This window comes from Furipterus horrens, unplaced genomic scaffold (assembly GCF_987537825.1).
Source record: "Furipterus horrens unplaced genomic scaffold, mFurHor1.1.pri manual_scaffold_4, whole genome shotgun sequence".
In the NCBI taxonomy this organism is placed as follows: domain Eukaryota; kingdom Metazoa; phylum Chordata; class Mammalia; order Chiroptera; family Furipteridae; genus Furipterus; species Furipterus horrens.
The window spans coordinates 134,735,361-134,807,449 of record NW_028327174.1 but is presented as its reverse complement, the minus strand read 5'-3'; the positions used below and the strand labels follow the sequence as shown (position 1 = coordinate 134,807,449).

Here is a 72,089-nt window from a genome sequence, read left to right as displayed (position 1 = left end):
AGAATCTCCTAGATCCTGGGCTCTGTTTTTAAGCATTGGGGATGCACAAGGCAGATAAGAATTTACACTCAGGAGTCTTACATTCTAGTAAGAGAGGCAAATAATTACAAAGCAAACAAATATTTCATTTAAGTTCAAACAGTGATGAGTAAGTAATATGGAGCAAATAAAGGAAAGTAAGAAAATAGAATATGATTAGGCAGCCTTGGCTTGATTTTAGATGGGGTAGTCTTGGTATTTTTTTTATAGAAGGTATCCCTTCTATGAAATAAGGGAATGAGCCATGTGAAGATCTAGGGCAGCAGCATTCTCAGCAGAATGAAGGACAAGTACAAAGAACTGAAGAAGAGGAAGTGTGGTGAATTCCAGGAAACAAAACCAGCCAGCTTGACTTAAGCAGCCTGAGCATCAGGAAGCAGGTGAATCAGGAAGGTGAGTCAGGGCTCAGACAGCAGAGGGCCTTGTAAGCCTTGGTAAGGATTTATCTTGTTCAAATTGTAAGAGAAGCCAGAGGAAGACTTTAAACTGGCTTACTGAACAAATTTATATTTTAAAAACAATCTGCTGCTATGTGGAGAACTGATTGGAGGGAGGCTAGAACAAAAGTAAGAAAAGAAGTTAGAATTTAATGTCCCAGCCAGATGTAATAATAACTTGGACCAAAATGATAGAGGTGAATATGGTGAGAATTGTCAGATTCAAGGTATGTTTTGAAGGCACAGCTGACAAGAATTATTGACAGAAATGTGCGTTTGATAGAGTAAAGAATAATGCCTAGATATTTGATAGTGAAATTCAGGCAATAGTGATACCATATACTAAAACAGAGAAGTGTGTAGAAGCAGATTTGAGAAGGAAAAAAAAAAAGAATAATTTTGGTTTTTTTTTGTAAGTTATTATAAATTATTTTAACAAATAAGCTATTGATGTTTTTAGTTATATGTTTTATTTTTTAATTATATTTTGTTGATTATACTATTACAGTTGTCCTGAATTTCCCCCTTTGCCCCCTGCCACTCAGAACCCCTACTCTCTCAGGTAATACCCCCCCCCATTGTTTGCAGGGGACCGCGTTGTGTGATATCAGGAACTGTAGCCTCACCACAAGCCAGGCCTTGAAAGAGGCCTGTAAGTCTTGACCAGAAAACCCGGAAGGCTAGAAGGCAGGCATGACCCGATAAGTACTCCAAGGGTTCCCATGGGAATTGGACTTAAAGGATGTGTACTATGCTTTGAAGCTTGCTCTGCTTTTCTCATCAGCTGCTTAACATAAATAGAATGTCCGAGATCAAAGCCCGGAAAACATATGAAATCCTGCTTCTGGCAGTCATTTGACGCCAGAATGTTCACTGAACCCTGATCTAGAATGTTCACTGTGTTCCTGGCATTGTTATCTATAGTCAGTAGTTGCTGATAGTAATCCAAGTGTTTGAGGTTGATTGGTGATTTACGCATCCTGAATGTATGCTTTCATACACACCTTGCTCAATAAAAGGCACAGGAAAAGAGAGTTTGGGGCTTTTCTCCTCTAGAGACAACTGCCACCTATCTTCCTCACAGACAGAAATCAGTGTCTGAGTCAACTAATTTCTCCTCATTCATGATCCCAATACCTCTGCTGAACAGAGAGTTTCCACCAAGCCAGGGCATGCCCACAATTGTTCATGTCCATGGGTAATGCATATAAGTTATTTGGCTACCCCATTTCCTATACTGTACTTTATATCCCCATGGCTATTCCATAACTACCTATTTGTACTTTTTAATCGCCTCAAATCATCACCCATTCCTCCACACTCCCTTTCCATCTGGCAACCATCAATACGCTCTCCGTATCCATGATTCTGTCTCTGTTCTTGTTTGCTTAATTTGTTGGGGGTTTTTTTAGATTTAATTGTTGATAGATATGTATTTTTAACAGTAATTGTTCATAGTTTTAATCTTTTTCTTAAATAAGTCTATTTAATGTTTCATATATAATGGTTTGGTGATGATGAACTTTAGTTTTTTCTTCTCCGGGAAGCACTTTATCTGCCCTTTGATTCTAAATGACAGCTTTGCTGGGTAAAGCAATCTTGGCTGCAGGTGCATGCTTTTCATGACTTCAAATATTTCTTGCCAATCCCTTCTAGCCTGCAAAGTTTCTCTTGAGAAATCAGCTGAAAATCTTATGGGAATTCTCCTGTAGGTAACTAACTTCTTTTCTCTTGCTGCTTTTAAGATTCTCTCTTTATCTTTAACCTTTGGCATTTTCATTATGATGTGTCTTGGTGTGGGCCTCTTTGTATTCATCTTGTTTGGGACTCTGTGCTTCCTGGACTTGCATGTCTATTTCCTTCACCAAATTAAGGACATTTCCTTTTGCTACTTATTCAAATAGATGTCCAATTTCTTATTTTTTCTCTTCTACTTCTGGCACCCCTATGATGTGAATGTTGGACCTGTTGAAGTTGTCCCAGAGGCTGCTTATACTATCCTCATTTTTTTGGATTTTTTCTTCTTATTCTGATTGGTTGTTTTTTGCTTCCTTATGTTCCAAATCATTGACTTGATACTCTGCTTCATCCACTCTGCTGTTTCCCTGTAAATTGTTTTTTATTTCAATTAGTGTATCCTTCATTTCTGGCTGGATCTTTTTTATGCTGTTGAGGTCCTCACTGAGTTCCTTGAGCATCATTAAAAACAATATTTTGAACTCTGCATCTGATATATTGCTTATCTCCATTTTGTTTAGTTCTTTTTCTGCGGTTTTGGTCTGTTCTTCTTTTTGGGTCATGTTTCTTTTCTTTTTTTTTTTAAGTATATTTTATTAATTATGTTGTTATAGTAGTGCCAATTTTTAACCCTTTGCTTCCCTCTGCCCAGTACCCCTGTTCCCTCCAGTAATCCCACCCCCCTTAGTTCATGTCCATGGGTCGTGCATATAAGTTCTTTGGCTTCACCCTTTCCTATGTTATTCTTAACTTCCCCCTGTCTATTTTGTACCAACCAATTATTCTTCTTAATCCCTGCACCATTTCTGCATTTCACTCCCTCCCACCTCCCAGCTGATAACCTTCCAAATGATCCCCACACTTATGATTCTGTTCCTATTCTGGTTTGCTTAATTAGAATTTGTTTTTATTTTTTATATTCAGTTGTTGATAGTTGTGAGTTTGTTGTCATTTTAGTGTTCATAGTTTTGATCTTCATTTTCTTAAGTAAGTCCCTTTGACATTTCATATAATAATGCCTTGGTGATGATGAACTCCTTTAGCTTCAACTTGTCTGGGAAGCACTTCATCTGTCCTTCCATTCTAAATGATAGCTTTGCTGGATAGAGTAATCTTGGTTGTATGTTGCTTTTCATCACATTGAATACTGCTTGCCAGTCTCTTCCTGCCTGCAAAGTGTCCTCTGAGAAATCAGCTTATGGTCCTATAGACACCCCCTTATAGGCAACTGTCCATCTCTCTCTTGCTGCCCCCAGAGCTCTCTCTTTATCTTTCACCTTTGGCATCTCAGTTATGATGCATCCTGGTGTGGTCCCCTCTGAACCCAGCTCACCCTCCATGTTTTCCAGACCTGTATGTCCATCTCCTTCACAAAACTTGGGATGTTTTTCATTTTTTTCAATTCTTGCTTCCTCGTTCTGCACTGGTTGATTGTTTTTTTCTTCCTTATGTTCCAAATCATTGATTTGAACCCTGGTTTCCTTCCCTTTACCATTGGTTTTGTGTGGATTTTCCTTCCTTTCACTTAGCATAGCCTTCACTTCTTCTCTTACACATTTGCTGTACTCAAGCATATCTGTCAAGCCTGTGATCATCTTTATCACCAGTGTTTTCAATTCTTCATCTGTTAGGTTGTCTATCTCCTCATCTGTGAGGTTGGCTATCTCCTCGTCACTTAGTTCTCCCACTGGAACCTTGATCTGTTTCCCCTTTGCGGCCATACTTCTCTGTCTCCTCATTCTGACAGGTTCCTGTGTTTGTTTGCCTCCACATCCCAGGTAGAGCTCTCGCTCCTGTTACATTGTAAGGAACAGAGCCTTAGGTATTCATCAGTACAAGGTGACCTGTTTCACCACGTTGTGGCACTGTATGTGGGGGAGGGGTCTGAGAGGGAACAATGCTGCCCGCTCAGCACTCGCCCCTTTTCCAGGCACCTCTCCCACTTCCGCACTGGACTGGCGCCCCTCTAGCTGCTGCCCTGGCCATTGTTACCAGAATGGGTCGGTCTGCAGACATTCTAGGACCTTGGGGGCCCTTCAAACAAACAGACTCTGCTGAGATCAGCAGTTTCTGCCTCCATGCCAATCCCCACTGGTCTCAACAGTGAGAAGCAATGAGGCTGGATTTTTCCCGGTGCTGGGACCATGAGCTGTGAAGTCTGGTTAGGAGCTAGGAACACTCCCCAGGTGTCCCTCCTGACTTTTTAAAACATATGACTGCGTTTTTTGCCAGCCTGCTGGTGCCACTGCCACCACTGCTGCCACCACCATACCACATCCTCTCTGCCCCTCTTACCTGTCTGTATGAGTATTTCTTCTTAATATCTGTGTTTGCTGGACTTCCATGCAGTCTGATTTTCTGAAACTTCTGGTCGTTTCTAGTTTTGAGGTAGTTGTATTCCTTAGTTGTGGAGGGAGATGCAGCATGTCTGTCTAGGCCTCCATCTTGGATGGAAGTGGGCCATGTTTCTTTGTCTCCTCATTTTGGCAGCCTCACTGTGTTTCTATGTATTAGGTAGAGCTGCTTTGACTCTGTGTTTTAATAACGTGGCTTAATGTTGTAGGTGTCCTGTAGGGTCCAGTAGCACAGTCTCCCCTGTCACCCAAGCTGGGTACCTGAGGTGTGCCCTTAGTGTGGGCTGAGTTCATCCTCCTCTTGTACTTGAGCCTTCGCTGCTGTTGGCAGATCAATGGGAGGGGTTTACCCAGGACAGTCAGCTGCAAGGACTGGCTATTACCACTGACCACCAACATCTGCCCTCCATGGAGGATCAGCTATGCAGGGTCAGGGAGGTGGTGCGCCAATGTCATCTGTAGCTGTCCCATGGGTGCGCTGGCCCTGGGGTTTCCTGGGTGGAGTAGGCCAAGGTCATCCCCTACTTTTGTTTTTCCCAGGGCACCTTGCCTGAGCTATAAAGCAATCTGAAATGGCTGTTACTTGTGCTGAGATTCCCAGGTGAAGTCAGGTGTGAATCTAATTTGGCTAGTGCTGGGTCCCGGGCTCATTGAGGTCAGCTCTTGCTTGTTTGATAGGATTTAGGAAGTTGTGAAGTATGAACCAATACCAGCCATCATATGGAAAAGCAGCTTGGGTGGGCCTATAAGTTGGGTATAGTTATACTTTTTAAAAGACATACAAATGGATGTGTCTAGTAGATAGTTAGAATGTTCAAACCTAGGGGAAAGAATGGAGCAGCACTATCATCAGCATGAAGATGCTATTTAAAGCCCTGTGTCCCAATGAGATCACTTTGGGAGTTAGTATAGACAGTGAGGAGGGCAGGACCAAGAGCTTGAAGCTGGAGTGCTCTAACATTCAGAGTTCTGGAGAGAAGGGGGAGGGTGAGAAGAAACCAGAAAGCAACAGTGTGAGACAACCAGGAGAATGGTGCCTGCAAGAGGGCCCAGAACAAAGTGCTTCAGGGTAGATGATGATTGTGCCAAATCTGCTGAGAGGCTGCATAAAATGAAGGTTGAAAATTGACCACTGCTTTTAGCAATATGGAGATCACTGATAATTTTCACAGAGCAATTTCAGGAGAATAGTGTAGACAAAATTACAATTAAAATGAGTTAAAGAGACAGAGGTGAGAAAGTATGATAATGAGTACAAAAAATTCTCAATAAGTGTTACTAAAAAGAGCAGCCCAGAAATGCTGCTGGAATAGAATGTGACAGGAAGTCTAGGAAAAGTGTGGGGCTTTTTGTTTGTTTTATTGAGATGGGAGTTCTATCTTTATGCTCATGAGAATGATCCTGGTAAGAGGGAAAAGTGTGTGTGCAGGAAGTGAGGCCTAGGGTAGAAGGAGTGTCCTAAAGAAGAGAAGGAGCTGCTCATCCTCTGTTCTCCTGTGACTAAAGGGAAAAAAGAGCCTGAGGGTATGAAGCAAGGTGGTAGATTTGATAAAGGGGAAAGGAAGCAGTTCTTTTCTCTTTGTTTCTATTTTCTTAGTCAAATTTTAACAATTAGGTTACTAGCTGAGAGTGAAGACTGGGAGGGAGTGTTGAAGGTTTGAAAGAGAGACTAAGATATGAAACAGATGCCTAAAAAAAGTGGACGGGAAACTGATGAGAAAATTCTAACAGAATTATCCTACAGTGCTGAGAAACCTACTTGAGATTTACAGCCATATATGTAAAGCAAATGTGTTTTTCTTTTCCATCCCACTTATTTGCTGAATGCAGATGTGGAATAGGCAGAGTTGAATATAACCATGGTTTAAGTTTTGCCGGGGAAGTACATTGGAGATAGACAAGAATAAAGGAGTTAAAAGTACATGCAAGGGAGTTATGGTGACAATCTATGGAGTTTAAGCTAGGTAAGGAAAGAAGTATGGACGAGAGGCGGGAACTGGACAAAGAAAATATCATGGGGTAGATGCATGAGTCATTGGAATGGTGGTGCTCTTGACTGAGAAGGCAGGAAGAAGAGATGCTGTGAATATCAGAAAGTGGATGATGTTGGAAGTTACTGATAATAACAAGATCTAGGCTATGACTGTGGGAGTAGGTGAACCTGGTTAGGGGTGTGAGAAATGCTCACAATAAAAACTGGGACACAGGACTTGAGCAGCAAAGCGAGGCATTTATTCATGAGTCTGCAGAGTCGAGCGCACCCTGAGCCAGGAGAATGTGCACCCCAAAAGAGGGAGCTGGCTGCTTTTATCCCTAATGCATCAAAAGCCCCCATCCCTCTCTTTCCTTCCCCATTTCTCCTTGCTGGATGCTCCAGAATTACAATCTAACATGATTATCTAAATGCCCCTTTTGTGATTTGTAAATATGCTGTCAACTTCCTTCTCAGAGATCCTCTAATTATATTTGCCCTTAAGACCCTTTAATTACATTTGCCCTTTGTTACTAATGATTTTCTACTCATTTGGGAGTCATTATTTCCTTGTTTCTTACGGGCGGGGGCGGCGGAGAGGAGAAAAAGGTGTTGGAGTGAGAAGGTCAAGGAACTAGAATGGATCTCCTAAGTAAGTGGTTCTGAATTCTGCCTGGGTGTTCAAAAACAAAACAAAACAAACAAACAGAAAAACAACCTAGGTGATTCAAATGTGCAGCCATTGAGAACCAATGATATAAATAGATGCTGCAGTCACCAAATATGATGTCAAGAGTAGTGGAGGAAAGAAATTCAGTGACTCGGTCGCTAAAATCTTCCAAGCATTAAGCACAATGACTGGGTGAATAAGCAAATGAAAGCAGTCTAATATAACCTCAAAAGAATTGGGGTTTCTGAAAGAGAAGCAATGAGGAGAAAGGAGAAGATTGTTCAAGCTCTGAGTTCAAATAACTACCTTGGAATGGATTGCAGCTTTGAAAAGGATAGGTCAGGATAAAGGGAAATACAGCAATGTATGGGTCAGAGTCCCTGTGTTGATCTGAGAGGCTTGGACTTCCGGTGGCAGCTGAGACCAGTGAGAATGTGGGACATGATTATTCTCAGAGCCTCTTAGGGAAAGGTGGGGAACTGATTCTAAGTATAACTTCCTTTTTGGGATAGAGTGCTTAGGTAGCATGTGATAATGAGGCTGGTGGAAGAACTGGGGCTAGTGGGTGGCGGGAAAGGAGCCAGTGAAGCACTGGAACTCTTTTAAATTGGACCAGGGACAGTGTCAGTAGGTGGTAGGAGGATAGTCCTATGAGGAGTAAAATAGAGGCCTCCCTCAAAGTCTTTGACATAAGCAGTTAAATGATCTGAATTCAGGACTTATTGAATAATATTCCAATTATCTATGTGCCTGGGTACAACTTGGTTTTAAGTAACCCCAGCAGAATCATTTTCTTATTTATCTTTTTCACTTAGCACAGTGCCTGGTATAAAGGAGATGCTTAATAAACATTTGATGTACTTAAATGAAATGGCTAAAAAGCCAAAGACAAGGTTTTGTTGTATCTAGAGTGAAGAAACCAAGTGAAACACAGTTTTTTTTTTGTGAGAATTTTTGTTAGAAAGTCTGGATTATAACCTTACCAGGCTGGATCTATTGCTAAGTACACTTAGATTTCTAACCACAAACAGCACTTTTATTTTTAACTCAAAAGAATTAAATTAAAATAGTTTCTGCCAGGAATTGGTGCCATAGTATATGTGTTTAAGTGGTACATTAAGAAATCAATATTTCTAGCTTGCACTAAGTACATTAAGCATCCCTTAATTCAAAAGCATGAATAGTGTGGTATGCTTAAGATTAATTTCCTGGAAAGATCAATTTGATCAGCTAATCCGAGGAGTCAATAAGATCTCTATTTGGGGTACAGGATTTTTCCTTCCTTTGGCGTTCGTTGTTTGGAATTGGGGCCATCAGAAAGCAAAAGCAAAGAGACTCACTACTCAAAGAATCTGCTGTCTGCTCTCAGCCTCTTCAGCCTCTTGTACTATCTTGTTGTAGTTCTGTTTTATTTATAATAATATATCTCAAAAAACTAAATACCAGGTACTTAATCTAACCTGGTGGTTTGCCAGAATGGTATTTAAAAATAATTTTCTTATGCTGTATATCAAAGTAAATCCCAAAGTTAAGAACTTATCTATGGAAAAATAGAAGAAAAAAATAAAAGAAAAAAATAAAAGAATAAGATAGTCCTATCTGGATGCAACCATTATTTATTTTTTAAATAAAAAATATTTAAAGGAAAACCTTCAAATATACAAAAAAGTTTTAAATCACAAATACGTAAATTATAAAACAATGATTGAGAGAAAAAATATTTTCACCAAATGTGAAAAGGGGTTAATACCCATATTCAAGCATATAAGAAAAATAATGCAAATAGTTAAATGATCAAAGAATGTGAATGACTTCACACAGAAAGATATAAATTGCAAATTAAATAAACAAAATAACAATCAAAATATTAGTTTGCACTTATCAAATGAGGCAAACTGGATTAATAATAATCTAAATGTGAGTGAGAATGGTGCAAAATATTCATACAATACTTTAACATTGTATTAATTTAGCTCAATCATTTTGGAAAGTTATATTGAAACGTCACTGTATTAAAGTTCATACCTTTATATTTAATAATTATAGTTTCTAAATAAAAATATCAACAGAGTGAACACAAAATGTTCCAAGATGTTTATTGTTGTTTTATTTATAATTGTAAAATAATAGCAGAGATGATCTGTACAATTTACAACAAAGATAGTTACAGCATCATGGGTACATGGCATTCTTGGACTACAATAGTTCATGGCATTGCAAAAACTTCATCAAGCTGTTAAAAGCAATACATAGAAAGTCTATGTAGTCACACGAAAAAATATTTATGGAGATAAATGAAAAAATACATTTAAAATTATATGTGGGCTGAGATTTTTATCCCACAAAAATATGTGGAATTTGGACTAAGATTAAATGGGATTACAAATTTTTAATATAATAATTTCAAAATTAATAATAGTAGTAGCTAATATTTACTAAACACTTAGTAGTGTCAAGCCCTATTCTAAGTACCTTATATATTTTATCTAATGTAATTCTCAAACAGCCCAATTATGTAGGTACTATTAATATCTCCATTTTATGGATGAGGAAATTGAAGCCCAAAGAAGTTTAATAACTTCTCAAGGTCACTCAGCTTCAAAGGATCACAGTCAGAATTCAACTCCTCGCAACCAAATATCATGATGACAGAACAGGGAATTATTCTTTGTTTTCAAGTTGCCCTACCTAGACTATGGTTGAGCCATTGCTTAAATGATTAACAAAGAAGACATTCTCTATAAACTTGTCCATTCAGTGAAAAGGTGTAGGAAATAAGTCTCTTTAGTTCTTTGCCAAATTCCATAGGGGTTTTGCTAACTCTTTAAGAATTATTTAGTTTTAAAAAATAGGATTAACAAGGAATAGCGCTCCCTCCCTACTATCATTCCTAATAAACCAGCCTCAGCTGTAAGTTGGTTATGGGAGAGTTAATACAGCTGGCTCTGCAGAACAATCAGCTCTAGCTTGCATGCTGGGATAAAGATTATGTTTGTGTGTTCTCATTTACATGGCGCTGTGGTGAACATTCCACTCCGCTGCAGGTAAAAGCTTATATACTGGAGAAATAACTGCAATAGTGTCCTCCCCACCCCTTATCAGCGGGATAAACATTCCAAGATTCCCAGTGGATGCCTGGCACCAGAGATAGTACTGAACCCTAGATACATATACTATGCTGTTTCCTATACATACATCCCTATGATAAGGTTTCATTTATAAATTAGGTAGAGTAAGGGTTTAACAGCAATAATTAATAACAAAAATAGAACAATTATAATAATATACTGTAATAACAATTACGTGAATATGGTCTCTCTCTCTCAAAATATTACATTATATTGTACTCACCTTTCACTTAAAGGAAGCATGTTTACAGCCTCTCTTTACCATATCTGAATTGCCATCATCACTACTCTTGCGCTTTAGGGCCATTATTAAGTCAAATAGGGTGATTTGAACACAAGAACTTCAATACAGCAGAAGTCAGATCTGATAATCAAGATGATGACTAAGCGCCTAATGGGCGCAGAGCATGACAGCATGGATACGCTTGACAAAGGGATGATTCACGTCTTTCAGGGATGGCAGGAGATTTCATCACACTAGTCAGAAATGTGAGTGATTTAAAACATGCATCGTTTACTGGAATTTTCCATTTAATATTTTTTGGATCTTGGTGGACCATAGGTAACTGAAACCACAGAGAGTGAAACTGTGTATAACAGGGGACTACTGTACAATTAAAGCATAGAAAACTCTGTTTTCTATGTGAATAAATGCAGAGGCATAGGCCAAAAAAATGTGACAACAATTGGATATTTTTTTCCCTTTCATAAATAAAAGCCTGCAGGAAATTCTACCTTGCACATTTGTGCCAGATGACATAGGATTCGTTTTGCTTTTACTCAACAACAAAGGTAAATCTGAATGTCATCCCACACACATACTCATTTTAGATTTCTTTTAGAGGAACAATCCACTGATTTCTCCTGCATAGTGTGAGAACACAGGGTTCTGTTGACATTTTCAGCAGGCCCAAAATACTGATTTATCACCCCAAACTTGTTCTCTTCTCTAGTTCATTCCCAAGAATCAGTATTCATTTTCTTATTTTTAATATATTAAGATTTAAATATTTCAGGGAATTTTTCTATAATTCTTCAGCAATAATGAAAGAGACCTGAGATAGAAGAAGGAAACAACAAATGTATAAAGGTTAATTTTCAACTAAAACAAGCTCTGTTGAACTACCTTTGGTTAGAAATTGTTTTTATTTTCTGAGAATACTCATGACTGTTTAGACTTTGCTGTTTTTTTTTTTCCCTTAGATTTTTATCTGGGTGCCCTGGGTAGTATACAAGATGTTCAGCCAATTGTTCAGTACGTAGGAGGAAGTCACTAATTTATCTTTCCTGCTTTACTGACTACTAAGTATATTCACTTAGAGGCAAGGCTCCAGAAATGCTTTCTGCACAATGACCAGTTAGTTGGAGGATGTGGCTTCTGGGACAGGATGATGTCAGCAGCCAGAGTCAGAGCTAAACCTTGCTAATGCTTGTCAACTTTGTGTAAGTCATCTCAACTATCAGTCTTGTCTTCTCTTAGTGGCCAGATGAGGAAAGGACAATGACTAAAATCTACTCCATGGCATCTTTGTAAAACATTTTAAGGTTCTCTTAATGGGATTTTTTTCTACAAGGTACAAAACACAAAATTACATTAATTATCTATGCTATGCTGAAGGGGGAATATTTATATATAAATACTATATAATATAAATTTAATATATCTAAAGAAGCATTGCTATGTTGAGGGAGAAAATTTATATATAATATACATGATATATATTATTTGATGCCAGTCAAGACTTCCCTTAAGAATATATATAGTTAATAATATTGTAATAATTATGTATGGTTCCAGTGGGTACTAGAAATATCAGGGGGAAGACTATGTGAGGCATATGACTGTCTAACCACTAAGCTGGACACCTGAAACCAATATAAAATAATATTAAAAGTAAACTATAATTGAAAACTAAGAAATAAAAACCAAAAACCCATAGTCCCTTAAATTTATTTTTAAGAAAGTGGATGTATCTATACTTAGAAAGTACATAAAGATTCATTGAGTTGGAGGATATTTTTGCAAATAAAATATGATTCAGTGTAAAACTGTAACATTTAATTTGAACAAAGATATAGGAAAGATTTCACAGACCTCAATTTTAACAGCTGAAATGCTTTTTTTTTTTTTTTCAGTCAGTGTTTTTGGTTTTCATTAAAGTGATCATGAAATAAATAGAAGTGTCTGCTGCCTGACATAGAAAAGAGAATTTATTTCTTTAAAGCTATGGAATTTTGCTAGGGTTTAATTTCCACATAAAGTGGAAGATTAGAATATATTCACCTCTACTTGGTCTTGTCTAGCTATAAGTTTCTATTAGTACTTTTTTCCCATAACTTATTTCTAGGGCATTCCCACAGAGAATTTTTGGGGGAAAAAATACACTCTCAGTTGCCTCCATCCAAAGACTGATTGCTTGAACCCAGTCACAAGTAAGAATTCATGGCTTCTTCTGGGCCAGGAACTCTCCACTCTTCCCCTCAAGTACACTCTTGAGTCACAATTATGGTTATTTGTTTACAGGTTGATTTCCTCCACTAGGCTATAAGTTCATTGAAGGCCAAAATATGTGTCTTATTCATTCAAATGTACCCTGTCTACAAGTATTTACAATAGCAATAGACACCCTAAGAGCAGAGACTTGGTAAGAACTTTGCACATAGTAAGTTCTCTACATGTGTTCAATAAATATTAGATGTAACTCAGTGTTGAGACTTGGTTAATCAGAGATGAGCATAGCTCAGTAGCACAGTCTCCTTCCCCTCTCTGGCCCATGACACCTGAACCAGCTTGTGCCCTGGTGTGATAGTGAGTTTTATGTATCAACTTGGCTAGGTTATGGGAGCCCAGTTGTTTGGTTAAACATCAGTCTAGATACGCAATTAAAGGTATTTTTTTACATGTGACTAACACTCAAATGAGTAGGCTAGAAAAAGCATATGGCCCTCCATAGTGTGCATGGGCCTCATCCAATCAGTTGAAGGCCTTAAGAGAAAAATTGAGGTTCCCCATGGAAAAGCAGTTCTATCAATACTCTTAGACTGCCTTTAGACGCAAGACTGTAACATCATCTCTTCCCTGGGTCTCCAACCTATTATCTGCCAGCACAGCTCTCCTGCCAGAAACCAACTAGGGCTTTCACAGAAAGCCAGAGCATGAGTAAATGATTAGTTCACCTCTCATGATAAGCTTCCCTGCCCCCATGGCCTGGACCAAAGAGAAGCAGGTATGAGATGCTTCGTGAACATCTGCTTCCCTCTGCACTCTGAACGCAGCCCAACCCCTTCTGCTCTGCCTCTGCTAACCTCTCAGGGGCCTGGACAACAAGCCAGAAAAGCCATGGGTTTGTTGTATCTACCACCCCAATTTAAGTCCTGTGGCTTTTCCATGGAAAGTTATGGATTATCTGAAGATGAGGGGTTGTCTCTACTAGTAAGAGCACGTTTTAGACAGCAAAACTCACTCCACAAGAAATATTTTGTTGCCTCTCAGTAGCTTTTGTTTTGTGCCAGCCCCTCCTTTGTTGAAATGTATGCATTCCCTTTAGCCCTTTCCAGATGTGTTAAGATCTGATTTTATTTATTGATCCTTAAAAGAGCTGCCAACTAGATTGAGTTCTCCTCTTAAAATCTGAGACCACCTGCATACCTTTAAAAATAAGAGGTGCCTAAAACACCAATTCAAAAGAACTTATGCACCCCTATGTTCATAGCAGCGCTGTTCACAATACCCAAGTACTGGAAACAGCCTAAGTGCCCATCTGTAGATGAGTGGATCCAAAAACTGTGGTACATTTACACAATGGAGTACTATGCAGCAGAGAGAAAGAAGGAACTCCTGCCATTTGCGACCACATGGATGGAACTAGAGAGAATTATGCTTAGTGAAATAAGCCAGACAACGAAAGAAAAATACCATATGATATCACCTGATACAGGAGACTAATGAACAACACAAACAAATGAACAAAATTGAATAAGGAACAGAGTAATAGTTATCAGGGGTGAGAGGGGAGGGAGGAAAGGGGGGTAAGTAGGGGAAGGGTTTAGTAAAGGAACTAGTATAAATAACCCATGGATATGGACAATGGGGTGGGGATTGACTGTGGGAGAAGGGGTGGGCTGGGTGAGTGGCAGCAATGAGGAAAAAAGTGGGACAATTATAATAGAAAAACAATAAAAATAAAATTTAAAAAAAAGAGAAAATAAAAATAAGAGGTGCCTGAAAGATTGATCACTCTTCTATAACAAAATTAAAAGTCATGATTTTCAAAGAATGGGTTCTATTTTCTAATAAAATCTTACAGTAAAAGCCAATGGTATTTAATTGACATGGTGTGTGTCCAGTCACTTATGATAAAACTTTTGTTAAAAGCTGAAAACAATTTTACATCTTGTCCTTCAATTCATTCTCCATAAGAAAATGCAAATTAGGTCACAGCAGAATCTCCTACTTAAAAGACTTCCACTCTCTGTATACCCTAGAGAATAAAATCAGAGCTCCTGAGTGTGTTATATGATCAGAGACACAAATGTTGACACACTGGGGTGGGGAGAAGTCTGGGACAGACTGGGCAGAGCACGTCCTCCAATGGGGCTGTGCTGGAATTAAAACAGTAATGCAAGACCACCTAAATTTTCTAGAAAGCCTGGAAATCCAGATTTTTCCATATAAAACATCCTAAATTTTAAACGTTGACACCTTATTTTAAAAAAATATTGAATGAGCTGAACAAAACCCATCTAAATTCCAAATTCAGCCCAGAGGCCCAACTTTGCAATGCTCAGCTCTGACGTTCATCCACCTACAGGACTTCACCACAAATTCTGCCACTTAAACTCCTACCTGTGCTCTGTCCATAGGCTGATAATGGTAACTCTGTAAGTACAAGACAGTGGCTCTCACATGCTCTCAGTCACTTGTTCCCCGGCCCTGTCTTTAGTCACATGTTTGCAAGCCCCTTCTTGACCCTCCCTCCCCACCCTTTTTTAACTGCAAATATTAGATAAGAGAAGGGTCTCAAGCTCTCAGCAGTCCTAAATGTTTTCTTGCCAAATCTGAAAATGTAGCACAGTATTTTGTAGATTCAGCTGTAAACAGGATGAGCTGACAGGAACTCAAATGATGAAAAGTAGCCAACTGCAAAGAAATCAACATGTAAGTGACCAAATAGTGTACCTATATTGTATAAGCAAGGGCAGGGAGGCTTAGCCTTGGATATGATTCCCTTGCCTCCTTTACTTGCTGCCAGGAAATAGAACTAGCTTGCCACAATGTCTCCTTGAATAGAGCACCCCAAGAGGCAAACCCCTTGAGTCTGGTAACAAAAACACAGTTACTATTTCATGATTCAGCTCAAGGGACTTTCCTCAAGGCGTCCCTCTTCCCTCCCTAGGCCACACTCACCAGTGTCCCTTGCACTCCATTCTTCAAACTCTATACAACTTCCCTATTATGCTTGTAATATTTTGTTCTTTTTTATTTACCCAACTCCCCCTAAAATATTCTAAGCTTCCCAAAGGCAGAGGTAGTATCTTATAAATCTGTATTCTCAGTAACTAATGCAGTGCCTGGTACATCATCATCATTAGCACATACAATATTTAGTATGTTCCTAGGGCTTTACTAGTATGAACTTGAACATTCACACCAACCCTACACTCAGATCTTCATTTTATAGATGAGGAAACTGAAGCAGAGTGTAACAAAATTAAACACCAGGTAGTGGAAGAGTCAGAGACCATGCTTCTAGACCACATTTTCTCCCCTATGAAGCTGTGTTATTGTCACAGCGTTGTGCCACATTACTAGTTATTCCTTAAACTATTAACTTACTTTGTCTTTTCTCATTCTCCAATGCACCCCCTGACAAAACAGGCCGAACTCATCAGGAAAGGGTGAAAATTTCAGAGCGAGCTAAGCCTGCTGGCAAGGACCAGATAAAAAACCCAAAGACCACAGCTAAGAAACAAGTTTGCACCAGAAGGATCCAAGATGGTGCCCAAAACCCCTTCCCAAGTGACCTTAAAGGAACTCTCCCTCCCTAGCATGCTAACCATCGTGCCTGCTGGACACTTAACATTAAAATGAGACATGTGGTGTATGGCCAGGCATGTTGCAAGCATATTTAGAAACTGAGCATGCTCCCCCTCCAATTCAGAGCATGCTCCACCTTTTTCTTGGAAATCCATATTCCTGAACCCACAAACCTCCCAGCAATCCTTTAAGTCTCCTGATTTCCTCAAAAAGGGACAAAGGTATCTTCAGAGTGGAAGCTCTCCTTCTCCTTTCTTTGATCAAAGAATAGCTCTGCTCTGCTTTATAGACTACAGGCTCCTCTTGGTGCAAGTGACACTGGATAAAAGGACATTATTTTGGTGTCCCTGACCCATAAGGGTTGAAGACATTATTTTTTGGAGGTAAATTAAATCTAAGGGTCATTTCCTAATCCTTTTCTTACGTATCTTTTAGTTGCTAGTCTAATAGAAGGACTCAGAGGCTATTCTGCTAAAAAGGCAAAACTTAATTTAAAAAGTAGTATTTAAAGAGCCTAAACCCACCTAGCTTTCTGAATGTATCTGTCTTTGATTCAGCCCTGCTGAAAAACAGAGTGCAGCCTGACCCAGTGATAACCCCATTAAGGGAGTTTCTTTTGGTCAATGAGCAATTTAAGCAAATAGGCCCTTCTGTTTTTTCTAGTGCTCTTTGTTATTATAGTAAAATCCAACCTGGGCTTCATGAGGAAAATCAAAGAGCCAAAGACAGTGGACTTTTCATTATACGCAGAAATGCCAGAGAATGACTTTTATTCCTATGCAAGCAGTTATTATTTATCTGGGATGGAAGCTGCCCTAAAAAACTAAGTGCTAGACCAGCCTCTGCCCCTTCACCCAGGTGGAAGTTCCACAGACCATTTGAAGTTTCAGGGCAAGTGCATTCACTCTCAGAAATCAGTGGGTCTGCATTTTCCTTTGCAGTTTGAGTACTCAAATCTCAGACATTGTTCCTGTTGTTAATCTGATTAAAAATAGCCAGCTAAAGTAGTTAAATGTTTAGAAAAGGTGAAGACCTGATAATACGTAAAAGAGGCTGAGTTAGTCTGTTGACACTTAAATAATGTAGCCAAGGACAACGCAGGAAGTCATTTAGTGCTATTAATCAGTAATCTAAAAGCATTGTGTCTGTGTGCAAATATCTTTCTCTTGGCTAACATCTGTGAATTGATCACTGAAAAATCTGATAAAGGAACATTCTTAAAATACACAGTAAAATCCAAATAATTTCCATCAATTACAGCTCACTTTTTGTAAAGCTCTAACTTGATATTTTAAAACATTTTAGTTATCACCTTGCTTCAAAATGAACAATGTACTTGTGGTTAAAATTATACCTTCCTTTAATCAAGATATTTGAGGCCTAAAAAGCTTGATCCCCTACTTAATATTGACTTCACTTCTGTATTTTTTTAAATAAAAATTTCATGTCCAAATATATTTTTCCCCAAATCTTGTTCTATATTTCTGACCCTTGAAAAGTGCTGCCATCTGCTGGCCACTGGTATATAACTACATGAACAGTTTGGGGTCCTTGAGGAAAGAACTAAGAAAAACCACAAACGTTATTCTAGAACCCATTGAAGTAAGTTACCATAGAGTACACTTGCCTTTTAGAGTTGGCCTTTAAATTGTAACGCACATGCCTCTCTTTTTTCTCTCTTATTTTTCCTTTCTCAAATGGAGCCAACATGACTCAAGCATTAGATAATGTTGACTTGTAGGTTAATAAAAAAAATTTTTTTTAAAAAGCAAATATCTTCTGCCCCCTGCTGTTCAAGTTGGTTAGCACTTCTGATCTTTTGCTGAAACTAAAAACAATGTTTTTTCATCCAATGAATGAGTGTAAGCCATACTATGCACCTATAACCATGGTCTGTGCAAGAAGACTAGGACACAAAACTGACCAGAGTGACAAAGAAAAGCGAAGAATTTCAAGGCAAAATTACATAGAAATCTGTTTCAAAGTTTTCCTAGAATCCGTCCGTTCAGTTGTATCAAATCTGTGATACCTGGGGCTTAATAATAGTCTGAGGAAGAGACGGAAAGGAAACGGAAGCAGAGAACTGGCAAGGAGAGGGAAGGAGAGAAGGAGAGAGCAGGCAAGCATAGTGAACGCAATGCAACGTTATCCAGTCCTGACAGCGTGGAGAGAACAACATGTTGCTCGCTCTCTATTTTAAGTCTATTATAAGCACAGGTCTTTTAAATAAAGAGCTAAGTGAGTTCGACAGGAGTGTGTTTCTTTTGGACCAAGATTCGTATTAATGTTCTAACTAATTCTGGCAATTATTGTCAGATGGTCCAGAATAAAATTTTGCATCTGGTACAAGATCTCTGGGGAGGTCTATGTAACTCAGTAACATCACCCTTCCTTTCTCTTACCTCTGCTCCTTCTGACCAGCAAGAGAGATTTTCACAGTTCGATCAGAAGCTGCCTCAATGATCGCCAATACTTCATACCTACTCTTCAATCCAGTCACTTGGAACATATGGCAATACCACAGAAGTGCCATATCTCCATGAAATATTATTCCTTGGCTTAAAACTTGACACTTACCTCTCCTTTCCTTCTCCCTCCCTTCTTTATCTAGCTGACTAGGATCTGTCTTTTAGGACCCTAATCATATATCACCTCCTTTGGATGTTTTTCCTGAATCTTTCCAAGCTACCAATTAGATTAATACTTCCCCTCTTCTATTTTCCCTCAACATTTTAGAAATCAAGAGAAACCTCTGTCCCCACCTAGAAAATTTAAATTAGGGACCCGGCTCATAATAAGAGTTATTACCAGAGGTAACTTTTTTCTTATCAAACTATTAATTATCCAAGCCTCTTACCACTTTCTGTAGCTCAGGATATCATAAATACCTTATTGTACCTTCCTGTCTCCGAATCTCTCATGTATGTGGAGTTCCCATACATACGCATGTAATTAAATTTGGTTATTTTATTTTGTTAATGTTTCATGTGCATTTAATTATTAGACAGGCCAAAAGAACCTAGAAGGGTAGAATAAAGTTTCTTCCTTCCTCACAATTATATACATTCTTGTAGATGGGTACCACTTCAAATTCATGTTCCCTAATCTGACATGGTTCCACAACCATGCCAAAAATTGGCCATCTATCCTTAAACCCCCAACTCCCACTTTGTTGAGAAAATTAGGCCATCAGGAGTAATGTCCTGTAGGCTTACAATACCTACTCTTAAATTTATCTAGAGCTCCCATTCTTACCTCCTTTCTTCCAGATCCATGTTTCTCTCCGCTGATATAGACTATGCCTGCACCCAGTATTTCTGATGCCATCCCTCTGGAATTCTTTGGTATTTTTCCCAATCAGCCTTCCTACTCTATTAGTATCTTCCAGGTTTCCTTCCAAGTGAACCTCCCCCTCTGCTTACAAATCTATTCAAAACATTGACTTCTTATTCTTTTCTTACCATGTTCCAATGTCTCCTACCTTTTCATTCAAACTTCCTGAAAGAGGTACATACTTATATTTCTTTTTCCTCACCTCCAGACTGTCCCTCATGCTCTTCAATATGACCAGAGTTTCCACTCTTGGTAGAATAAGCAATGTATTTCATTTTTATATTTAATATTCTGGAGTTGAGGGCTCTGTATATATAAGGAAGTGCTTAAAAGCTATTTGGTTTTAAAATTTCAATTTATTAAGGTCACAAAATCAATAGCAAGTCTTCCTTAAGCATTTCAGTTCAACTTATAAATTTTGCTAGCCTATTTCAAAATTGGGTACGATGAAAAATATCATCACTTATTCATTGATTATTGGATTAATATTTTTATACTGAACAGAATAATTTCCCTCAGTCCTCCTTTGTAGTTATAGTCAATTAAATATTTTAAGTATTTTTCAAATTTTTAACACATTTTATTTCATTTTTAATTATTTCAAATTCCTGACAAGACAAATTTACAGCACCTGTAAGCAAAACATTTCCAACAACTGAAATACTTTTGAAAGAGAATTATTTATGTTATTACAGAATTATCTATTTTATTCAGAAATGTAGCAAATAATTTCTACCACAGTTTACTATTGTCAGGCTAGAAGGGAATGCAAGGGCTTCAATAAGAGCAGCTACTTTTATACCCAGATATTTGCTAACTCTATATATCCATCCCATCAGGAAAAGTATTACTTTTGCACCATAAATAGTTTCAAGAACTACTGAGCTATCTCTTAATTTATAACCAGCTAATCATAAAGGCTCATCTGGCATTCTTTTAGTTCCTCCAAAGCAGAATATAGATAACTGGTAATCCTACCTGAGATTATTTCTTAGGAAATCTGATAATTGTTGTCAAAAATAGTATGGTTACCAGTAATGAGTCAAGGCACTGAACCAATTTAATGGAACAGCCCCAGGGTGTGACAACACAAAGGGGAAATCAACTATTATGATAGAAAACCAAATATTTATGTAAATCATTCTGTAAAAGTTTTATAAAAACTTACTGTGGAGTCTTGCCATTTGAACTTTAAATGACTATATCTGAAGTGATCAAATGATTATTTATTGCTTGTATCTGGACATCTGGACCCTACCAAAATCTCTTCCCCTTGATACATTTGGCATCCCTTTCCTCTGATCATGGCTCCCCTCCTCAAGTCCTACTTGGCCAACTCCCATATCTTTGCACTGTAAATTTACTAGTCAATTATAGAAGAGTGTGTGTGTGTGTGTGTGTGTGTGTGTGTGTGTGTGTTTTGGAGGTGACCAGCCTTGGGTGGGAGGAGTTAAAGATGGTCCTGCCCTGTTGAATCAGGATGGGAGTTAGGCACTCTGTAATCTGCTTAAAAGCCTCCCTTCAAATTGTAGATGAGTAAGCCATAGTTTGCTCCCTCCTGGTGATTGATTCAACCTCCCGTGAGAACTGGAAGGCGGTTCAGACAATTTCACAGATGAGGCAGCTAATAGCTGGCAGAGCAGAGAGTGCTGCTCTTCATTGTAGGGTTCTTGTTAAAGTTAACGGTGGTGATTAAGTGCAGAGCATAGATTCTAGGACCATACAAGCCTCAGCAAATAGTCTCCGTTATCATTATCATGAACCCGTTAGTTTTAATTGAGGGTGGAAAAAAACAAACAAAACCAGCGAAGAACCAGAAAGGTCTGCAAAGGGGCGGGATGCGGGAACCTGGAATTGAGGGGGGGGCGAGATCCCACTCCAACAGCCAATCCAGCAGTCCCGAGGAGGAAGAGGAGGAGTCAGAGCTGCTCTGCGAACCGCACTGCTGAGTCCCGCGCTGCGCGTTCAGTCCCGCTGCTGTGCTTCGCTCCGCGTGCACGCCCCGCGTGTCTCCCCTGCACCCTCCTCCCGGTGCAGAAATGGCCTCAGGTGCCACCCCCGCTGCTGTGAAGGTGAGATCAGCCGTCCCGGCGGCTGCGGTCCGCCCTACAAATGCTCTCTTGCTCCCGCCCCCCCAGGAACGCGCCACGGGGCACTGAGCCCCCCCACCCCACCCCGCGGCGGGAAGGTCAAAGGCACTGCACCCCGGGACGGTTCGCCCACGGGCGGGGCGTGGGGGGACACTTTCAATCTCGCCCCCTCCACCTTTGGTCTCAGAGGTATCCTCACCGCGCAGGGCGTGGGCAAGCGCTTCGGAGAAGGGCTGTGGGTCAGAGTTCGCCCGTGCTCCATCGGTTCAGGAACACTGCTCCTCTACGGGGAGACGCGTCCGGCTGGGGCTAGCAGTGCGCCTGCAGCTGGGGAGACCTCCGGGAGCTCTGCTAGACTCACGCTTCCGCTCTGATTGCGCTCTCTGTCCGCGGCCCACGTGGGGGAACTGCGTGCTTGCTCTTTTGCAAGCTTCCGGCTTTTTTTTTTTTTTTTTTTTTCTTTCCTCTTTCAAACGTAGGCCTTCCCTGAAGTTTTCTTCTGCAGTAGTGCTTCTGGCATTCTGAGACTTTTGCAACACCGAAATGGAGTACAGGGCAGCTCCCTGTTGGGAGGCCTCTGGCTTTAAGCTGCTTTGTTTGCAATCTTGAAACTTAGATGTCAGTTCCTTGTGCTCGACGGACTTCAGAGGTCTCGGTACAAGAGATGTTGGTGCGGTAGGATCTTTAGCCAGAGGAGAGCAATTCTGAAGGGTGCCGGGAGCTTCCCTGAGGCCGTTAAACACTTCTTTCCTGGTTGGTGACCCTGAAGAGAGTATGGAATTACAGTGCATAAGGAAAAATTGATAAAACTTAAGATCTCTTAATGGTTTTCATGATCGGCCAAGAAGTCAGTAAACTTTAGAAATTCTTGACCAGTGGGATACGGAGGGAGGACCACCGCCTTATCCAAGTGTGTTTTGGTTCCTCCCCAGAGAAGGCAAATCTCTGCGGTCTTCGGTAATCAGGCAGAGTGATTATTAGTCCCTCCCAGCTTTTAATGAGACAGTTAGGAAAGGGAGTGGGGTGCTGAGTGTTGCAGTCAGACTTAAATATGAAACTCCTTTTGACATTTTGAAAATAATCTTGCACTCAAAAATGTTGGTAGAAAACCTCTCCCTTACCAGTTATGGAGAACAAGGCAGTTTTTATGAAACTCATGTACAAAGCGAGTTCCGTAAGTGCCCATCTATAAAATGAGGATTTACTGCAGGGTTTGCTGTGGCGTTTGGAAGTATATGTATAGTTTATCCAGCGCGTGGTTGAAATGTATTATATGGTAGTGCTTTGAAGTGGGGGAGCTGAGATTAATTTTGAGTATCTTTTCTCCAACAGTTAAATTATGATGATAGGTATCATGGCTGCTGCTTTCCGTGGGCAGGCGGAGAGCTCTCACCTTTACTATTGCACTCAGAGTAATATTAAAAACGGAGCGGGATGGTATTTGAAACAGTATCATGTCCTCTGGTTCAGTATTCTCCCTGCCACAGTTTTCTTGTAAAGTCAGTGCAATGTGTTTAAGAGGCAAGTGGGCACTGTGATCGGAGCCTGATGTAAATATTGAATGATGTATATTTTTGGTCTTGGCAAGCTGCTGAAGATCAAATTAAGAAGTACAGATAGTGCTAGGCCTGCCTGCTGCTTTCTGTCTTTGAGGTTAGAAAAGTAATAATGCCTTTGCTTCTGAAAATCCATGAAGCCAACACCAACTTCCCCAGGCTGCTGAGGTAACATCCTGTATAGGTGCTAATGTCCAGACAAAAATAGGCAAGTAAAAGCCACATCCTGTCCCCAGACCATGGAATGTAGAGTTGGAACATTCCTGAAGACCATATAGCCACACAAACCCTTTACTGTGGATATGAAACTGAGGCCCAGAAAAGTCAACTAAGGTGTCCAGCATTATACAGTCAGGACTAGATAGTGACAGAATGGAGCCTTGTGCCTGACATTCCACCAACCAGATGTTGTGAGGCATTTCTGAATCTGACATGTGGCCTCTGTGCCCTTTTTATTGTGAGTAAAGCTTTAAGGAAGAGAGAGTGTAGAGTGAGTACATAAAGCCAGCTGCTTCCCTGTGCCCACTGGATGCTCGCCCGTGGTATTAATACAGCCATGGTCTGGGAGGATCTCCCGCATCAGCTGTGGGCAAGTGGTATGCTTCACCATGCAGAGAGTTGAATAGGTCTTTGGGTCCAGACAGGGCATTCTAGAGACCTCCTTCAGTGGGCTGTATGTGGCTCACCTAGGCAGCTTCCCAGCTTTTTACTCTGGGGGATTAAAAATAAGTCTTGCTTATCATGGTTGCTGTGACAGGGAAGGAATACGGTCCCCTTGTAGGTGGGTAGTGGGCTATTAACAAAATGGGACTAAGGGGAATGGGTAAGTCATGGAGTCTCAACTGTGGAGAATGGGCCCCTTATGCTCACCTCTTGACTGTCTGAGTGTAGCTGGCAAAGGCCTTCAGACCAGAAGTCCTTGAGTGACCCCCAGAAACTGGGGGACAACCCACATGCCCCAGTTGGAAATGACCAGTGTGTCTTTATTTTTTGCCTAGGGACACGATGGCATTTTGGTCAGGACTATTCCTCCTTTTGTAGGACTGTCCTGAGCATTGTAGGACATACAGTACATTCTTGGCCCCACCCCCTGCCCTCCCACCCCAACGCATATGCCAGTAGCACTCCTTCAAGCCATTGTGGCAGCCCGAAACCTCCCCATGGGTATCCAGACACCCCCCAGGAGGGCCGGTTCACACTTGATTGGGGGATCCTGGGCTAAGTCCCTGAGGCAGAGACTGCCTGGTGAGGAGATAGATGTAGGAGCAACCAGGTTTGTCCTGACTAGCAAAGACAAACACTAAGGGACTTTTTTGTTGCTTTGAGAAAGTTTATTTTGATCTTGTTTTTGCCGAAGGTAGAAGGGTGTACAGGGATAGCGACAGATACTAATGCATTATTTCATTTGATTCTCATAATTCCAGGTTTCTTACTCTTCCTTATATAGGCATACATCAGAGATAATGCAGGTTTGGTTCCAGACCACCGTAATAGAGCAAGTTGTCATCTTTTTGCTGGTGCAGTGTCCTGACTTCAAACAAAAATGAAACCCCCAAACAAAAACCACACAAAATCTGTGAAGTACAATAAAGTGAAGCGCAACAAAAATGAGGTGTCCTTTATGTATAGATGAAGAAGTAGGCGTGACACAAATCTTTTTGTGCAGTGGACCCTAGATACTTATTATAAACATGGTATTCTAGTCTGTACATCAGAAACACCCAAAGTAGTAGTTCCCAAAGCACCAGATGCATCTGCACCTGTAACCAAATGCAGGTCCGGCTGCCTGCTGCTACGAAAGCCAATACTTGAGAGGCAAGTGCTGATGTAATGGAAAGTGGTTTATTCAGACGCTGGCCATCTGGAAGATGGGGACTCACGTCTCAAAGCCCATCTCCACATCTCAGTGGAGGCAGAGGTTTTTTATAAGGAGGGAGAGGGGAACAGAACAAAGAGATCAAGGGAGAGGTGGTTGCAAAGTTCTCTACATGCAGACAAGAACAGTCAATTTCGATAAGACAAGTGATGGTCCGCTGTGCATCATCTTGGTTTAGTCATCTCAACAGTTGAAAGTCAGCAAATCTGGTGCTGGGATGCCTGAAGGTCGGAGTCTAGATCTTCTGAAGTTAGTTCCTAAGATCCTTATACAACATACTATTCTTTTACAAGCCACATATTAGAGTTAGTACTTACAGAAACAATGTCAAAAGAATGGTAAGTGGGTTACAGTTTCCCAGAGTTACAATTTTCTACTGTTACTAATCCCCACTGTCAATTTTCCTTCCATTTCTGTGGAAGTTAAAAGGGTTTGTTTAGTATAGGTGAAAAATAAAATTTTACAGACAATTCACTGAACTAGAATCTAATTTCCATAATTGTCTATAGTAGGTTTTATTGAAACACAATTTTACTACTAAAATCATCCTCATTTTTTACCAAAGAGCCCAATCAAGACCAATTCATTTACTGTATTAAGTCCAGTTTTAATTTGGCCTGATTAATTGCATAAATATAACAGGAATAGCAATCGATCATATAGGGTTTTGTTTTGTTTTTTAGAGATAGGGAAGGAAGGGAGAAAGAGAGGGAGGGAAACATTAATGTGCGATTGCCTCCCGCGCGCCCCTAACTAAGAACCTGGCCTGCAACCCAGGCATGTACTCTGACTGGGAATCCAACCTGCAACCCTTTGGTTAGCAGGCTGGCGCTCAATCCACTGAGCCACACCAGCCAGGGCATATAGGCTTTCTTAAATCTATTTTGCTGGTATGTTACAAGGAATTCTATACTGAGATTTAATTAACCTCTCAGGGCAAAGAAACCAAGTCACACAGTTGTTAATCAGGCTTTTCCTGCAATACCTAAAGGTTTGGGTGCATTCCTGAAGTTCTTGAGGTTCTTCCTTGTCATCTCCCAGGAAAGCACCCTTTTCTCCTTACCTGGAAAGGCTGCCATGAACCATGTAAATAAGCAAGCTACTAGGCCATTTCTCCAAGGGGCTTTTATCAGCTTCAAAGTTAGTCTTAATTCCTTAAAGCTTTTTGCTGTCATCCAGAATCTAGGCATGTCTCTCTCAGACATGACATTTCACTCAAAGTCTTGGTTAATAAATCCACAACTGGAAACTGGAAAAAATCAGATTCCTATTGAATTCATGGAAACAAATATATTACTGTGAAAATAATAATGCTCATTAAGAGTTTCCAATTTCTGGAGGGATCAAGTAGAGAGAAAAATAAAAAATGCTTCAATATTACTACAGTTTACCAAGTTGCTCTAAGAAAACAATTTTCTTTTTAAAAATCAGTATTTTGAACAGTCAAGAACAATAATCCTCAGTTTATTCATTCCCATAATCAATTCTTGTTTATCTGGATTATCCACTAGCATCTTTACAACCCGATCATTTCCCAAAGCCCCACAAATCCATTTATTTCAAGGGTATGATCTGTAAATTTATTCTCAGAAATTCATATTTTGGAATAAGTCAGAGTCCTTTCCATGAATCTTTCTGAAGATGTAACATATTTGCAAATGCATGTAAAACAATGACTATAAATAAAAAAGTACTTAAAATAACATAGTTATAGATCTGATTACAATACAATTGACAAAGAAAGCATTCAAAAGTACAATTAAAAGTATGTCAACTAAGAAATCAATTAATTTGTTCCCTACTATCAATCTACCTGGGGTTTCTGTTGGGAAATAACAGTTGGTTTTGGAAAATCAAAGGGAGCTTTTGGCCTTCCCATTTGTTTAAATGATCACTTTGCTTTATCATCTGTGTGCATTTCCTCTTCTTTCTTTTTCCAGTTTGCATCTCCCTTCTTGAGTTTCCTACTCCAAATGTCCTCCCTTCCTGTATGTCCTTTGCTTTATCCTTTCTTACGTGTTTTCACCTCCTCAATTCCTTCTCTTTTTGCTTCTTCCCTCTACACAGACCCTCTGCAACTTAGAGATAGTCTGCAACTTTCCTAGTCCCTTTTAGTTTTCCCTTTTAACTCATCCAGAAATAACAATTTTAATTGTTTCCTTAAAAATATATTGCCATGATTTATACCTTTTATCAAAACCATATATTCTTACCCAACTTAATTAGAAATTTCAATTTTTAGTAACAACTAAAAAGTAAGTAATTAGCATTTTAAAGATTGACAAAATTATGAATACATTTTATAATTTTTAGAAACAATTTTTCCTCATTGGCAAATACATTTACATATTTAAGAGGCATGATATAGATAACATGAACTTTTTTGTAAACCTAGGCAAAAAACAAATATTTTTTGTCAATAACTTTTAAAGACATCAATTTAATATAAACCATCTGTTTGGATTCTTGGTGAGTTCTTCATTTCTTCAGTGTGCTCAAAAATGAGCTGTTTTATTATCTAGTGCCCTTGACAACGTTAAGTAGGCTGGAGAAGATGAGGAGGGATACGCCTTGACTTTGTTCTTGGGATGCTAGCTCCTGGTCCTCCAGAAGGGGATTCAGAGTGTTTAAAAGACTCATTTTCTCATTTTTTTCTTCTTTCTGAGTTTACTGTCTGAGAGGGGAATAAGATCTTTCTCCCCTCTTTAAACCATGAATTTTAATCCTTTCTGAGTAGAATCCTCATGAAGTAACAACATGAAAGCTTGCCCATTAGAGATCTTATCCCAGTTACCAGAACTTTAGCAAAACAATTTGAGATAGAGACTGAACCATTCCTTTCAGAACAGAAACAAGAACAATATTTAAAGCAAAGATAAGTTTAAATAGATCAGTACTTTCAAAGTAAATCCTCTAAAAGGAGGGATTGGGACTAGCCTTAGACTCTTATCTCACACCAACCAGTACTGCAGATGACCCTGATGAGGTCCAAATGGTAGAGACAGAGGATTCCCAGTATATACAAAACAGGAAAGACCAAGCCAAGTTCCTACAAGATAAGAAAGTGAGCAAAAAACTAACCAAAGTTTCATTCAGACAAATGAGAGGAACAGAGTAACAAAACTAACGGACAATTAAAAAGCAGTATGCAACAAGAAAAGCAAACCAAGCCAGAAGAGTTCTCCAATAAAATCCCACACTTGGGAACTGGGATATTTTTCTTGTCACTGAGCCGTGACTCCTGCTGAGCAGCACCTATTGACACCTGCAGAATCCCAAATGGTTCATAAGGGCCTCAGTGGTGGGGTAGGGGCTCCTGGTTGTGCACACCGGGTACATACCCAGTCTGGATTCATCAGCCTACCAACAACCCATTTCCTTTCACCATCAAAGCATTTAAGGGTGGCTGGTGCTTTGAGAGGGACAGCAGGAAGAGTCCCCAAAATAAAGAATTCTTGGCAGCAGCTGGGAAATCCAGCAATCCCTGCCATGAGGTCAGCCTGCCACAAGTGGCTGGCCCTCCAGCCTGGGCCCTCTGGGCCTTACCAGAGTCCATGTTGTCACATATGGATTGCCAAAAACTAATTGAAACGCAGGTCCAGCTGCCTGCCCCTCCGAAAGCCAATGCTTGAGAGGCCGGTGCTGGTGTAATGGAAAGTGGTTTATTCAGATGCCAGCCATCTGGAAGTGGGGGGCTCATGTCTTGGAGCCCATCTCCACATCTCAGTGGAGGCAGAAGTTTTATAAGGAGGGAGAGGAGGACAGAACAAAAAGATCAAGGGAGGGGTTTGGAAAGTCATTTATGTGCAGTTGAGCACAGTCCATGCCAGTAAGGCAAATAAATGATGGTCTGTGTGCATCATCCTGGTTTAGTCATTCTGGCTTCACCTGATCCTGGCTCCATGGCTGAAGGTCAACAGATTTTCCAAAGCTGAGCTGCCTGAGGTTGGGGTATGTATCTTTTGAAGTTAGTTCCTAGGATTCTTATACAAACATGCTGTTTTATCTACAAGCTACATATTAGAATCAGGTCCTAGGTGCTAGAGCAGGTGCTCTGTTCTGGCTGCACATTAGGTCCACCTGAAGAGTTTTAAGTAAACAAAGTCTGTCTTGGACAGTTCATCAGAATCTCTGGAGTCTGTGACTGGGGCTTTGGTATTGAGAGCTCCCTGGTGATTCTAGTATCTAGCAGCTGACCCAGGAGGCACTCTGGGAAGGATCCTACTGTCCTCAGGCAATGGCACACTTTAGAGAATACAGTAAGCTTTCAGGAAAATCCTCAAAAAATTATTGACCATTTTAGGAGGTGAACCGTAACTTCAAGAAGATGTCTACCCATTAGAATAATATCTTGACTTTGCATGGAGAGGTGGTTAAATAAAAACCATGGATGTTCTGAATCCTCAGTTATTTCTGACCAAAATATAGTGTTACTTATTTGTTCATTAGGGCTGCCATAACAAAGGACCACAGACTTGGGGGTAAAGCAACAAATGTATTTCCTCATAATGCTTGAGGCTGGAAGTTCAAGATCAAGGTGTCAATTTCATCTGAGGCCTCTCCTTGGCTGGCAGATGGCCTTTTCTTTCTGTGTCTTTAAATGGTTTTCTTTCTGCATGCCTGTGCCTTAGTCTCTTATAAGGTCACCAGCCATTTTGGATACCCATCCCCCAAGACTTCATTTAACTTTATCTGTTCTAAGAGCCTATTTCCAAAAATAGTCACATTATGAGGTATTGTGGGTTAGGGCTTCATGTAAATCTGAGGGCCACAGCAGAGCCCATAACCGTCCCCCACAGGGGTTATCTTGTCAGAGATGGAGCCCCTCCGCTATCTCCGTGGACATTACTGCAGGTTTTGAACAGGCCTCCCAGACATCTAGCCACTTTCTCCCCCATACAACTGGACTTCTGCGACTTTTTAAGGCCCTGGGAGGCCTCAAAATCGGTTTGGCTCAATAAGGACTGTGTCTTTCTGCTGCACCTGCCAAACTTGTCAGTGGCAGCCAGAGTTGAGGGACTGAAAAGCTCAGAGCAGGGGTTGGGCTCAGCTTGAGCTCTGGCTCTCTTGCTCCATGAGCTTGAACACAGGTGCAGCCCACCTCCTTGACGGGTGTTTAGAGAGTGCCGTCCTGGAGTTCCTTAGGTTGTATGTACAGGCACCACTGATGGTGTGCGGTTCCTGAAGCCATGTGGGGTGTGTGAAATCTCTTGGGTCCAGGTACCAGGGGAAGTAGGGGGTAGGGGTTAGTGTGAGCCCTTTCAACAGTGCTGGAAGGAACCATCCTGCCCAAGTAAGCCAACATTTAGTTAAATAAAATGCTTCCATGGCGTCTCAAAGTCAAATTCCCTGTTAAGGAGACTGGCTTGATGGATAGCAGTGGAAAAGTGTGGGGTGAATTACTCGTGTTTAAAATCTGGCAGTGACCTTGATTGATCAGGGATCTGTATGCAAAACTTGATCTTGTGTAATGAAGAAGTCCTAGAGGAACAGAATTGGCCCACAAATTCCATCTCAGTGCTGGAACACATTTCCTAGGCAGCTGGAGATTCCCTGGACTGAGGGCTGATGCTTCTGGCCCAGGAGATCTGGTAAGATCATCATTGCTTCCTGAGCGTGTATGAGGTCACTGATGGAGAGTACCCACTCGTCCGAGGAGGTTCGCTTAGACACCCAGGAGTCACTGTTTCTAAGCTTGCTCTGTGACCTTGGTCTAGAACTTGACCTCTCAGCATCAGTTTTCTCACAAGATAGACAAAAATTTTCTTGGAGAGTATGATGTGACGAAGAATCCCAGGGGATATTGGAAGGTAGCACATCATAGTGGTCAAGGGGGAAAGACCAGGGTTCCTATTCCAGCTTTGCTTCTTGTGATTTGCTCTTAGACAAGTCTCTTTATGCTTTCTCTTTTCAATTTTGTAAAGTGGGAGTAATACTATAGGGTCCGTCGTATAGGATAGCTGTGAAGATCAAATGAGTTAAGGCTGCTGAAGCACCTAGCATAGTGCCTGTGATATGTAAGAACTCAGATACGCTCACGTTTATTTAAATCCTCATCTGAGGATATGTTTATTGATTTTGGGAGAGACCAAGGGAGAGGGAGTGGGGAGAGAGAGACATAGATGTGAGACAGAAACATTGATTAGTTGCCTCCCACACTCACCCCCTCTCCCAGCCTGGGGTCAAACCCTAAACCTAGGTATGTGCCCTGACCAGGGATTGAACCCACAGCCTTTAGGGCAACACTATCCCTTTTTTTTTTTTTTTTAATCAAAGCATTACCAAGGCTGATGTTGAGTTGACTTGCATTTAGAAGCTGCCAAATTAGGACATTCCTGCTTGGAAGTTTCGTCCTAGTGGTATGTTGCCATTGGACCAGCAGGTGGCGACATTGCCACATCTTGGCCCTGCTGGCCTCAGTCTGCAACTGCAGGAAAATGGTTAGAAATTCACTTCTCTGGGGTGGCAGTACTCAATTACTACATTTATTCTGTATTCCTTGTAAGGTACGTGTTTCCATAAACAGCTAGAGCCTCTTGTAGCTAATTCCAGGGCCAGAGACCACATCCTGGCTTTTCTGGCTAGCAGCAGCAACTCTTGCTTTCATGCCCCAGTACTACATGTTCCGTGCTGAAGGCCGAATGATCAGCTACCTAATCCTAGGTCATCATGTAGCCAGTGTGTTGTAGGCTGAAGCTTGGGACTGCTGAGGATGGACTCACGGGCACTGAACTGCAGCTGGGTCCCTAGTAGCATTTCTTATCTGAGAGTATAGTTTCAAAACAGTCAGGTTTGTTTTGTATATATGTGTCTGAGAGTCTAGAATGTGAGATGCTATGGCCCAGGGAACATCCAGAAACAGCCAGGCCAAAGTGGTCGTAACATTTAAAAATAAAAAGTGGAAGTTTTCATCAGTGGCAGAATCCCTGAAGAATAGACTGAGAATAATGTCAGAGTCAGCAGTTCAGTTCTGTGGTGACATGTGCCAGACAGTTACTAGTCCCCTGTGACCTGTGGTGCTTCAGAGGTGCTTGAAATGAAGGATAAAATGGAGAAGCCAGCCAGAGGACGGGTTAGGATTGCATAAAACAGTTTGATTTTTAAAAAAAATTTTTTTATTGAACTGGCATGATTTAAATGTACTTACTTAAGGGAACATTTCTGTTGAATTGAAAACTGTAAGTGTGGCAAAGCTGTTAGTCTTATGATGCTAAATTGTAACAAGATAGAGATGGGGTTGGCATAGAATTTCAGAAGTGGGTTTAGCCACTTGAGGAAGTCGGGACAAAGTTCTAAATCAAGTAACAGGTAATTCTTCAGCAGAATCTCACCAAAGTACCCTTTTTTTCTTTTTGGTTGACTTTTTATTTTTTTCCAGGAAACTGAGGGCCAGAGATGTAACCATTTTTCCTTGTATATTAATTTTATAGTTTCACTTATATTAATATAAATCACCTTGTTAGTACTCAGATGTTCAGTTAAGTCTTAGCTCACGAATTTTTTGCTCAAGGAGCTGCTTTCTTCTATTTAGTGGAAATTTTTCTCAGATGACAATAGATTTAAACCTTTTCATTGAAAAAGAAATGCCCAGGTCCATTTCCATTAGGTTTCTTAATAAGTGTCATTTCTGTTGCCTTTTGCTGACAATTTTTAAAAATTTTTATTTTTTGACTTTTAGAGGAAGAGTGAGAGAGAGGGAGAGAGAGAGAGAGAAAGGCGTTAATTTGCTGTTCTACTAATTTATGCATTCATCGGTTGCTTCTTGTAGTGCCCTGACCAGGAATCAACCCCGCAACCTTGGCGTATCAGGATGATGCTCTAACCAATTGAGCTACCCAGCCTGGGCTGTTTCTTACAATTTAGATACCAAGATTCTGCCCAGAACCTGGGCTCAACAGGGCAGGGTTGCTGGGAGTCAAGAGGGCTGGGGGAGGTGAGTGTTGCACAGCTCAGCCTGTCCTGGATTCTGCTAGGACCTTGAAAGGGTGGGGCCTCCAGGAGCCAGGTGATGTGGCTAGTGGATCTCCTGTCACGGGGAGGTACCATTCAGGTTCACGGTAAAATGGGGGGATGCCTCCCCCAAGAGCCACACAGCTCAGTGACTGGCATCCCCTGAGTCTGCCCAGTCAGTCCTCTCCACCTTGGCCCAGGCAGCTGACACCTCAGCGGGGCCTGACCTCTGCCAGGTGCTGTGACAGGGAGCCTTGAGGGCAGGGATGTTGCATTCCCCCAGGGAGAAACCTTCCAAACAATTTAACTTATTTAATTTTTAGTTAACTGGCTAGTTAATATTTTAGTTATCTTTGTAATTGCTTTGTTTGTGTTTTCTAGTCATCAAATTAGATTAAGTCTAGACAGTAGCACTTGGTTTCTTTAACTCTGATTAGTCCCTGACGACAAGGACTGTTAAGTTATTTTCTGGAAAATTCAATGCAACACTGGCTTTTTTTTTTTTTTTTTTTTTTTTTTTTTTTTTACTAGAACTACTTTGAATTCCTTATTTATATTTACATTTGGATTTCATAAATATACATGAGACTAACTTTTCATGCTATTCCAGACTCTTCTATCTGTGGTCCCTTTACAGCTCTGATTTTAATGGCACAGGAAAGAAAATCCCTCGTTTCTTTAAAAATTTTTAAAAATATGTATATTTATTTTGGGGGGTGGGGACAAATCTTGATGTGAGAGAGAAACCTCAGTTGGTTGCCTTCCATATGCGCCTGAGGATTGAACCGCAGCCTGGGTATGTGCCCTGACCAGGAATCAAACCCTCAACCTTTTGGTTTAAGGAACAGTGCTCCAGCCAACTGAGCCACTCTGGCCAGGGCTCTGTCTTGTGTCTTTATCTAATGGGGCAATGAGGAAAATCATTGTGAAGTGGCTATGCAGAATTCTATAGCCTATTTAGTAGCAGAGATAAAATTGGTTAGGGTACTTTCTGCAACCACATTTGCCTGTTTTTAAGTTAGATTTTCTCTTAAACTAACTAAAGTACCCTTCACTGCTAATTTTTCAAATTATCAGCAATAAATGTGATAAACTCTAAAAAGGTGACCCACGTTTTGGTTATTTCTGGAATATAGATTGCCTTCAAATTTTTGTTGAATGACTTTTTCAGTAATTTCAGGTTTTTAAATGTAACTAGAGCTTAGCAAGAATGGAGAAGAGCAGCATATGACTAAATGAATTTACTTAAAATAATGATTTTGTTTCTAATGAAACTGATCAAATATGACACCTTTTTATTGTCTCCCTTAGATTGGAATAATTGGTGGAACAGGCCTGGATGATCCAGAAATCTTGGAAGGAAGAACTGAGAAATATGTGGATACTCCATTTGGCAAGGTTAACACCCAGTTAATGGAGACATACTAGTTGTTTCCTTTCTCCTTGATTTTTCAGTTAAATTTTTAAAAAATTGCTCCTGTCTTGTCAGCCCAGGGCTGCCTGCCCCAGGCAGAGAGGCCAGGGGTCCTGTCAGCAGTTCTACCCAGGAGACCATGCCCCTAAGGATGCCTCACACTTTCCTATTCTGAACATATGCAAATTACTCTCACTTTAAATTCCTACAAGCCACTTGCTTGCTTTAGACATATCAATTATACCCTTGAGTTCTCTGCATTCAAAGCATTTCAGGCATTCCTAATTTGGAGCAGAGAGGTCACATCACACTAACTTAGGTGATAGACTGTGGGACGAACATCATACAGAGTAAGCCCTGGCCCAGGGTGGAGCATTTCTTGGGGATTCATAACATGACTGAACGGGCAAGAAAACCCTCCTTTTCTGTTAAAAGGAGGCTGTGTGTTCTTCGAGCCCCTGTGTCACCCAGCTTCGGTGAAGGTGTCTGCCTCCTAATCCCAGTGTTACTTCCGAACATTGCAGTTCTTTGATCGCCCTCTGAAGAAGATCCCTGCATCTGCCAGTCCTGGCCAAACCCTCTCTTTCAGCCAAGTTCTTAGAGTGACCTCATGTTCTCCAAGTCGTGCTATAAGCTTGGCTCACTTCCTAGCCTTATTTTTCTTTTCTTTTTTTTTTTTTCAGATTTAATGTGTTTTATTGATTAAAATATTACATTTGTGCCAATTTCCCTTCCCTCTGCTCCGCTCCACCCGGTGGCCCCCCTCCCTCCAGTTGTCCCCCCCTTTTAGATTATGTCCATTAGTTGTGCATACAGTTCCTCCCAACCTCTCTCCGTCTATTCCATTCCCTCCTACCTTGATCCCCAATTCCTATATCATCTCCCTCCCTTTCCCCATTCCCCCTCCCTGTTGACCTCCCCCCAATATGCTTCCCGTACCCACAGTTCCTTTTCTACTCTCGTTGCCTATTTAGTTTGCCTTTGTTTCATCTCCCTAGCTTCTGTTTTTTTTTAAACCAGTCCCTTTAACATCTCATATAACAGTGGTTTGGATCTAATGAACTCTTTCAGTTTTATTTTGTCCTGGAAACACTTTCTCTGTCCTTCTATTCTGAATGACAATTTCGCTGGGTAGAGTATTCGTGGTTGTAGGTTTTGGATTTTCATTACTTTGAATATTTCTTGCCAGTCTCTTCTTGCCTGTAGGGTTTCCCTTGAGAAGTCAGCTGATAGTCTAATTGGGACCCCTTTGTACATAATTCTTTTCTTCTCTCTTGCTGCTTTTAAGATTCTCTCTTTATCTTTAATTTTTGACATTTTTATTATAATGTGTCTTGGAGTGGTTCTCCCTGGGTCCAGTCTCTTGGGAACTCTCCTTGCTTCCTGGACCTGCAAGTCTATTCCCTTCCCCAAGTCTGGGAAGTTCTCCTTTATTATATTTTCACTCAATTTTTCAAGTTCTAGTTCATCTTCCTCATTCTCTGGCAAACCAATGATTCTTATGTTGGGCCTTTTATAGCTGTCCCAGAGGTTTCTGATCCTTTCATTGTTGCTTCCCATTTCCTCTCGCTGCATTGGTTGACTGCTTGTTCCTTCTCCATATTCCAGTTTGTTGAAATGAACTCTGGATTTTATTTCCTTTCCTTCTGTCTCGTATGCGGTTTTCTTCCTTTCGTTATGAAAGTTTTTCGCTTCTTTCATATCTTTTTCCTGCTCTTTTGTGAATTCTGTAAGCCATCTGTTAACAGTGGCCCAGAACTGAGCCTCTGACAGGTTTCTTATCTGTTCATCTGTCAGGTTCTCTATCTGCTGCCTGGTGAGTTGTGTTACCGGGATTTCTATAGTTGCCTGCCTCGTTTTGACAGATGCGTTTTGTTTTCTTGGGCCGGCTGTCGGGGCAGTGCCTGTGTACGCGTCACAAGTCAGCGACCGGCACCTGTCTGCGACCTATTTCGCAACCCTGTGGTGCTTTCTTTGGGGGCGGGGGTCCAAGATGGATTCACACAGTTATTCAGCTAGGAGACGGGGATCCGTCCTCCCGCCCCCCTGGGCCTCACTGTTCAAGGCGATGCGGTGGCTGCTCTCCCCAGCGCTGTGGTCGCGCACTGCCAGGGGCTTGACTGCCGCCGGGCTTTTTCGCCGCCCCGCCGCTGACCGCAAACAGCGCTACCCTCTTTAACTCTTACCTGCCCAAATGGCACCGCTGGTTTATAACTTCATATGTTGGGCTTCCGTGTAGTTTTATTTTCTGGAATTTCTAGTTATCCTTTGTTTTGAAGTAGTTGTATTCCTCTCTAGTTGTAGAGGGAGACCTAGCGTGTCCGTCTAAGCCTCCATCTTGGCCGGAAGTCAGCGCCTTATTTTTCTTAACACCCTCAGGTTCTCAGAACCTTCCCCTTCATTACCTCAGGTCCTCCGTGGCCACCTTCTCGTGGGTTAACAGAGCAAACTTCGTTCCAGTGCTGAGTGCGTAGGTCCTGCGGCGGCAGCTTCCCATCCCCTCCTCGTTTCGCTCTCACATCTGACAACTACCTCAACGCAGCTGGACTTGATCAGTTTGCTGTCAGCGTCCCCTGGGGTGCTGCTACAAATAGGTCTCCCTAAATGGTACCTACCCACGCACCTGAGGCAACCTTCCGAGTCCTGTGAATCTCTGTGTTTTTAAAGGGCTCTGTAAATATTTATTGAGTGATTACCCATCAAATCTAGACTCTTCTTTAAAGTGTATCTTCAAACTCCAAGCTTCCATGAATCTTTTCAAGGTTGCACAACTGAAGTGGCAGCTTTTTAATTGCTTATATATGTTTTCAAATCACTGAGTCATAACCATTATTCATTATGTGCAGCCTTCTGACGCCTTAATTTTGGGGAAGATAAAGAATGTTGATTGCGTCCTCCTTGCAAGGTAAGGTATTTTAAGCCTTTTGAGTGTTACTGTTAAAGGAGAATTTAAATTTAACTGAAAATCTGGAAAGAGTTTTGTGTGTTGGTGGAGCCAAAGCATCTTAGTCACTTTTATTTACCCCTTATGGTTTTTAGGGCTAGACTGCCTTAGGTCTCACCCCTCCTTACATTGGGAAAGTGGTTAGAATAATCCAATGAGTGATGAGTTTGACTAAAGTTGAAGCTCTGGTTTCCTTCGCTTCTAACTGCAAGAGGAAATGTTTCTTCTGTTTTGTTTTGTTTTTTTTCCTAGTTAACAAGATAAAAACTGCTTCACTCATGACCCCTTGTGAATGTTACTATAGTTCTAAGTTTGTGGCGAGTGGGGTGGGTCGCTGAAGTGGGTTCCCAGTGGTTTCTATACCCTTGTTTCTTGAAAAGTCTAGCGCAGTTCCAGATTTTAGAGGGAGAAAATCATTTGTTATCACATCGTTAGAGACTACACGTATCAGTGTTCTATTGCTGCATAACAAATTACTTCAAAGTTAGCAACTTGAAACAGCACACATGGTCTCAGTTTCCAGATGTCAGCGATGTGGGCAGAGCTGAGCTGGGTCCTCTGTTTGGGGTCACACAGGTAGATTCAAGGCTTTGTTCCTGTCAGGGCTCCAGATCTGCATTCAAGCTCACGTGGTGGTTGGCGGGAATTCAATTCCTCAAGGTTATAGGACTGAGGCCGACGGCTCCTAGAGGCTGTTCACATTCTCTGCCATGTGACTCTCTCCATGGGCAGGCAGTTCATGAGAGCAGCCTCCTCCGTCAAGGCCAGCAGGAGGGCCTCCGCTGTCAGGGTGGAGCCTAACTGTGGGCACAACCCCAGCAGCTTTGCCGCATCCCATTGGTTGGAAGTAAGTCTCAGATCTACCTACTGGCAAGGTGTCAGCAGGATTGGTTTCTTCTGCAGGCCAGAAGGAAGGATCTGTTGCAGGTCTGTCTGGCTTGCAGATGATCATTTCCCTGTATCTTCCAATGTTCTGCTTTCTTTGTATGTCTTTGTCCAGGTTTTCTCTTCTTATAAGGGTACCATTGATGTTAAATTAGGGCCCATCCTAATGACCTCATTTTAACTTAATTACCCTATTAAAGACCCTGTCTCCAAGTATCACGTTCTGTTGGTACTAGGGGTTAGGAATTCAACATGTGAAGCGGGGCAAGAGGGTGGAGAGAGAGTTAAGCCCATAACATGGGTCATGCATGAGGTGATTTGTTCTTAGGTGAAACCTAAAGCCATAAAAAAACAGCTGGGAATTCTAATATTCTAAACGTTTCAGTAACTTATTTGGGAGGTCAGGCAGAAGGAATGACGAGATTCAACTGGAAACTTGAGTTTTTATTTCTATCTTATGTCTTTCTTCATTGGCATCTCTTGTTTTCTGTGTCGTCGCTCGTGTGAGACCAGATGCCTCAGGTTGGGGCGTTTTGGTGCTCCACAGAATAGACACAATACATCTTCCTGGAGAGGAAAGTCTGAGTAAGTTATTACCTCTCATGGTAGGAAAATAAATAGATGGAATATAAAGCTGGCCTGCACTTTAGATTTGGCTGTTATTGTCCAGCCTCTCTTTCCCTCTGCCAATGAAAGTGCTTTGGCGGAAAGGGCTGGGAGGCAGTACTGCAAATTAGTTTTCTTTCTAACAGAATTAGAATGTGCTGCTCTCTCATCCAGCGTGTTTACTTTTCTTCCCGCAGGCACGGGAGGCAGCATACCATCATGCCTTCCAAAGTCAACTATCAGGCGAACATCTGGGCTCTGAAGGAGGAGGGTTGTACTCATGTCATAGTGACCACAGCTTGTGGCTCCTTGAGGGAAGAGATTCAGCCTGGCGATATCATCATCATTGATCAGTTCATCGACAGGTGAGCAGTCACATACGATGCATCAGGTGCCCGTAGGGTCATTCCCAGCCCAAATGGATAATGGGTGGGGACTTAGGGGAGAGGGGGGGACGGGCCCACAGACCTATTGTAAGCTTTTTATTTTAAGAGTTTATAAACACATAAAAAATAGAATAATCATAAATTCTCAAGTTCCTAATTCCCAGCTTCAACATATATCAATTCACTGCAGTTTGTAACTTTAAAAGGTAAGGATTCTTTAAAAAACAAAAACTATTACTTAATATTTCCTCAGTATTAGGTGTCTAGGCAGTGTCCTCCTTTTCCCCATTTCCTCACATACTGTGTTTTCAGAGCTGGTTTATCAAGGAAAGGGCCAGAAGAGGTCCACTGGTTATACACACCAGCGTGTTAATAAGCTTCTTTTTCCAGAGGTTTCCATCTCCTTGTTTCCTTTCTTTCCTGGGGACTCTCCCCACAAGCTGGGTTTTACTGATTGCTTCCCTTAGTGTCAGTTAGTGTCTTTTGCTGTCTCCTGTCTCTGCTGTGAATCAGTGGTTAGCTCTGGAGGCCCGATCAGAAACAGGTTCAAACTCTTGGCAGGAATCCTCTGCATCATATCAGGAGGCGTGTAATGTCTGGTTGCCTTCTCCTGATGTTAAAATCCATAGTTGGCTCAGGAGCTGGGGATTTTTTGTTATTGGCACAAGTAATATATAATGTTTCTTTACTCAAAAAATTAAACAGTAATAGGCTGCCAAGATCCTAAACAGCTTCTGCCTTTAGAAGTACTTGAAGAAATCACAAGGGAAAATGGGAGTCTGGTGGGGATTCCTGCCCCTCCCCACCCCTGCTCCATTCCTGGTGGAAATAACCACCTCCCAGGATGCTCTGGGTGGAAACAGGTGAGTATGCTCTGCACCTTGATCCAGAAGTGGGGAGGTGGGGGGAGGGGCCAGGGTGTGTAAACCGTTTGTTGGTTCCTGCCAGAGTCCTGCGATTAGTCACACCCCTCAGGCAGTCATTCTGCCCCTCCCTTCTGGTATCTCTGAGCTCACTGTACCCAGTGCCTCTCCTGTGTCTTCTGTTATGGGAAGAAGGTTTATCCAGACCCATTCTGTGTGTCTTCTGTCTTTCAGGAATTCGTTATAATTTGTAGTCCATGAGGAGCATTCTTGATTGTTTCTACATGAAATGAAACTATCAGATTGACCCATAGAAATGGTTGGAGATCATCAATTTCATGTGGTTCAACCTAATAAATAACAGGAGTAGACTAAAATTATTACATGCCCTCCCCTGTCATTTTCCCTATCATTTTTTAGCACCTGACACTATATATGTATTGTCCACCGTCCCCTCTAGAATATAAACCATGTGAGGGCAAAGACCCTGTCTGTTCTGTTTGCCACTTTATCCCTGACACCCACAACACTGCCTGGCCTGTAGTTGCTCAGTCAGTATTTTTTGAACTTTTTAAAAAAATCCTCACCCAAGGAAGGATATGCTTTATGGATATGAGAACGAGCGAGCAAGAGACTGAGTTGTGAGAGAGAAACGTCGATTGGTTGCCTCCTGTATGCATCTCAAACTGGGGGTGGCACCTGCAACCTTTTGTCCTACAGGACAATGTTCCAATCAACTTAGCCACCTGGCCAGGGCAAGGCAGTAGCTTTTGAGTGATTGAATGAACATGATTACTTCAACAGAGAGGGAGGCTGGAGTTTGTGTTTAGGGAACATCTTCATCAAAATCACTATGGCTGTCAAAGTCTGTGTGTGTGGAAATAATAGTTTAAGAAAATGGTTGTATATAGCTGTTTAATAAAGCAAAGTATAGAACTTCATATTCAGAATGATCTGAATTTATAAAGTATTATAGATTATACAAGAAAGAAAAGGCCGATTTGGGTACCAAGCCTGGGATTAATTTGTCACCTAAGTGTGAATCTGTTGCGTTTCCCACATTTTTTTCTTTATACGTGCTCTTTCTGGAAAGCAGTCGGGGCACAAAGATGGAGATTAGAGAACAGGTGTTACCATCAAATCTGGTTTCATTGTATCTTGGTACTTCTTAGCTGTGTGACCTTAAAATCTTCTGGTATCTGCTTTCTTTCAAGTGCTATGTGGATACACTGTCATCTTAGTCTTGCCTTGAAATTTCAAAACCTCTAGCAAGTGCCTTGTGTGGGATCTAGCGTATTTTACCTGCTCAGTACCCGGGTGCCGTCAGTCGGCTTTGGGCATGTTGACTGAAGGAATCCACAATCACCGTTACTTGGCAAAAACAAAAGAAAAGATTTGTTAGAAGATCACTAAAGAAATGTCATGTAGAATGAAATCTCAAATTTTATATTGACTATATATTGCAACAATAATATTTTGGATGTTTTAGGTTAGATAAGTTATTAAAGCTGATTTTACCTGTTTATTTTTTACTTTTTAATGTGACCACTAGAAAATTCTAAATAACTCATGTAGTTTTAATTGTATTGCTATTTGGCAGCATCTTCTAAATTATATTGCCACCGTCTGAGCCACGGGGTTTCCAGTTAACCCTGATTGGGCACATCCCTGGTTCACTGTATGTTTGAATGTTTCATAGAAGAGAATCAAAGCTTTCTGCCTTGTGAGTAACACCCTACCTGTGTTGCGGTGATAGGACACTTTTTTAACAAAGTAGATCTTGGTGTGTTGAGGCAAGAGACTGATAGCTCCCCTTGGTGATGTGAGCTAGAGGCTATGCTCTTTGTAGCCTGAGGTTCCCATATAGTCAAACCCACAGCCTCCACTTGTATGACAGAATTGCAGTGTTGTACCGAGCCGCCCAGTGGATTATAACCTAGCTGGGGTGGCAGTAGCCCTGGGTTAGGAGGTTTTGTATTGACTGTGATCGGCCTTGGCCAAAACACTTGACCTATGTGACACTCAGTCCTCTCTTCAAAATCAAGGGTTGAACTGCACCATCGCTTAGCTCCTTCTCCACGCACTGCCTGTGAATTCTTCTCCAGGAACTGAGCTCGAAACACACACGCTTGCCTGTTGCTATAACTTTGCTAACATGTCATTTTAGCAAAAATAGCCTCATCCTAAAGTGGTCTTCAGAGGCTAAAGGGATTGTATTAACCTCCCTAACATAAATTTCTGATACAGAATCAAAATAGAATAGTATGGGTATTCTTAATTAATAGATGGCCGAACCAACACATGTGGCTTTCTCTACCCTCGGAGTGCCCAGCATGGGGCGGGGGGGGGGGGGGGGGGGGGGCACAGCAACCCAGTATATCAGCTGCGCTCCACATACTGTACAGGTCATAAGATCTAAGGGTGACAAGTGGCTCTGGTTTTTATGATTGTTTTTAAGAACATTAGATTTCTACTCTAAAAATTAAGTATACCCTTGAAGGAGTCTGACAGGCTGGAAGCTTTTTTAAGAAAAATAGGTCATTCTTGTCTGAAAATTCTTTTCTCTCTCTCTCATGCTATATAACCACCTGTGAAAAGCTGAAATCTGGGCATGAGAAGAGGGGAGTCCTAGGTGTGCCTGACTGGAGAAAGCAGGACAGCAGACAGGTGTGAGGGGCCTGAGTGGTTCCAGCTATTTCTGGGTATGTGTAGTCATTCCTTGCATGTTTCTCAGACATGGAATGACTGAGCTAATCTTTAAAGTGAAGATAATCTTTCATTCGTTTTTAGGGCAATCTTAGAAAAAAAATTTATCTTGGTCTAGACTTTACATGATTAAGTGTTTTTGTCATTTTCCCGCATTTATTGCCCAGTGACAGGTTTCTTGACTCTTCCCTTGTCCGGGGTTCTGGGCTCCGTGTGCCATATTCTTCACAGATCCAAAATTTAAAATAATTCATACCAAGAAGTTGTAGGCGGCTCAGTCACAGTAAGCTTCCTCAGTCAGTGCCTTCTGCCTCTCGCTGTGTTGGATTTGATTAATTCATTTCTTATATATCTTGGTGGAGGTCCCCATCATCGGCCACAAGTCATTAGTTAAGAAGGGAGCTTGTCTCATTTCTTGACAGTCATTTGAACTCGGGAAAGAACACCTGACCTAAGAGAGTGTTGTGAGGCTATTTATACTTTAAAAGGATCCCATAAGGGAGACGCTCCACGATTCCGATTTGACGGTTCTCCTGTGGTATAAACCCTTGTCTGGGCAGGGTTTACCTGACTCACAGTGTCACCTGTGGGGGACTGAAGCAGGACTGAATGCAAGAGAGAAAGACCTCCTAAGCGAGTCCAGGTCTGTCTTCCTCCCAGAATTGCCTGTCCCCTTGCTAGTTGGTTCTGCTGTCACTTTCTCCTGGTGGTGACTGTTCTTTCTACAAGGGTGCTGAGGACCCACCTTCCTGTCCATGGCATGGTGAGGGCCCCATCAAATTCTGAGACAAGACGTAGAAGTTTAGAAGCATGACTATGGATTTACGTGGCTTCTGCTTTTGCTCTCAGCCCAGCATCTGGAAGGTACTGCCTACCCTACTGCAAAGCTTAACTTGACTGATGCATTATAAAGTGGAGCATAGAAGAGATTTCTTTTTATTACTCAGTCTTTTTTACCCCATTACCATTCATCCCCCTTATATCCCCTCCCCCTGACAGTCACCACGCTGTTGTCCATGTCCGTGAGTCCTTTCTCCTTTTCGCTTCATTCTTCCACCCACTACCCCCCCCCCATAGCTGTCATCCTACTCTCTATCTATGAGTCTGTCTCTATTTTTTTTGTTAGTTCAATTTGTTCATTAGATTCCACGTGAGTGAGATGATATGGTATTTGTCTTTCTCTGGCTGGCTTATTTCACTTAACATACTGTTCTCCAGGTCCATCCATGCTGTCACAAAAGGTAAAATTTTTTTTTCTTTTTTTACGGCTGAGTACTATTCCATTGTGTAAATGTCTTCATAGTTGTTCATTCATCTACTGATGGACACTTGGGCTGCCTCCAGACCCTGGAGATTGTAAATAACACTGCAATGAACATAGGGGTGCTTATGTTCTTTTGAATTAGTGTTTTGGGTTTCTTCAGATATATTCCCCAAAATGGGATCACTGGGTCAGAAGGCAGATACCTTGTATCTCCATACTGCTTTCCACAGTGACTGCACCAGTCTGCATTCTCACCAACAGCGCAAAAGGGTTCCCCTTTCTCCACATCCTCACCAGTAACTTGCTATTTGTTTATTTATTGATGATGGCTGTTCCAAGAAGTGTGAGGTGACATCTCTTTGTGGTTTTAATTTGCATTTCTCTGATTGATTAGTGCCATTGAGCATCTTCTCATGTGTCTGTTGGCCACCTGTATGTTCTCTTTGAAGAAGTGTATATTCATGCCAAGAACTTGGAGGCAGCTCGGCCACAGTAGGTTTCCTTTCCCATTTTTTAATTTAATTGTTTGGTTTTTTGGTGTTGAGTTTTATAAGTTATTTATGAATTTTGGGTGTTAACCCCTTATCAGATGTATTGGCCAATATGTTCTCCCATTCTGTGGATTGTCTTTATTTTGTTGATGGTTTCCTTTGCTGTGCAAAAACTTTTGAGTTTGATGCAGTCCATTTGTTTATTTTTTCTTTTTTTCCCCTTGCCTGAGGAGCTATATCAGATAAAATGTTGCTACAAGCAACGTCTGATTTTACTACCTATGTTTTCTTCTAGGATTTTTATGGTTTCAGGTCTAACATTTAAGTCTTTAATCCATTTTGAATTCTTTCTTCTGTGCAGTGTAAGAAGGTGGTCTAGTTTTATTTTTCTGCATGTATTTGTCTAATTTTCCCCACACCATTTACTGAATAGACTATCTTTAGCCTGTTGTGTTGTGCTTGAGAAGCAATTTCTAATGAGGTTTTGGCCATTGTTGCAAGGCAAGACTGCCCACTGGCTGCTTTTATCGAAGTGTGAAGCATTTTGATGTCCCTTCCTGTTTTCCTTCTATTACAGACATCCTCCACTATCGCACCCAGTCACTGTTGAATACGCCTACAAATTAATTGGTCTTGTGGGAGGCGGATTATATGGTCTTTCTTTTACCCGAAGCTGCTACGAACTATATGTGCCAGGCAAGGCACACATGGCAGAGGATTCCTGCAATTTCCACACATGACTTTTTTCCCCTTCACCATCAGTCGTAATTATTATCATTTAAGAGTCCAATTCACCATATTTATAAGGAGTGTATTAAAAGGAACAAGTGGGGCTTGGTTGGGTAGCTCAATCAGTTGGTTAGAGAGTAGTCCCAATACACCAAGGTTGTGGGCCCCATCTCCAGTCAGGGCGCATACAAAATCTCTCCTTCCTTCCTTCCTTCTTCCCTCCCTCCCTCCCTCTCCCACCCTTCCCCTCCCTTTCTCCCTCTCTCCCTCAATAAATACATTTGTTTTTGTTTTTTTTAAAGGAACAATTAGATCTATAAACTGGAAAGGTGTCCCCATTATATTGTTTTTTTTAAGCTGCAGACTAATAGAACCTCTTAAACTACTTCAGTATCAGCAATATCTCAAGATGAAGCGAGCAAACATCAGTCGGTATATGAGTATAAGAAATTTGCTTTTTAATAGTGACCTTTATCAGTAATGCTTTGCAGATAAGGTTTTTGTTTTTGTTTGTTATGAGAACAATACAACCAAAAAATTAAGATTAAAAGGAGAGTGTAATTCTTAGTGCCAAGTGTTTTCTGCAAGATGCTGCCAACACACTGGCCTTTTGTTTCTGAGGTCCCCGGTTTGATTCTACTTGAGGAATGCAGTAGAAGAAGCCGCATCTGGGAAGTGAGAACATCCATAAAATTTCCCTGGGTCTGTCCCCAAATTCTTTTGTCACTTGATGTTTTCATCTACTAAGTGAGGGCGTTGGATTGATCCCTAAGAGCTCAAATGTCCACCCTTTGGAGAGGCTTATTTTCTCCCCCGAATTCGGAGGGGTTGGGGGCTGGGTGAGCGTTTGCTGGTGATGCATGCTTACTCATCAGGAAAGTCCCACTGTAAACGCAGTGGGAAGGGATTATGTCAGGTTATTTCCCCCTCCCAAAGACACTGCCCTGCCTTGGGCTTCCCCTGCCATTATGTTATATGTGGAGTTATTCTTTCTCACCCTTTAAAGCATCAGCCCAGGAAAGTCAGGTGTTCCCTGAGTCAATTACATCATCATTCTTTCAGCCTCTTGGGCAGGGTGTGGGTTCTTAGTAGAAATGGGAGTTTAAGATAAAGAAGCATTTGCTTAGCTCTTCCATTCCTGTCAGCTGCTGTGTTAGACCCTTACAGTTCTCTCATAGCTTCCTGCCCGTCTCTTTTATTCTTGGCTGAGAATGCCACCTCCCATCATTCTTTACTTGCGTCCCTGTCCTCTATCATCTTCCGGCAGATAGCAGGCCTGGAAGTGGGGGCAGCTACTCCTTCTGGGAGGAGAATTCTTGCATTGCGCTCTGCAGCCTGGTTCTGTTATCACATCACCAAATGTTCTCATTATTAATAAAAATGCTGAAAAGTGCCCAATTTTTGAATTCCTAGTAGCTGCCACTAGTCAGTCTTCATTTACGGCATACAAGGGTACTTTCCCCAGTTTGTCTTTGAAGAAACTTAGCCACTTTGTTATTTGTTAGTAAGTGGGACCTGTGGGGTTTGAATTTGCGTTAGTCTCCAAAGTCTGTGACCTTAACCAGCCCCCCCAACACAGACTTCCAGCTCTGCCCTTTCCCTCAAGATCTATACTGGCTACAGGACAAGGTCCCAGAGATACCTCGCACTTCGTACTTAAAATTAAATTATCCCCCTTGATTGTCTTCTGGCCCCACACTCCTTCTTCTCCCAAATTCCCCACTTTTTACACGGTGAATTGCTAAGCTGGTGACCCTGGCCCTGACATGCCCCACCCCTCTGTCCCCCATGGTCATTGCTGTAGGGCTGTCACCTCTCCATGCAGTCAGTCCCTGAGTCCTGGCTGTATGCTCCGGAGAAGACCCTCCATCTCCTCGATCACCATTGCCCTCGTTCGAGTCAGTTCTTCCCTTCTCTCAGCCTAACTCCCCTCAAAGCCAATTCCCATACTACTACCTAAAAATATAACAGAAACAAAGGTACTGTACAGTCAGAAGGGTGCTGGAACCCAACCGTCTGCTCCCCTCTGGGGGCCTCCCCGAATCTGACCCGTGGGGGTTGTAACTGAGTGGTGTTGAGCACACGCTTCTACCAGACTTATGAATTAAGTGTAGTTGGGGAGGAGGGATGTCCTAATTCTTTATGTAGAATACCTCACTCAGCTCTTCCTGTAATTGGGTGTAATTTTTTCCTAGTTCCGTTTGTCATTGATGCTGATGATCTTTGACATGTACTTAAAAATATCTCGTCACCTTTTGGTGGCTTCTTCCACTGCTTTGGTACTTCGTATCCCTGCTCATTTTCCTGTGCCCAGTAAAGTATTAATGTTTATTATCTGGTTATATCTGGTCTTCTGAATGTAAAGACTTTATTTCTGTATAATTCTGAAGTAAAAGAAAATATCAAGCTCTTTCCACAGGTCAGGCGTTGTTAAGCCCTGGATAATTAACATTCATACATCTATTGTTGGTGGTGATGGTTAGGACTTTTTTTAAAAGGCATTCTGACTCATTCAGCTTTAAAATATGCATGGCTGCCATGGCTGAGTGGCTCCGATTGGAGCATCGTTCCGAACACCAAAAGGCTGCGGGTTCGCAGGAGGCAACCCCAACCGCTGTTTCTCTCACATCAATGTTGCCTCCCTCTCTCTTTCTCTCTCTCCTTCTCTCTCCCTCCCCCTTCCTCTCTCTCTAAATCAATGAATATGTCCTAAAGATTTAAAAATATATACATATATATGCATGTATTTCCACCAGCCTTTCCCTTTTGTGTTTTTTAATCCTAAGAAAAGCACCAAATGGTGCATTTTTCTAGTCACATATCCGGATGTGTGTATATTGTTTACTGAGTAACCTAAAGCAGTGGCTGAGCAACCATCGACGGGACATCCTGAAACTGTAAATAGGGTTTCGTAAAGCTTCGTGTGGTGACCTAGAGCAGTGTCTCTGATACTTTACAGTGAAAACAGAACTGACAGTCCTTACTCTGTTGCTGGTGCTAATGATCACAGCAGCAGGCAGCATCCTGTAATACCTTATTGTCCCCTTATACAGGTGAGAAAACTGAGGCCCAAAGACATTGTTACTCACCACCTGTGTCAGAGCAAGGATTTTTGTTCTTGTACTACTGCTCTGTATGCTCTGTTGATCAAGTTCTGAGGGAAAATAGACGATATGAAGGGAAAACCGTGTTACCTGCTTATTGAGCAGTTTTACCTCATTGGGATATAAACATCAATTGGTTTTTCTCCTTTCCTATGGCGCCCTGAGCAGTTAGGGGCATTCATTAGGTCAGGTGGGAGGATCTTATGATGTTGGTTCAAATTCATAACCTTTTGACTAATAGAACAGACTCATTCCATTTCTTAATTTGCTGTCATTTGTACCAAAACTACTGCTTTCCCCACTGCAGTTTTAAACTCTTTACCCTTCCTTAAGTGCCTTTTGTACCCTGACTCCCTGACCCAAATCTGCTAGGATTTGACACCTTCACTTATATACATGCTCTTGACAGCACTGTCCCTAAATGCATATGTGCACATCCACACAAAGAGACACCTAGAAATTTAGAAGTCTCCTTCTTAATCCTTCTAATCTTAAAATTATGCAAATTGCCTAGGGTATTAACATCCTTTTGTTCTAACCAGTTGGTTACTTGGCCTTAAATTTTTTTGCTGTTTCCACCCATGTATATACTTTTGTCTTTGGGATTCTAACTAAAATGCTATTCAACATGCATATCTATGTTTTAAGAGTAATATGTCTTTGTAATAAAATGTGGATAGTGTAGGAGGGTATGTGGCAAAAAGCAAAACTCCAATGTTTCTAGTAGGTGTGTTCCTTGCTACAGCCCATCGAAGGGCAAATTGGTGAGATCTCTCTATCAAAGATGACAATATATGTGGCCATTGACCCAAATAATTCCTTTTTTTGGTTTCTTGAGGAACATGTGCACAAGGGAGCCCATGCAGAGATACCAGTTATTTATATTTTTAATTACCCATTTATTATAAAATAACTAAAGTACTGGTTTATCCATGGCATTTTTTATAGCGCTTTAAACAAATCAAGTGGATTTATAAGTGCTAATATAGAGAAGTCTCCAAGATACATCATTAACTAAATCAAGTACATTGTGAAACAATCCATATTGTATACCATTTATATGTATTTCAATACAAAGAAAAATTATCTTTGTGTGACTATTTAGGAATTCTAGAAAACTTGCCGTCTTCTCTTGTAATCGTATCTCAGCTTTCCACACTTATAGTCAGACACCCACCATGATCTTCCTGATACAGCGGCGACACACTGTTCTGTCGCTGGGGATCTGACTTATTTCAGCTGGCCTCTTAAGTGGGATGTTTGATTGTTTTTGGCTCCCTGTTGATATTAACTGTACGTACTTAGCGAACACTTGTGTGTCCTGTTATCTTTGTGAGAACATAACCTGTTGAGTAAACGGCCAGCAGTAGAACTACTGGGGTCAAGGTGCCTGTGACAGACCTGCCTTCAAGAGCCCCTCTTTCCCTCAAGAGTCCAGGCTTTAATGAAAAGAGGGGTGACTTTATTTTGGTTTCTAAAAACTGAACTTGTCTCTGTCCAGCCACATTCCTGTTTGAGTATCTTTTAAGTGACATGCCAGAATCAATTCCCCTGAACCACTCTCCTTATGAGCCGCCAGCAGTTGGCCCCACTCTATTGATGAACAGGAGGACTCAGGCTCCTGCACGCTGAGGTCTGTGTGGACATGTGCCCTGCTCTGCTGTACAAGTGCTTTTCCTCCGCTTGTTTGCAACTCAGAATTTCCTCAAAGGAAAAAGATTAACAAATGGCTCTCTTTAAGAGTCTTGAATCAGAAACAACCCACCGCCTATCTGTCTTTGTCTTTCTCTGGACTTTCCTCCCCCTCTCTGATGGTGCCCACTGTTCTCTCCTTGCTCTTGTGCTCATTTCATTTGCCAGTACACATAATTTTGTCCCCTTCCTTCACTCTTCCAGGGGCAGTTTTTTCTGTCTGAAAACCTTGAGCAGTTTGTTGGGTACCCTTGACTCGACCCATACATGTGTCACGCTCTGAGGTTGGCAGATTTTCCATAAATGGCAGTTACAAGTGCTGAGTGCTTGCTTTGTGTGTTCTCATTCAGTCTCTGCATAGACCATAGAGGGTGGGTGGTATTAATTCCCTATTTTAAATATGAGAAAAGTGGTATAAACTGAGGTGTAGAGAGATCAGAGTGACTGTCTAGAGGCACACAGCTTGTGAGTGGGCTGTAAAGCCAGCCAGATCAGTCAGTCCCTTAAATCTGTTTTCCAGTGAATATCCCAAACTAATGGGGAGGTGAAATTTGTAGTCACCTTGCTGAGCTGGGAGGGTTACAATTAAAGCAAGAATTGGGGGCAGACCTTTGTCATCAGTTTTTTATTACTGCAGAAACCATAACTGAGTTAACTATATCTTAAACCACATAAGTATGTGTCTTAGTTTCCTATTGCTGCTATAACAAATCACCACAGACTTAGTGAACGCGCAACCCAGATATGTGCCCTGAGTGGGAATCGAACCTGTAACCCTTTGGTTACAGGACGACACTCCAACCAACTAAGCCATACTGGCCAGGGCCTACCGCTAGTTTCTTGAAGGAAGAAACTAGTTCTGCAACAGTGCCTGGGTGGGCACCTTTTCCTGATAAAGGGAACCTTTAATGGAACTTGTTCTTCCATCAAGAGACAGAACTGCAGTCTGCTCCTGGGTCCGTGGCTAAATTTGCCTCAGGCTGAACCTGATGGGAAGCTGTGTTCCAGCTTGTCCTGAGAAGAATATGAAGCGTCACACTCCTCCTGGAAGCAACCTAGACCCAAGGACAAGAGTTTAGGAGTGGTGGCTATCCTACTGACTTTTGAAAGTGACATGTGGTGTCAGTCAGAATAAAGGCCCACCCACCCTCTGCAAAGATATCTACATCTTAATGCCCAGAACCCGCATCAATGTTTCTCTCTTTCTCCCTTCCCCTCTCTCTAAAATAAGAAAAAAATAAGCAATGAAAAGAATGTCCTCAGGTGAGGATTTAAAAAACAAAAAGAAGAAAGAAACTATGGAGGTTACTGCCATTGATGTATTTTTGCTTCTGCTGCACCTGTATCAATCTCTTAAAGTTATTTGAGTGACTACTGTGTGCCAGGTACTGGGTCAATCTCAAGGCAATAGTAGTAATAATAGCTCTTTGCAACAATTATTGATCCCCTAGTGCACACATCTGCCATATAAAAAAGAGATGTCATTGAATGAAGTCTTTTGGGATGTAACTGCTCGAGGGTTTTGTGACCTTGTTGTCATGTTTAAACAAGGGTGTTAGTGCAGATGTTGCTATTACTTGTCTTATGAAGCCAGAACTCAGGGAAGTTAAGTAATTTGTTCAAGACTGCACAAAAATTTAGTAACAGGTACAGAACTGCATTTTCTGTTTTCTCCTTGTCACTGATAAAACTCAGCATGAGAGTGAATTACTGTTAGGTTAGAAGAGCTAGTTTCGGTTGGACGTTGGCAGTCACCAGTCAGGCCCCCTGTTAGTTAGTACCTGCTCAGTCAGGTACTGTCCCTGCTGTGTGTGGGATTGCCTGGCGTTTATTTCTGGCATTTTGCTCAGTTTTAAAAAATCTCATTTCTCCAGTTAGAAACCTCAGGGAGGTAGACGTGCCAGCTGTGCAAACTGGACTGGGAAAGCTATTTCTCAGTGGTGTTCCCCACCCTCCTGCCCCCGGAAGTAAGCATTAAGTGATGTACCTTCCCATAGGCTTTCCCTTGCCCTGACCCTCCCCTGCGCTTCCCTCTGTAGGAAAAAGAAGGGCGCTCTTTCCTGTGTTACTCATGAGTTCAAGCTTAAAACAATATCGTGGACTCAGAAAGTGGCTTACTCTGAAATTTTCTGGTGAGAAATTGCTGGATGACTTGGCACTGGGTTGTGAATTCAAAAATGTTTTACAAAAAAGTGGAACTAAGAGACTTCAGAACTAATTACAGCAAGTAGAGGGACAAGACAACAGAGAGAAAAATTCCTGAATTTGCAGCAGAACAAAACACTACTTTCTTAAGTCAAAGGCATGGAAAATAAAATTGAGGGTGGAGGAGAATATTACTCTCAATTATAAAACATGACAATCAAATGCAAGATGAGTGCTTTATTTGGACCCATAACTAACAAAGCAGCTGTTTTTTCAAAAAGAACATTTTTGAGAACCTCAGAGAAATTTGCATATGGTCTGTATATTAGCAAATACTGAGGAATTAATGTTATTTTTATTAGATGTGATAATGACATTGTAGTGGAAATAGTCTACATATTTTCGTCCATCAAAAGTAGGGTAAAATGACAAAGTCTTAGATTTGCAACAGATAAAGCAGGTTTCACAGTTTTGGAAATTGTGAAATCTAAGTAATGGATATAAATGGGGTTCACTGTAAAGTCCTCTACATTTACAGTGATGGGGAATTTTCATATTGACGTCTTAAGTGTCGTACCTGCCCTCCCTAGCCCACAGTTGAGTTGCACCTGCAACCCAGTGTGGTTATTTTGTCACAGCCACCAGATCACAGACACTTTAATTCCTGTGGGAAGGCATGTTGCCACCAACCCAGAGCCAGAGAAGCCAAATGCCATTCTGAAGCTGCTTTTTTACCATTTGTCTTCAGCTTGTCCAGAGCTGTTGATTCTGGAGTGAGGACCAAGATGTTGCCTTAGATACAACTGATTTCATCAGACAACGGCCTTCTTTAAAACAAAACAACAACAAAAAAGCCTTTTCGCTTTATTTTGTAGGACCACCGTAAGGCCTCAGACCTTCTATGATGGGAATCATTCCTGTGCCCGAGGAGTGTGCCATATATCAGCAGCTGAGCCGTTCTGCCCCAAAACAAGAGAGGTTTGTAATCTTTCCAGAAGGTATACCATGTTTCCCTCTCAAGTTTACTTCTTATGTAGGGTTTTATGAAGAGTTGCTTTTCTTTGCTAATAATGCCTCCACTTCTGTCAGTCATTTGTAAGCTGAGTCACTCAAAGCTGCAGGCTACCTTTTTTATAAGTTTTGATTTTGCTTTCAGGATACTTCTTAAATAATTTAGTATAGGCTAGCATATTAGTCAAAAGTATATAGTCTGGAACCAGTTTACTTGAGATCCAATCTCTGCTCTTCAACTTACTAGCTGCGTGTCATTGAACAAGTTATTTAACACCTCTGGGCTTCAGTTTCCTCATTTGTATAATGAAGGTAATGATTATATGTACATCATAGGACTGTGTGAGGGATTAAAGTGTTAACATTTACAAAGTGCTTTGAACAATGCCTATTAGTATTGAAACATCCAATGACTGACTGGTAACTGCCTTTATGAATTAAATTAATGTTATTAATATTCTATAAATTCTCAGATTGGCATCATTTATCTTTGAGCTGAGTTGGCCATTACTCTCCAACCTTCTCTCTGAGATTAGAGTAAAATCCCAGAACAAAGGAGGCAGCCCCACAGAAGTCAGACTCATGTTATAATCCCAGGTTTGAAAGTCAGGTGCAACACAACAGATTAGAAGCATTGTCATAGTGAATCCTACTTTTAAATTAATTTATAAAATATAAATACCTAAACATTGTTAGTCATTCAGCTAATTTTAACATTTGCACATGGAAAGCAGAAGGTTTGGTATATAGCTTTTATATTCACCCCTGCGCAGCCATGAAAAACTACTTTCCTTATAGCAACAGCAAAGGCACCTTAACCTCACTCTGGTCTCAAACAAACAAACAAAAAATCTACAATGCCAAGTCAGGAGTTACGGAGAGCCATTTGAGGTATACCACTGTATGTGAATTCTCTCTCACTTCTGTGAAAGTACATTTTTTACTTATTTTTAAAAAATGGCAAGTTAAGTTTGTATGTATGTATTTAGATATATCTGTTATCTGCAGAATACATATATCAAAATACTGCTGGTCTTCCCTCTGAAACACAGATCTGTCCACATAATGAATTTGCTCTCTAAGGGAAACGAGATGGATATAAAATTCTTGTCCATTTCAAAATGGGGGCAGTTTGGGAAAGAATAGACTAGGAAGAGAGTGTCATGTCAGTAGGAAATTTAAGATCTGTCGTGGGCAGAGGAGGTGCTGTGATGCATACAGAGCACATGTAAATGTGTGGCTGGGTGATGGTTGCCAGGAATACAGCCTGGCCTCCCTTGATGGATTGCAGTTGTACCATACCCTTCCACTGTGTTAAAGTGTGTGTGTGTGTGTGTATGTGTGTGTGTGTGTGTGTAGAGGAGAGAGATGAATATGAGAATATTTCTGTGGAAATAGAGTATTTCTAGAAAGTTGACCAGAAAATAGTGTTTTCCCTTGGGGCGGAGAATTGTGTGGCTAGGACATGGGTGGAAGAATGATATTCTGTGCTATGCAAGATTTACTTATTCTAAAAGTAGTGTCCCTTCTAATCATTTTAGGAAGTAATTTGGACTATTTTGAGAGTCCTGACTCGTGACATATATTTAGCCTGGTGATCTAATATTGTAATACATTTGTAAGAATGGTGGTAGATTCAGGAGTTCCATTATGATTACTTGAGACATAGAAATGAAGGCAGCTTAGTTTCAGACCTGGAGACCTCTCCGCCTGGCATTTGTATTTCTGATACCTTATGATGGTGTTACCTGCCCAGTCTGCATCCAGGAGCCTCTGCTTCCTCCTCTTTCCATCATGGCACCCATCTCCCAGGGTGATGGTGAGGACAGACAGCCGCAGGCCAGTGGCACAGGGCAGCTGTGGTTTTCCTTCACTCATCCCTAGAACCACTATGAAGTTTGTCTGAGACATACAGCTCAGTTCTTTGGGATTTTTAAAGACATTTAATGAAGACATTTAATGGGACGGTTATATATTAAGTCTAAAAAAAACGAGGGGGGACATGATTTAAACCCTTGCACTTATAATCTGCACTCTTTCAGGAGAAGGTTTGATGAAGCATAATCTTACTTTCAGTATATACAGAATAAATAAACATGATGCAGCATCAACCGTTCATTGTCTGTGGCTTATCATGGTTCTAAATTTGGAATTGCCAAGGCTCTAATTAAAATTCTTTTTCCCACTGTCATAGCATAGTATAAGGTTTTTTTGTTTTTTTTTTTAAGATTTTATTTATTTTTTAGAGACAGGGGAAGGGAGGGAGAAAGAGAGGGAGAGAAACATCATATGTGAGAGATACATCAATTGGTTGCCTCCTGCACGCCTTCAACCGGGAACCTGGCCCGCAACCCAGGCATGCGCCCCGATTAGGAGCTAACCCAGGAACCTTTCAGTTCACAGGTGGGCACTCAATCCACTGAGCCACACCAACCAGGGCAGTATAAGTTATTTTTAAGGAAATAGGTTAATTTGCTTATGTGGTTCAGACATTAGCAGGCAAGACTTTCCCTACGTTGGAGCCTTCTATTGACTTTTAAGTCACTCATTGTGTGTGTGTGTGTGTGTGTGTGTGTGTGTGTGTGTGTGTGTGTGTGTGTGTGTATCCCAGGAACCTTGCCAATTATTTGGCGAACCTATAGAAGCTGCCAGTACAATAAGTCCTCATTTAACCTTTATCGATAGGTTCTTAGAAACTGCGACTTTATGAAAAATGATGTATAATGAGGTCAACTTTACAGTAGGCTGATGTAAACAATAATTGAGTTCTTTTGGCATATTTCTGGTGACAAAAACATCACCAAACTTCTAAATATAAAGATCCAAAACACTTCTAATATTAAATATTGAAATAAATGTGAGCTATACATATATTTATAAAGATGAATAAAAACAGGTAAGATAGTTGTTTTCCAACCTGCTTATTCTAGTTCAGGGTCACGGGTGGCTGGAGTTCATCTGCCAACAGTTCAGGGCACCAGGCAGGAACTCACCCTGGACTGGAGGCCCTTCCATCACATGGTGCACCTAGCTCATTCACACTCACTCAGACTGGGACAGTGGAGAAATCACCTAACATCACATCTTTGGGATGTGAGTACCCAGAGAAACCCACCCAGGCATGAGGAGAATGTGCAAACTCCACACAGACAGTGGCCCAGTGGGAATCGATTGTTTTCTTCTGCAGTGTTATAACAAAACAGCATCATTCAAGGACCTGCTAAACTCAGAATCAATAGAAAACCAGTTTATCATTTATATGTTTACAGTGTATCTGACACATTTCTGTGCTGTATGTCCTTAGCTCATTTAATCCTCACAATATCTCTTGAGTTCTGCCATATTATTATTTCCATTCTACAGGTGAGGAAACTAAGACATACAAAGGTTAAGTGAATTTTCACCAGTACTTAATTAATAGTTAAGTTTAAAAGACTAATATTGTTAATTAAAAAGGAATGTTGAAGCACAGGCTCAGAAAAAAATGAAAATTAATAGGCTGAAGATTAGATGTGCATTATGAATTAGACACTGGAAAAAGTGATCAAACTTATAAATAATGTTTCTAAAACCCATGCATGGCCTTGCTACTAAAGAGATGCTAAGAGACATTTATCCCTGGACAGAAAAAATAAGCATGGCCCCATTCTGTTTTTAATATGTGTCCTTGGAGAGGCAACAGGCAGAAGGGATTATGAAGAAATTACTTCCTAATCAAAAAAAAGCATTCACAAAAGTCTTCAGATTTTTTTACAAAAGAGCAATGAGAATGAGTTTCTCAGGAGCTTGGGACCAGTTCTCAGCACATGTCTCTGAGGAGATGCGAATGAGGAGCACCATATTGTTAGCTGAGCCTTGGAGGCTCAGAGCCTAGGCCTAAGCCCTTATTTATAGCCCAGCTTAGTCTCTTAAAGCTGTTAAGAAATAAATGAGATTAAAGTATATAAGCAAATTATTGATGCCTAGGAAAAGCTCAGTTTGCTCTGGTAGCTGTGAGCTATAGTGCAGGGGCTGGGGAAACAGGATATTAAGTGGGTGAGGGGCTGGGAAATTGGAATCTCCCAGGTTCTCTCCAAGGGTCTCTAGTTACTAGGCCTTTATAGTAAAAATCTTTAATCGACTTCTTAAATGTCAGGGACAAAATAAAATAGTAAGCTATTCTTAGGTTTGCATGCTTTGAGCTTGTGGTTTTTTCTCTTCTAGGTCCTCATAGAGACTGCTAAGAAGCTGGGACTGCGGTGCCACTCGAAAGGGACAATGATTACAATTGAAGGACCTCGTTTTAGTTCTCGGGCAGAAAGTTTCATGTTTCGCACCTGGGGGGCAGATGTGATCAACATGACCACAGTTCCGGAGGTGGTTCTTGCTAAAGAGGCTGGACTTTGCTATGCAAGTATTGCCATGGCAACAGATTATGATTGCTGGAAGGAGCATGAGGAAGTGGTAGGTGGAATGCTCTCCAAGGCATGTATGTTACTGGGTGCCATGAGCGCCAGTAAGAGGATCTTAACTCTTTGTTTCTATTGCTTTATTTCCAGAAGGTGCCTTTCTACCAGGTGTTATGGTCAACTTTTAATGCATTGTCATTAGATATGGCCAGATATTTTCTGTAGTTCCCTTTGGAAAGTAAGAACCTAGGTCTTCATAGGAAAGAAAAAGACAGTTATATCCAAGGATTAATATGAACAGTATATTGTAGGCATGTAGGTATATTGGGAATCATATTGAGGCTAAAGGCCTTTTGGTTTTAATTTCCTTGAGCTGTGCTACTCTTTATTCTGTTTTTTTGTTTGTTTGTTTGTTTTTTAAGGGAAATACTGTTTCTTATTTTTTCTGGTAAGTGGACTACATTCATATCTGTTTAACGTACTATAACTGGATACATTGCTCGGTGAGGAGTATGACAGCAAACAAAACAAAATCTGTAAGGAGTCAACATTCTGGGCTTTTTGAGGTATTGTTAGAGATTAAGCAACCAATGTGAGAAAGTTCAGAATTATAAAGAAATATTGTACTGAGATAGGAGTATGAATCCAGTTGACTCAACCAAATATTACAAGTCTGGGACGCCTTCCTTACATGTGATGGGAAACGTGGGCCTGCCTGAGTGGCATGGAGGGAGGCAGGCAGAAGAGAGGTGGATTTCACAAGTCAGGTAGGGGTCTTAGGCAGGAAACACAGCAAGGTCCAGCTAGTATGTGAGGATACTGGGCTACTGAGGTCAGGCTTCCAAAACAGATGTTTTCATTGTGCAAAACTTTGAGCATCTGCAAAGGTAGAGAGCCTAGTGTGATGAACCCCAGTTACCCATCGCTCAGCTTTCCATTTGTCAGCCACAGCCAACTTTGTATCATATCTGTGCCCCTATGACTTCTCTCTCACCTGCCTTCATTAGTTTGAAGTAAATATTTTTCAAAAAAGCCTCTTTTTTATAAAATAATAAAAAATAACCACAGGACCATTATGGTGCCAAAAAATATTTATATTAATGCCGTAATATAAGCAAATATCCAGGCTGTAAACCTTTTCCCTCTTGTCTCACCATTTTCAACTACTCAAATCGGGGTCCTTATAATCCACACATTTCATTTGAATAATATGTCTCTTTTAAGCTAATTTCCCCCTCTCCCTTTTTAGCCCTTGCATCTTACTTGAAGAAACCAGATTGTTTGTCTTACTGTAAAATAGAGAAAGGGACAGAACTACAGTCAAGGAATTTTGAAGGAAGACAAAAGTATAGTGGTGGTTGTTCTGAGCACATTTAGGACTGGTGGCATCTGCAAGGGGACACTTACCACCACCTCAGAGCTTCTTGCTTCATCATCCAGTTTCATGTAAAACAGGGTAGGATATTCTTGCTGTCTGTCTGTTCTTTTATATGGATTTTGGGTCATAGATGAACACAGGTTCTTTGTTTTGAGTGATGCCTTATCCTGACTCAGTGTAATTAACTACGAGGATGCTTTTTAATGTAAGAGATTTTATAAATCCTGACACAACATAATCCTTGACTTGCCAGCTCTGATGCCCTAAGGGGCAGACTTCAGTGTCTGCCACCCCCTGAAAACACATTGTTTTCTGCCTGTGACTTTCTGCTAACCTAGAAACATGTCTCTCCTCTGCAGAGCTAACGGTCTTTTTCTTTAGTGGGCCACATGAGGTTTCGAAAGCAGTCAGTTGGAACTACTTCAGTTAAAAGAGAAACTAGCCCTGACCGGTGTCGGTGACTCAGTTAGTTGGAGTGTCATTCCATATATCAAAAGATTGTGGGTTTGATCCCTGGTTGGGGCCCGTATGGCAGGCAACTAATTGCTGTTTCTCTCTCTTGCTCTCTCTCTCTCTCTCTCTCTCTCTCTCTCTCTCTCTCTCTCTCTCTCTCTCTCTCTCTTGCTCCCTCCCCCTTTTCCCCTGCTCTCTCTCCCTCCCTCCTCCTCCCGCCACCCCCTCCGTCTCCTTCTCCCTTCCTCTCTTTCTATAATCAATGAATATATCTTTAGGTAAGGATTTTTAAAAGAAGAGAAACTAAGTTCTGTGTAAGTGGTAAGGCATGAAGGCAAGTAATGTTAAGTGCCACAAGGAAGGTATAACACAGATGGCATCGTCTCAGCCAGCCATGTGTATCACTGTGCTTCAAACCAGATGGAAGCCTAGCATGATAAGAAGGTTTAGAGTTGCCAGCCCACCTTCAAATTCCTGTTGCTCCATTTACTTATGATACCTGCCATGTTATTTAACAAGTTACTCTTCCATAGGACGGAGCCAGGGCTTCGGGGTGAGGGGTGTGAGTTGCTCAGTTACAATCCTGACCTTGCTGGATTACTGGGAGAATTAAGCCAAATTGTATGTGTAGAGCAACTAGCATAGTGCTGGCTCCCGGGAGGGTGGTCACCAGATCGTAGCAGTGCTGGAGCTGCCAGTGGAAAGATAAAATGTTTGTGAAGGAAACTTTTGAGATTTGAGCTGAGCCTCAAACAAAGGGTTAGATTTGATTGTGAGGAGCTTAAAGAGAGGCATTTTGGGTGGAGCTCAACAACAGGAATAAAGAGAAATCAGAGTCTATATAGAAATAGCAGTCACAGGAAAAGTGTAAGGAAAAGAATAAATATAAGCTCAATCTCTTGCATGTTTTATGACTCTGCATTCCAAGGCTCCACTTAAAATGTGCCTGTACATATACTTGACAGGCACCTAGCTGGTCACCACTTGTTCCCACAGTAATGGGACACCCTTGGCTGTGGTACACATCTTGCCCTGGCTGGTGTGGCCCAGTGGATTGAGCGCCAGCTTGTGAACCAAATGGTTACTGGTTTGATTCCCAGTCAGGGCACATGCCTGGGTTGTGAGCCAGGTCCCCAATTGGGGGAATGCAAAAGGCAACCGATCAGTGTAATTCTCACACACTGTGTTTCTCTCCCTCTCTTTCTCCCTCCCTTCCCGTATCTAAAAATAAATAAATAAATAATTTTTTAAAAACACACACATCTTGATGTTGGTTGGAAGGATCTGGACTTTAAACTTCAGGAAATAGAATGAAAGCTGTAATCATTGTTCCCCTGAATCTTGGATTTCTTCTAAGTATAGTGAAGTGTGACAAGTACTATACCTCTGATCATTCTTTCAAATTCACTACTTTTTTTCACCCTTTGTAAAGCATTTTAGTTACATACAAAGTAGACAATACTATGGGTTTCTATGAATACAACATCCAGCTTCAACCTTTATCATATCAACTTAGCCAATCACATTTCATCTATATTCTGATCCATAACTTTGTCCATAAATGTGTTAGGAGGTATCTGATGTAACCATATTGTCATTATCACATTCCAATAATAATTCCTTAATGTTCCCAGGCCAAGTTCAACTCTTGTTATCTCAGATATCTTAAATGTTCTTTTTTTGCTTCCAAGTTTTCTAAAAAGAAACCAAGTGACTTGAGCTGTAGTTTTCCACAATCTGAATTGCTGAAATCATCTCCTAGGTAGTTTAACCAGATTCTCTGTCCTCTGTATTTTACGTAAATTGGCAGCTGGATCTAGGGATTTGATCAGATTCAGGTATCATACATAGTGTTTAGTTTTCTGTCAGGAAAGTGGGTTGTTTATTTGGTTTGGGGTTTTGTTTGTTTTGTGATGTTAGCAGCCCATCCATTAATTCATTGGGAGCTGTTAAAAGAAAAAATTATACTTTGATTCCATCATTTTTCTTTATTAGCTTGAAGACTTCTCTGAAAAGAAATATCTAGACTTCTGGTCGAGAGAGAGGGATAGGGAGATACACTTTGCCTCCTCGTGCAACCATAGAAAGAATTATAGCCAGATCTCAAACTAATAACACCCCAAACAGTCAGAAAATGGAGCTTGTATGGAAGTCTGACAACTAAGGATTTTAAAAAGACACAATCATCCAGAAGGGGAGGAGGGGAGGAGTCGTGGAGACGGGCAGAGAAGCCATGTGGCATGGAAAGGTGGCTGCGGCGGGTGGCGTCAGCGTCATCGGAATGGGCAGGAGGGGTACCTTAGGAGTGAGTGGTCCCAGTCCCAGGCCAGACCACACATCCTAGGGTTCCAGCACTGTGAAGATAGGCCTCCAATACCTCTGGCTGTAAAAACCAGTGGGAGTTGGGGCAGCAGAAGAAACTGCTGGATTTTTGCCACTTAATGGGCCAGCACGGTCTTAAAATGTACACAAACCCACCCACTCCAGGATTCACCACCAGGGCAGCAGCTGGAAGGGCACCAGTCACACACGTGAATGGGGTAACGTGAGTGGAAACAGGGCCAGTGCCAGGCAAACCACCAGGCTGTGGCATTGCCCCTCCCTAACCCCTTTGCCCCACAGCTGCGAAGCAGTGAAGTGGGTGGCCCCGTCTTGGCAATGACCTAAGGTTCCGCCCCACGCAATTTACAGGTGCCTTTTCTACATAGGCCGTACTACTAAGACAAGGAGTAAAAGCAGCTCTACCTGATACACAGAAGGAAACACAGGGAGGCTGCCAAACTGAGGGGACAAAGAAATAAGGCCCAAATCAAAGGACAGAACAAAACGCCGTAAAAGGAGCTAAGCAAAATGGAGATAGCCAACCTATAAGGTGAGGATGCTCAGAGAACTCCTCGATTATGGCCAAAAATAAAGGAAGAAATGAAGGTTACACTAAATGAAATAAAGAATAATCGACAGGAAACTCAACAGAGAAGGAAAGGAAGTCAGGATTTAAATAAACAGAAGAAGAAACAATTTTAAAAAATGAGGAGAGGCTTAGGAACCTCTGGGCCATCTCCAAATGTACCAACATCCGAATCATAGAGATGCCAGACAGTGAAGAGGAAGAGCAAGAAATTGAAAACTTACTTGAAAAAATAATGAAAAAAAGCTTCCTTAGTTTGACTAAGGAAATAGACTTACAAGTCCAGGAAGCACAGAGAGTCCAAAACAAACTAGACCAAAAGAGGACCACACCAACACATAAAATTAAAATGCCAAAGGTTAAAGATAAAGAGAGAATCTCAAAAGCAGCAAGAGAAAAGCAGAGTTACCTACAAAGGGGTGCCTATAAGACCATCAGTTGATTTCTTCAAAGAAACTTCACGGCAAGAAGGGACTGGCAAGAAGTATTCACTGTGATAAAAAGCAAGGAATTACAACCAGGATTACTCTATCCAGCAAAGCTATCATTTAGAATGGGAGTTCATTATCACCAAGCCATTATTACATAAAATATTAAAGGGATTTATTCAAGAAAAAGATAAAAACCGTGAGCATTAAAAAGGCAATAAAATCACAACTATCAACAAGTGAAGCTAAAAAAAAAAAAAAAACGTAGTAAGCAAACAACCAGAACAAGAACAGAATCATAGATAACAGAAATCATTTGGAATGTTATCAGTTGGGAGGAGGAAGGGGGGGAAATGGGGAAATGGTGCAGGAATTAAGAAGAAGCGTAATTAGTAGGATCAAAATGGACGGGGACATTGAGAATAGTATAGGAAATGAAGAAGCCAAATAACTTAAATGCATGACCCATGGACATGAACTAAGGCTGGGGGTGCAGGGCAAAGGGGGAAATTGGGACAACTGTAATAGCATAATCAATAAAATATACTTAAAGAAAGAAATGTTTATTTTCTAACTGGTTGGCTATCCAACGTAGCACTAGTTTTATGACTGGAATCCATTCTCTGGATCTGGGGAGAACAGACACCGCTTTCTAGACACACTTAACACATTAATCATCTGAGAAAGTTGCTCAGACATCATATTGAAAATGAGGCTTTTTACAGGTCTCATTGGGTTTCTCCAAGACCTCTCCCCCTGGGACCAAGACCATCTTGATAAATGCAGAACCCGGGCCTAGGGAATTAAAACTGAGGTAAACTGACTACAGATCAGGTAGGAACATAGGGATATGTTCAATAAAAAGCAGTGAGATTTTTACTTGCTGGTAACAGCCTGTGCTGTTGTTTCTCTAGGTTTCAGTGGACCGTGTTTTAAAGACCCTGAAAGAAAATGCCAATAAAGCCAAAAGTTTACTCCTTACTACCATACCTCAGATAGGGTCCATGGAATGGTCAGAAACCCTGCATAACCTGAAGGTAAGTATCCTGAGCCATCCGCAAGCAGAGACTTCCATTGATCCTCCGCTGCCTTTTCTCTTATTTGCATTTCACCTTTGGTCCATCTCCTCATGATTTTATATTAGCCTAGATATTTTCATTCCATTTACTACAATAGTAACCATTTGTGAACTCTGACTCCAAAAAACCTCCACTGCCTTGCGGCATACCTCTTCAGGGGAAAGGCTAAGGGAGTAAACCCCGACAGAAAATCCGGAGCCGGAGTCCCTAAGGCGGTTTGACGTTGTAGTCAACACCGGCAACTCCTGCGGCGCACCTGAAGCCAAGCTGTATTGACTCCGTCTTTCCCTTGGACCCTTCAGCTGCGAAGAGGGGGGGGGTCTGCTGCATGGGCAACAGCAGACCCTCCATATCACCCTGCCCAGGCTTTGTAGCTTCAGCTTCACTGGAGAGGACACTCCAGCGTCATCGTAAGATGTCGATTCAACACGGGAGGAGACAGATACCGTGTCACTCCCGAGTCGGACTGCACAGCCATTCTCGGCGGTGCAGATAGACTCTTAAGAAGCTACACCATCGTCTCTCGAGATGGACGGCTGCCGACGAACCATTTGTGAAATTGTGTAGTGACATCTAACTGGTAATGTAAGACCATTGAAAGTTGAGGTAGGAAGAGTTTATTATCTAACCCACCAGATTCTTGACAATGTTTTGCTCTTTAGTGTATCCCTGAGTCTTTTTTTTTTTTTAATTTAATAAATAAATTTGTTTTTAAGTATATTTTATTGATGATATTGTTACAGTAGTTCCAATCTCTTTCCCCTTTCCTCCTCTCTGCCCAGGACCCCCCTTCCCTCCAGCAATCCTACCCCCTTAGTTCATGTCCGTGGGTCGTGGGTATAAGTTCTTTGGCTTCACCCTTTCCTGTAGTATTCTTAACTTCCCGCTGTCTATTTTGTACCAGCCAATTATGCTTCTTAATCACTGCACCATTTCCGCATCTCTCCCCCTCCCCCCTCCCATTTGATAACCCTCCAAATGATCCCCATACCTATGATTCTGTTCCTATTCTGGTTTGCTTAGTTGGATTTTCTTTTTATTTTTTAGATTCCGTTGTTCATAGTTGTGAGTTTGTCATTTTAGTGTTCATAGTTTTGATCTTCTTTTTCTTAAGTAAGTCCCTTTGACATTTCATATAATAAAGGCTAGGTGATGATGAGCTCCTTTAGCTTCACCTTGTCTGAGTAGCACTTCATCTGCCCTTCCATTCCAAATGATAGCTCTGCTGGATAGAGTAATCTTGGTTGTAGGTTACTTTTCATCACATTGAATACTTCTTGCCAGTCCCTTCCTGCCTGCAAAGTGTCCTTTGAGAAATCAGCTGATAGTCCTATAGGCACTACCCTGTAGGCAACTCTCTCCCTCTCTCTTGCTGCCCCCAGTACTCTGTCTTTATCTTTCACCTTTGGCATCTCAGTCATGATGCGTCCTGGTGTGGTCCCCTCTGGATCCATCTCGCCCAGGACCCTCCGTGCTTCCCAGACCTGTATGTCCATCTCCTTCACAAAATTTGGGAATTTTTCCTCATTTTTTTCAACTCTTCTTCATTCTGCACTGGTTGACTGTTTTTTTCTTCCTTATGTTCCAGATCATTGATCTGAACCCCAGTTTCCTTCCCCTCGCCATTGGTTTTGTGTGGATTTTCCTTCGTTTCACTTAGCATAGCCTTCACTTCTTCTCTTATGGGTTTGCCATACTCAAGCGTATCTGTCAAGCCTGTGAACATCTTTATCACCAGTGTTTTGAATTCTACGTCTGTTAGGTTGTCTGTCTCCTCATCTGTGAGGTTGGCTATCTCCTCATCGCTTAGTTCTCCCACTGGAACCTTGATCCGTTTCCCCTTTTGGGCCATACTTCTCTGTCTCCTCATTCTGACAGGCTCCTGTGTTTGTTTGCCTCCACGTCCCAGGCAGAGCTGTCACTCGTATTACGTTGTAAGGGGCGGAGCCTTAGGTATTCATCAGTACAGGGCGACCTATTTCACCACGTTGTGGCACTGTTTGTGGGGGAGGGGTCCGAGAGGGAACAATGCCACCTGCCCAGCACTCACCCCTTTTCCTGGCACCTCTCCGACTTCCACACTGGACTGGCGTCCTTCTAGCTGCTGCCCTGGCCATCGTTTCCAGAGTAGGTGGGCCTGCGAACGTTATAGGACTGTGGGGGCCCTTTAAACAAGCAGACTCTGCTGTGAGACCCGCAGTTTCTGCCTCCACCCTAACCCCCACTGGCCTGCACAGTGAGAAGCAATGAGGCTTGATTTTTCCCGGTGCTGGGACCGTGAGCTGTGAGGTCTGGTGAGGAGCTGGGAACGCTCCCCAGGTGTCCCTCCTGACTTTTTAAAACGTGTGACTGCGCTTTCTGCTGACCTGCGGCTGCTGCTGCCACCACACCACGTCCTCTCCACCCTGGCTCCGCCCCTCCTACCTGTCTGTATGAGTATTTCTTCTTAATATCTTTGTTTGCTGGACTTCCATGCCGTTTGATTTTCTGGAACTTCTGGTTGTTTCTAGTTTTGAGATAGTTGTATTCATTCTAGTTCTGGAGGGAGATACAGCGTGTCCCAACTACGCTTCCATCTTGGTCGGAAGTCCCTATCTCTGAGTCTTACTTCTGAAGATGAATAGTGCTTGCTCTGCATGTGGCCTATGTTGTCAAACAAACTGTTTTTCTTTGGCGGTTTCTTGCAAAGTGGTTGCAGCCTTTAAAGCTAAAACTGACATAGCAGTGACCAAGTGGTGCCAAGGAATATCTACTTATTCTAATGTTGCATCAAACTAAGATGGTAATTAATGATAAACATTGACAGGTTGTAGATTGGTAACTTTTCAATGCTAGTATTCCCATAATATAAAGGGTGGGGCAAAAGTTGGTTTACAGCTGTTTGTATGGAAAATAATAGAATAATAATTAACAATACAAAAAATAAACTGTGTTTTGACTGCTCATAACTGTAAAGTTACTTTTACCCTACCCTGGAATTGAAACTGACTGCCAAGCTCAGAGATGCATGATTTTTATTTGGACATTTTGTGACTCTTAATTAACCATATTTGATACAGAGTTGCCTCAAATTAATCAGATATTGCATTCACCTAATATCCAAAGAGGGTAGTCTCTACATCCTGAGGTCTCCTAAGACACACCTTTACTCTTATGTCTTATGGCTGTAGTTGAGAGAGGATTTGAAAGGTTCATATAAACCCTTCCTGCTCCAAGTACCATCAAGGAAGCCTAGAACGAGAGTCACAGTTTTAGTGTGATGAGGACACAATATGGTAGTAAATGACTGACAAACGCTAGGCGTGGAGGTGTCATGATTTATATATATAGCGTTTGCCGACTCATGTAGTGTAAATGCTCCAGCACAGGTGATTTCAAGCTACCAATATGAAGCCATTGATAAGCTGGGACAGGATACATGTAGTTGGTTCTTGTAATCTGATATGAGCAGGGTCCCGCACACCACTGTAACTAAAGTGCCTTTAGGACTGGCAAAATCAGGAATATGCTGATTTGTAATAAATCTTTCCGGCTAGACTTTTAAGTCCATGAGGACCAAGAAACACCAGTTGGTTTTAGCCTGTATACCTAGGAGATAAACGTCCTTTAATAAATAAATGATAACCCCTTTCCCCCATGAAGTATTTCATCATAGTTGAAATACAGAAAGCCCTTATTATCACTATGAAGAAAAGGGTAATGGAAAATACTAAGAACCGGGGAATACCAATTTAGAAATCGTTACATTCTTCTGAGTATAATGAATATAATGTAATAGAGCAGCACAACTGGAGCTTGTTTAAATAAACATACTACAATTTCTACGAAATGTGACTCATACTTTTGGTACTGCTGTGGTTAATGTCACCTGCAAGATCCCATTTGACCATGGTCTCTTGAACTTAAAAGATAATTTTTCAAACAATATATTTATTATTTTAGCTCCATTTTTAAGTAAAAATGCTGGATGTTAGAAATTGGTGTTCTCCTCTCCTTCTGTGAAGCTTCTGAAAGTGTGTATAAATTGTGTAGTTTCTCTGTATAATTTTTTTTAAAGAGGGTATGTATTGCCTTCATCAGATTCTCAAAGGAATATGTGACCTAAAGAGAGACGATGAAGAATTGCTGCTCTAGACAAAATTGAGATTCCTGGCTTTCATTCTGTAGTATTAGGGAAAACCTTACAGTCATTCCGAATTTTTCTGCAGTGGAATTTTTCAATTCTCAGCACTGAAATGTATATGATTCATTCACTCACTAATTCATTTCAGAAACAGTGAGTACCCACTATATGTCAAGTTGTGGTTTGCCAAGATACGTAAGACTTGCTGTCATGAAGAAGGTCCTATTCTGTTTGGAGATAGTAACGTATTAAAATTTCAATGATTTTTTTCTTTATTGGGATCAGGTGGGAAATGTAGCTTGCATAAACAAAAATCTGCCATTTGCAACAACATGGATGGAACTAGAGAGAATTATGCTTAGTGAAATAAGCCAGGCAAAGAAAGAAAAATACCATATGATATCACCTAATACAGGAAACTAAAGAACAACACAAACAAAGGAACTAAATAGAACAAAGAGCAGAATAGCAGTCAATAGGGGGGGGGGGGAGAGAAGGGGGATAAGTAAGGGAAGGGATTAGTCAAAGAACTCATATAAAAGACTCATGGACATGGACAACGGGGAGGGATATGATTGCGGGAGAGGGGGTGGGTTGGGTGGGGGAGAGAAATTAGGGGAAAAGGGGACAACTGTAATTGAAAAACCAAAATTAAAAAAAAAAAAAAAAATCCAGGCGGGGGGGTTGTGTATTAAGATGTGTCCTATGCATATATAAAGGGGATGGATATAAGTGAGCACCAGAACAGTCCTCTACAATAAGCATTATGAACCTCATTTTACGGGAAAGGTGAGTAAGGAATTGGCTAGGAGCTATGCGGAAAGTCCCACATCTTTTTAGTGATTTTTACTTTGGTGAACATGAGGATATTCTGGAGAGTTTATAAAGGGTATATATATATATATATATATATATATATATATCATGAATCTGCACTCTAAAATCAAAATGCAGTTTTTAACAGCATTCCAAGTACAATAAAATCACGCATAAAAATCAGTAAGTGCCTGGTTGATTGTAATCTGTGCCTATTTTTCCTTCTCAGAATATGGCCCAGTTCTCTGTTTTATTACCAAGACATTAAAATAGCGTGGCTGCCCAGAAGGCGAGAAGGCATTCTAATTCTAGTCATTTGGGGAATTCCTGCTTAATCTGAAATGTGGAAAGCTTTCATGCCCTACCTGCTAAGGAAGAACATGTGATAAGACAAGATCATGCCAATGTGAAAGATGCCTTCTGAAAGACATGAACTGCTTCAAAAAACAGAGGGAAAACAAATGACCAGGAAATATGGAAAAATTCCTACGATTTAGAAAAAAGACAAGAAGACACCACTCACCCTTCCCCCATTAAATTCATAACAATAAAGGGGGGGAGATAATATTCAGTTTCCTGCGTTGCCAAGGAACATGAAGACACAGTGGGACTCAGACTGTTTATTGGTGTCACTGTAAATTGGTACAATCTTTCTGGAGAGCATTTTGGTAAAATGTATCAAAAGGCTTAAAAATGTTTACACACTTTGTGCTGGTTTCTCTTTTTATCTTTAAAAAATCAGAAATGTATACAAAGAATTATGTATAAAGAAAGATGTTTAACATACTGGCAGGTTTAATAGCAAATATTCAAAACAATATCCAAAAATTAGAGATAAATTCTGGTTTAGCTCTAATTAGATTGTGAAGCAGTCACTTGAAGATCATGTGTTTATATAATATTTAATGTCCTACTGAATTGATTGCTCAGTGAGAAAAGGGTATGTAAGCATTTTAAAGTACCAATTTTGTTTTAAAATTCTACATAAATGTACAAAAAGACTAGGGAGATATAAAATCTTTTATATTATTTTGGGAGTATACTGGGTAATTTTAATTTTCTTAATATTTTTATGTCTTTTCATTTTTTTCTACATGAATATAATCAAAGTTGTTTCAAAAATAAAAATGACTTAAAAAGATCCAGCTGTTAAACACATTGCTTCTGGTAATGAAGCAAAAATTAAGATGATAATATTAAGAGTTGTTCTTTTTGAGTTCCATCTTTATTTTGTTTAAAAAAATAAAAGGATCATTAATGACTTGAACAGTCATATGATATCTGGGTTTGCAACAACTTGAGAAGAGCTGAGCAGGTAACACAGAGTCTTAAAATTAAACTATCTAAGAGACTACATACACACATTGTAGTGTGCCAGATATTTCAGATATTTTTAAAATTAACATTTTATTAATGTTATGGGATTGTTTTATATTTTCTATCACAGGGAGGGTTTTTTCCTCAGAATCATTTTCTTTTCACTATGGTCTATTACAGGGTCCTTTAATGATATATCTTTGGTCTGTTTAAAGAGTCTGTGAAGTTGGTGGTTGTGTCTTTGAGATTGCCTTCAAGATTATAAACTAACAATAAACAATGGAATAAACCAGTGACTCCAGCATTAATATGGAGCTGTTGGGGTTACATGTGACTATGGCTCTTGTATTCTCTAATGCAGTGGTTTCACCTGTGGTTGCACAATAGAGATCCACAAAAGACCTAGTGGATGTGAACCCAGGGTTCTCTGGCTCTGTAACGCATGGTTGTCTTCACTACCCTGTAAGATATACTTTACCTACTTTCCTTCATTTTTAGATGTCTGAAAATGCCAAGGCAAAAAGATGTGGGTGTTTTTCTTGCTATTCTCCCCAACTTTGAGAGGTACTTTTCTTGATCCAGTAGCCTTTTGAAATGGCTTCATTTCCAGACTTCACAAATGGACTATACTTCTGTTTTGTTACCTATCATTCACTCCTTATACACAGCTGATATAATTTTCATCATACCTCATTCTTGAGGACTTTGCTGACCATTTCTTCCTGGAATGTATCTCACTTCCCTTTTTTTAGCTACAAAATTAAGTGAACACCATGATCAATTTTGAGTATTTGGAAGTTTCCCTAGTGGATTATAGGCATAATGGGAAAGTTCTAGTTTAGTGACTTAGGCCCTTGGAAGAGTGCCCAGTTGCTGATTTTTATATTTTCATTAATTTAGAAATCTTTATTGGTGTTTTGAGCTGCTTATTGTTTTTCATGATTTTGAGGATGAGACAACCAGAGGAGTTCATCTGCAGAGTGTTTTCCAAAAGAGTGGAGAAGGCTGGAATAGCAGGGTTACATTTGAGACCTAAAAATGTTTTGCTAATTAGCCTGAGTATGTCCTGGAATTTATACTAGGCAACTAAAAAAAGATATGTGCTTGATTTCATAGGTATTTTGTTAGGGAGTACATTTATACAGAATAAAAAACAAAAGCATTTGATGATTTCATTTAGGGAAGATTAAAGGAAATTGTCAGTGTTTTCAAACTATGCCCTCAGCTTTATAGATTATTCAGGCTTTAAAGGTCTACACATTGGAATGTGGTGACGCATTCCTGAACTGCTTTTTTGATCTCACTTTAGTTTACAATCCCCCCACCCCCATAAGAATCAAGATTACAAGGCAGTAATAGGAAAGCCAGTTCCAAATATATACAAAAAATACGAAGAACAGTAATGAACCCTTATCCATCACCCAGCTTTAAAAATTATCTCAGCCAATCTTTTCTTCTAAACTCCTACCCCCTGCCCTTCTCCCATGTATTGTGAAGCGTTTCTCGTATCACGTAATTTAATCCATGAATATTTCAATATTTTTAATATAGCAACAAAACCATTAGCACACACAAAATAAAAATTCCTTAATGTCGTCAAATATGCAGTGAATATTTTGAAGTTCAAATGTTTAGTACCATTATTTACACATTGTTTATTTGAATCAGGATCCAGTTAAAGTTCACATTTGCAAGTGGTTGATACACATTTTTAATCTTATGTTCACTCTCCTTCTCTTGCCAACTCTTTCCTTCTTTTTCGTCTCTTTCTCTCTCTCTG

At 41.0% G+C, this 72,089-nt stretch overlaps 1 protein-coding gene across 2 annotated transcripts; it reads left to right on the top strand.

Moving 5' to 3' along the window:
- The first annotated feature begins 21,631 nt into the window (after positions 1 to 21,631).
- MTAP (methylthioadenosine phosphorylase) lies at positions 21,632 to 70,648 on the top strand. Of its 2 annotated transcripts, XR_016510540.1 has the most exons (9): positions 21,632 to 21,779; positions 34,491 to 34,577; positions 37,440 to 37,498; positions 39,226 to 39,393; positions 53,284 to 53,386; positions 57,623 to 57,862; positions 63,889 to 64,011; positions 68,134 to 68,329; positions 69,222 to 70,648. XR_016510540.1 is itself a non-coding variant. In XM_090274057.1 (8 exons), the coding sequence occupies exons 1-8, from the start codon at positions 21,747 to 21,749 to the stop codon at positions 69,258 to 69,260; spliced, it is 852 nt and encodes a 283-aa protein (XP_090130183.1). In that variant the 5' UTR covers positions 21,632 to 21,746; the 3' UTR covers positions 69,261 to 70,648. The 2 variants fall into 2 exon arrangements, 1 of the variants encoding a protein (XP_090130183.1); XM_090274057.1 differs by lacking the exon at positions 68,134 to 68,329.
- The last annotated feature ends 1,441 nt before the right edge of the window (positions 70,649 to 72,089 follow it).

Coding starts and splice junctions, on each gene's coding strand:
- MTAP (XM_090274057.1), top strand. CDS start 21,747: ATGGCCTCAGGTGCCACCCCCGCTGCTGTGAAG. Junction 37,499..39,225: donor GATTGCGTCCTCCTTGCAAG/GTAAGGTATTTT, acceptor TTCTTCCCGCAG/GCACGGGAGGCAGCATACCA. Junction 64,012..69,221: donor AAACCCTGCATAACCTGAAG/GTAAGTATCCTG, acceptor TTTCCTTCTCAG/AATATGGCCCAGTTCTCTGT.